Here is a 57,676-nt window from a genome sequence, read left to right on the forward strand (position 1 = left end):
AGAGAGAGAGGAGGAGGGAGAGAGAGAGAGAGAGAGAGAAGGAGGGGAGATGAGAGAGGGAGAGAGAGAGAGAGAGGAGAGAGAGGAGAGAAGAGAGAGGAGAGAGGAGAGAGAGAGAGAGGAGAGGAGAGGTAGCACGCGGAAACATAATGCGGCGATAGCAACTCAGCAAGGTTACATCATAGATTACCTGGTACTCCTCACTAGCTAATCCATTTCCAGATAATCCAAGGCTATATAAACCGGTGATAGGAATTTATGGCGGAAATAAAGACCGCATTGATGTCGCGTCCAGATCGCGTCTATCTAGAGCGATAAGATGTTTGCTCTGGGGCAGAATGGCATAGCACTCCCAGCTTTCAATACTGGCTGTTGAGGCCTTACAGGTTTACACCCAGCACGGATGGCCCTATTGAGAGAAAGATCTGCTGCCTTGACAACGATGCATGAATGACTGCAACCTACTCATATTTGACGATGACATTGTCGTAAACAGTAAACGACATGGCGACCGGCGCACCTCTATGCATGGCACACAATAAGAGGTTTACAGCCGGCAAGCCAGCTCATATAATTTGCGACACTGTAGATAACTGCAGATCGATATCACTACTAATGAAGCAAAAACCGTGTGACATGTATATCATGCGATTATCCGAAACATCCAACAACGACAGTTATCATCCGACCCATCTATACAGAAAGGCATTAATTAAGCCTGCGTTCATGACAGCATGCAAGGCATGCACCCAACACCGCGTATCTGACAGGAAAGAGTTAAATGCAACAAAGGAGCACATCGGCGGATTGATAATTCAATCTCTGGAAAATGTTTAAATTGCAGTGGAGGAGAAGAGAGAAAAGCGAAGGAATAAATGGTGCATGTGAAGGACAAATTGCGGCGTAGAGTCTATTTCTGTACTGACCTTTCCTTAAGGTTCTCCCTGGACAACTGGCATGGGGACACTTCCTCTAAACCGCGATCAAGCATCTGCTCTAACGACCCTTTGCTCGTCATATTCACTGACTGACTCTGACTCGGACACTAACACTTTCAGGCTTCATTCATTCGTTTATTGAACTGTCAATGATATTGTTTTATTCATTCATTCATTCATTCATTCATTCAATCATTCAGCAACACATACATTTTCATTCATACCTTCAATTATTAATCCATTGATTCATTCATGCGTCCCTTCAGTTGGTCATGCGTACCTGTGTCTTTTAATCCATTTTATTCTTGGCTCATTCATTAATTCATTCACACATCCATTCATCCTTTCCTTCGAGCATATCTCCATTCATTCTTTCGGCCGACCATCAATACATCCATCAATCATTCATCCATTGACTTCATTCAGTCTTTCCTTCAACCAAACACCGCGCTAACCACTTATCATTTCACCTGTCCATACATTCATCATGTAGTTATTCATCTAGTGGATGACGATACTTCATTCTTCACCATTCACCCACTGACTCCATTCATTCTTTCGTTCCCCCACACACCACTCTATTGATTCATCATTAAATCCATTCATTCATTCACTGAATCATTCATTGACCGTTTCTAACCTGTTTCTGGTCTGATGTCTCCCTGTGTCAGAGTCGCCGCGTTACCGCCGTTTGCGCCATTGTTGTCTCCAACGTCCGGCACCGGTTTGGTATCCGCTGCACCATTTATGTCTCCGCCAATAGCATTGGCCTTGGATGCGTCTTTGACGGTAGATGTTTCTGAAGCGCCACTTGCGCCTTTATCAACACCAGTGATCTTTGATGGGCCATTGTTGTCGGGAGGGGGGGTCACTTGTACGTCAATCTCGTAAGCAGGAATGATCCTCGGTGCGTCATTTTTGACAGAGCCAGCGAGTACAGCTGCTCCATCGCTGGCTGCCAGACGATCCAACTTCGCTTCTCCGACGTTTGTAGCTTGAGCCGCACCACCAAGGGATCCAACACCACCCCTTACAGCTGATGCTTCCGCACCTCTGCCTTCTGTTTCAGGATTACCAGCCGTAGCTTCGGGTCTACCAGCTGCTGCTTCAGCAACTCCATCCACAGCTTCAACTCTTCCAGCTACGGCAGGAGCAGGAGTGGAGGAGCCTTCACCAGCGGATGCGGAAGCCGTCGTGGTAGCCGCAGTTACTGAAGCTGGAGAAACAGTGGAAGAACCGACTGCTGAAGAAGCGATGGCTGGAGCTCCCTCTGGCGATTGCAGGGTAGCGTGGCGATGTTAGCGAATTGTTACAGAATATGACAACATGTTACGATGTCAGGGTGCTGGGAATGATGCAGCAAATGATATCGTGGTTTCAGGAAGAATGCCAAATATAAAGTAGCTACATAAACTACATAGCTACATAAACACTGAAAAGTGAAAATTCATCAAGGTTTCTAGGAGAAATTGCTATTGATGGTATCCCCTATATTTAGCTACCACAAGTTAATCAAGCTAGCTACATGTATAATTTGCTCGCATACTAGGTGTTTCCATGACAAGTAGAAGCCAATACAACGCTACACTCATGCGGTGAGAACAGGAGATAGACAAAGAAGATATAAATGTATAAGCACGATCTCATATGTGTGTGCTTATTCTCATGCAGTTAGTTGAGAGATACAAATACACAAATAATAGAAGAACTAGCATAGCAATGTACCCGACCATCTTTACATGCAAAGCGCATATGAAATATCATCAATACAGTTAGCCTAATTAATGACCTTTTGAAGACGTAGTGATTCGACTAATTTGACTACTAAGATCCCAGTCATGAGATTAGACTGGGTACTGCCAGGTCGCCTGTGCGCGTTACTGTTTCACAACCCATGTGGTTGGGATGCAAGATTACTCATAAGTAAGATATACCATAATCAGTGTGCCCCTTTACACTTACCTTGATGTGCGGCCCCCGGGGCATGAAGTGAATGTGAGTTGGCATTTCCGACATTACTACCACCTGAAACAAAGCATCAAATACCTCCTCAAACAGTGTCGAGAACATGAGCGCATTCACACAAAATACAGTATATGGTGTACTCTGTGTTTATTGGTTTTCGATATTCTTTGTCGAAATAAACCAGCTTCAAAACTATCGTCTATGTCCCTGACGCTTAGGACGAGTGCATTCGTTTATAATATCGTACGAGTGAATAACCCGAAGAATGCAGATGCATTTAGCATTGAAAGATTGAAAACTGCACACTCCAAAAACACTTCAATTGAAATAGGACACCTTTGGCTTCAGCTTTGACAGGCGAATACCTGTAGGTAGCCAAGCCAGAATTAAGAACCCAAGATTGTGCGAGCGTGCGTATTGGCTCCCGCATGAAACACTAACACCAGCAAAGGGCTTTGAACCCACCTGCACCTGCGTCGTGTTGACTCGCCACGTCCTTCAGCATAGCCACTAATCTTCTTCCTTGGTACAGCCCGTAGCAATCACCATTGGCCAATCCCGATCCAGCCGGATCGGCACAGGTTGTTTCACAATGCTCTCCATATAACCCCCTCGAGTGATCATCAGGAGGGGTAATTTGCGTAACCCACTGAGAAAGTTCACCACAAACCTCCTTTAAAGGAGTCTTCTCTCTGGAGGGGATTCTTGATAAGACGTCAGCTGGATCTGCCGCAGAACCCAGACTGCACGCTTCTTGGAGTGTGTTAAAAGCGAGCACGCAAAGCTCCCCCAAAGGGTCAGGTACTGACGTGTGTTCAGTTTGAGGATACGGCCGGGTGCACGTAGCATTATACTTCATCCCCTTCTCCGTGAGTTTGAACCCAAGAGGGCGGAGAAGGCGATCCAATACAGGATGAGGGAGAATACTAGAACACTTTGAGTGGGGGAGAAAACGTTTGACGTCTTCGGAGATGAGCCGTTGGTCTGGCGGCTGGGGCGTGGTAGGAGGGGGTGCCAGGAGCGGGCTGACTAAGGTAAAAAGGATGGCCGCACACAGCAGATGGCCCTCTGATGTTAGGTGTGACTTCAGCATGGTAATGTGATCAGTATCTGAAAATAAGGACAGTGTGTTAAAATTGGTGCATATCACAATAAGAAAAGTTACAAAGCAGAGTAGTACAATTATTGTACATATCACAATTAGAGCAGCTTCATTATTATGAGGTAGTTGGACGGGCAGGCGACAAAGTTACTTCATACTGAGGTTTGCAAAAACTCATTGTAAACGAGAGGTTTACAAAAAAATCATTGTAAACAAAGTATCATTATGCACAATACAAAAGTATCCTTGCTGGTTTATTGCAACACTACATAGATGAATAGGTAGTAGTTTGAAGTACTGCTGGGAGCTAGCCCTTTTCATAAATTCAGCTCAAATGTTTGCATGAAGGATCCAGAGAACCAGAGCCAAAGTAAGCAGACTAGCTGCACAGGACCCATTGTGCCCCAAATGTCCAATTGGGCAATTGTTCCAATTGTTGACCCTAACTGCCTCCAGCAACTACAAGCCAACAGTCGAGAGCCTCATAAGTACATCAAGCTCTGCAGGCCACCAAAACACGAGATAATTTCCCCTTAACACCAACACCAGGAAGCCAGGTGTCCGAGCTCATCTTTGCCAGGGCGACCCACCAGCCGAGCTCTGCCTGCTGGGCCGAGAGCCAAGGATCACCCCTGAATTACCCACAGAGGTGGCACATGATGGTTGGCACGGTATATGGTGAACTGATGGTTGATGGTTGGCTGTTGGGACAGCCGTGTCAGGGCAGGCCAGCCAATGTCTGGACCTCGAGACTTGCTTGTGCATATTATAACCAGAGGCAGATTGCAGACCTCGCTCTTTTGGAGAGGAACCGACACTGCACAGCTAATCACATCTAGAATTTTTCCTCCTCCAACACCAAGCAGACGCATTATCCCAATCCCCCTGCGGTCCATCTCTCAGCGCCCAGCGTAACCAGGGGAATTGGCGCGTCTTTCCTACACGGTTTCCTGCCTCTCCTCATGCACTGGTGAGTGATTCAAGGAAACCCAACAGGTGAGTTTAACAGGTGAGTTAAACGCACTGTTACGAAACGACCGACTCTCAGCTTGTTTAACTGTGCGCGTGCTTTCATCTTCAACAGAACTTCACCAGCTTCACTGCCACCACACTTGACACACCTTCAAAGTTCCACAGTGTATTGGGTCTAACATCCAATACCTGTCAGGCACGTAGCCAGGATTTTGCTCAGAGAGGCGCCACAGGTCGCGGCCTAGTGTCGTACCCCTCCAAAAAAGGAAAACTCCTTGGATTTGGCCCACCATTTTTGGGGATGTTGTGCAGCGTTTCTATTTATTTTTATCTTTTATTTCATTTTAATTTTATTTTTCATCTTCAGGGGTGGGGCATGGGCCCCGTGTCCCCCCCCCCTTGGCTCCGTCCCTGATACCAACCAACGATAGCTGTGGTATAACTCAGCTCCCCGAGGGACCCGCAGAACGATCCACAGCACCTGTAATCAGCAGCCGCACTGCTCAACGTTTGCGCTAGTCAGGTTCCAACAATGTCCAATAGGATAGAGATAGGAGAGTCAGAGGAGGAATTCAGGAACCCCATACACAACACTCGAACTCGAATGCCCGCGTGGTACAACCCATCGCTGAAGTAATGTGCGATTTCACCAATTTCAGCGGATGGCTTTGAATGGCGACTTTTTCAATGTGGAGTGATCGAAAAGAAGCCATCAATAGATAAAGTTGCAGCAGCAAGGGTGACGACTGACGATTAATCTAAGCTACGTTAAAAGTTTCATTGTAGTCTGGCTAATCGTTCCTAACATTCAGACGCAGAACATGACTGAGACCGCACATTATTTCTGCTGTGGACTGTACGTAAACAAATCGACGTCACCGTCGTTCCAACCAGACTGGAAAAAAATACACGTTATGCCGAATATGTCCAGTGTAGTGGCGGGATTGCGCCGAGAATTTCAGCGCACGTCCGGCGTAACTTCGCATGCGCCGAATTCGGCGCAAAGTGGCCGCTGAATTTTATTTTCGGCGCACGGCTGTCGCAAAATTTTTCGACGAATGACGGTCACTCCATTTTTCGACACGCTGGCCAGTCTAGCAGCAGATTCGTCCTGCGGGCGGCTCTGGAGAGGGTTCGGGACAAAACATCCCCCGCTCCGGTCGTCGCGTGCTCACTCACGAGACGCCTTTAGTCTACTGAGCGGAGGGGAGGCCGCCCACGTGAGGCCTTCACCCTCGGCGCGGAGATAGGTATGAGAGGCCTTGTTGGACATCATGAAGCGTTGCAAAGTAAATCTGTAGTGGGTTCCTACTTCCTGCCCACTGCGGGATCGAGGGGAATGAGAGAGCGGACGACCTGGCGAAATGAGCGGCCGCCTTGCCCTCAAATGCCCACTCGCTGACCCGGGCGGTTCATTATATTGCAACCTTACCTTACCTTTCGGTAATGGGATTTTTTTTTTAGGCTGTAAGGCCTGTGAGACCCGATCTTGGCGAGCTCCTGGTGTCAAGCATAGCTCAGTCTGTGTCGTGTATGGTAAACGTGATTGACAACCAGTGCGCAGTGTGACGATGAAATAAAATAACCTCGCGGTAATAGCGCGACAATGGTCCCAGTCACTAATCAACAGGGCTGCGGAGTCGATGGATTTACGGCGACTCCGACTCCGACTTTCAAAAACCAACTCCGACTCCGAGCAGAAATGTCGACTCCGATCGACTCCAACTCCCGACTCCGCACACCTAGCAGGGCTGCAGAGTCGACAGATTTTCGGTGACTCCGACTCCGACTGGGGTTTCCAATATCGACTCCGACTCCGACTCCGGTCACAACTGTCGACTCCGACCGACTCCGACTCCGCAGCCCTACTAATCAAGCCACTCTTAGGGAGCGCGCTGCCGCTTCCTATCCCCAGAGAGGTCTGGGCCGAGAGGGCGCCCGGTTTCGGTGCACCAGATGAGGGCGGGCCGCTGGGGCCGCTCGGTCCAGTACGTGCAACGAATCGGCTGTCTCCACTCCATGGCGTACCAGCAGTGCCCAGACAAGCGGTGCCCCGCGGCGCGTGTGCCGAGAAGAGGCTGATCTGCTCCAGCATGTGCTGCTCCGCTGCCTGGCCCTCGGCCAGCCTCTAATACACTGCTCGGCACTCCGTCCATTTTGTGGCCCCAGAACTTCCCGTAGGTTTGAAGGTTTTAGGTGTGTTTACACCACCGAAGCTATCGGTGACGCCTGCGCTACCGTTACCGAAATCTTCTCAGGACTTTATCTTGACATTTATGATTTACCGGTACATGAAGCTAAATTAGAAGGGCTAATCGGTAAAAGTATACATTAAGTCCGAGTGACTGTTAAAAGATAAAGTTTTCATATTCTTACATTATTTGACATCCTGAATCCAAAAATGATACTTATATGTCCTGGAAATAAAAGAAAAACATAATCAAACCTGACCTAACCTTACCTATTTACCTACAACCTACCAACCTACAACCTACAAACCTACAACCTAACCTAACCTACAAACCTACAACCTAAAACCTACAAACCTACAACCTAACCTAACCTAAAACCTAAATTTTTTGCTGTTACATATTTGTATCAACAGCGTCACAATTGTCCACTCGGACCTAATATATACTAATACCGGCTAATCTTTAGGACAAAGGCACACTTAAACGTGAATTTAAACTAGATGCCGGCAGCGCTCTTGCGTTGCCTTGGGCCAGAATTGGAGGTACGGTACTGAAGGCACACACCGGGCCAAACCACCGAAACCCAGACTGAGCTTGGACTGAACCTGAAACCAACCAAAACATCCCAAAAATGCTTGGAAGCACGTGAGATTGGTGTGGATATCTACCTACAGTAAGATATGCACGTGCATAGTTCATGTCCCAGGCACCCCAGTGCAGTCATTTTCATAGCATCCTGTAGCATGTGTCTAGTTCTATCAGTGTACCGACTTTTGTGTCGCTATCTCGACGTTTCCCGTGATCAGAGGATCCATCGTCAAAACCGTTAACCGCCCCCCGCACGCGCAGCTTGCACCCCTCGGATATTATCTCGCCGCAATGTCAAGATTCAATGCATTTTTTCTTATGACCTGCAAGTTTTGAACCAGTTAGAGCCGCCGTTTACCCTGCAGGCGTGGCAACGTACGAAGGGGTGCAATCGGCTTGCACGTGCATAGCTCATGCACCACAGAGTTTAGCTCAACCAAATGTGCACTATTTTGGAGGCCTTGCCTGGGACTACAATTGAACCGATTTTGAAGTTGATAGCTCAAAATTTCTTGGAGCCAGAGGACCTCACGTCAAAACGGCTTTCCGCCACCAGCACGTGCAGCCTGCACCCCTCGCAGACGGTGACCCCCCTGGAAACTGGTTCAAGGTGTTACCGATGTGTCCCGCCAGTGTGGCTTTGTCCGTGACCTCGGGTTGACCTGTAGCCTTGACAAAAAATTTCGTGTCACCGAAACTTTGAAGTGGAATAGCATGTGCCACGAAGCACTGAGCGAACCGAGGCCAGCATCAAAAGTTTACCTCGCCGGTGACGAGTCGAACGGTACCACGTTGGTCCCGATCGGTCCACACATTTTGACTCCAGGTCCAAAAAAGCTTGGACAAACTCACATACATACATACTGACAAACAGGCTCAGCCGAACTTTTTTTCAGCGACCCACCAATGGGAATTTCCGGATGCAAAAGCATGCTATCGCATGCTTTTGATCCTCCAATTCTGGACAATTTACCTCATGCAAAACATCTAAATCTTTTTATGTGCTTATCAGTCAGATATTACGAAGTAAGAAGTAAGAAGACCAGAATTATTGCACGACCAAGGATTGATTCCAGGACAAATCTTCGTATGGCATTTCTTCGTCGCGCAATTCTTCGTCCGCATTTCTTCGTCCGCAAATCTTCGTCGGCGCATTTATTCGTGTCGCATTATTTCGTCTCGCATTTCTTCGTAAGCGCAAATATTCGTAGCGCATTTCTTCGTTTCCGCATTTCTTCGTCGGCGCATTTCTTCGTCAAGCATTTTTTCGTCCACGCATTTCTTCGTCTACGCAAATCTTCGTCCGCATTTCTTCGTCCACGCAAATCTTCGTCTGCGCATATCTTCGTCCGCAAATCTTCGTCCCCGCAAATCTTCGTCCGCAAATCTTCGTCCGCATCTTTTCGTCCACGCATTTCTTCGTCTACGCAAATCTTCGTCCGCATTTCTTCGTCCACGCAAATCTTCGTCCCGGCAAATCTTCGTCCGCAAATCTTCGTCCGCAAATCTTCGTCCGCAAATCTTCGTCCGCAAATCTTCGTCTGCAAATCTTCGTCCGCAAATCTTCGTCCGCATTTTTCGTCCACGCAAATCTTCGTCCGCAAATCTTTGTCTGCGCATATTTTCGTCCGCAAACCTTTGTCTGCGCTATCTTCGTCTCCGCAAACATTCGTCCACAAATGTGGTTCAATAAAACCATGAAGAAATATCAGACCATCAAGTGATTGACGAATTTAATGCATGGAATGGATGATCGAAACTTTTGAAGTCAGGTAGATGAGGTCTGTCAGGTGAAGCTATTGTATTTGGGAGCCGACAATTGTAACATTCCATATCATTTGTGTCCCGGACATTCTTTTTTTTTCGCGGTCGATGAATGACAATATAATCTCTTGTACCCTCGCCGGCATAGGCGGCGGAACGGGGAGGGCACTGGGGCACCGTTCCCCTCTTTAATTTTGGCCTTTTAACAGACGTAGCCCTATGGGCGTTGCATGGCAAGAATGGGACTAAAAGTCGGCAGTGCCGTGCCCCCCCCCCCCTAATTGAAGGTGTTCCGCCGCTACTGCTCGCTGGACCTATTTGTTTTCTACATACACGCCGGCCGAGGGGGGGGGGGCGGGTGTACGACACACCCCCCCCCCCCATCGCCGTTTCGCCACTGGTGGAGCTAGCGCGTCGCGAAAAAAAACGAGCGTGTGCGCCGTTACGAGACGCAGAGATTAATACCCGATTTTAAGGCCTTCTAGGTCAGGGGTCGGCTTACGGCCCGCGGGCCAGATCCGGCCAGGAGGGTGACGGTTGGATCCGTTCCGCGACCATCTGACGTCCGGCCCGCGGCTGGTATCAGCGACTTACATCGTGTTCCGGCCCGTGGTTCCTTCAGAAATCGACTCCGATATAAAAGTGACTTAAATGTGCTTTGGCACAATAGTTCTTCCTTCGCACACTTCATGAGTTTATAAACACCACTTGCGGGTGTTTTTGTCTAATTCTACTTCTAGACAAAACTTGCGCGGGCCGGACGTCAGATGGTCGCGGGCCGGATCCAACCGTCACCATCCCGGCCGGATCCGGCCCGCGGGCTGTAAGCCGACCCCTGACCTAGAAGGCCTTAAAATCGGGTATTAATCTCTGCGTCTCGTAACGGCGCACACGCTCGTTTTTTCCGCGACGCGCTAGCTCCACCAGTGGCGAAACGGCGATGGGGGGGGGGGGTCGTACCCCCCCCCCTCGGCCGGCGTGTATGTAGAAAACAAATAGGTCCGGCGAGCAGTAGCGGCGGAACACCTTCAATTACACTGAAAGAAAAGTACACCTTGGTGGTATTTTTGGGTGATATTTGTAACCACTTAACACCACTTTCCAGACTATTTGTACCACCCTTAGCCGAAAATTCAGAGTTAAAAGATGACTAGGTGCATTTTTTACTCAACTTAGGTGTAATCCATCCAGTACTTTAGGGTTTTCTTGCAACTATGGTGTAATTTCAAGTTCTTATGTTTTTTACACCTCAGCTTATTGGTAGTAAAATTATTACCCAAGTGCATTTTTAATCCCATGCGGATAATAAATGGCTAGTTGGTAGCATAAATTTACACTTGCGTGGTTCAGCTGATTATCGCAAAACCTAAATGGAGTAAATTTACACTGTGGACTTGATAAGCGAGGGATTTTTAGGTGTGGTTTTATGCTACATGGTTATTTCAGTCTTCAGTGTTGTATTTTTACAGCTCGGGGCGTTATTTTACTATGGTGTTCCACGTGGCCAATTTATACCGCCATTTTGTACCGCCATTTTACCGTTTGTGTCGAAACTTTGAACTGGATGGATACATGGTGAAGCGTGGGGTGGCGTGCAGGTGAAGCGTGCAGTGTCTACTGGACGACCAAGACCGCGGCAAGCAGTGAACAACAAAGGTAAGACTTAAAATGTATCTTTTGGCCAGGATATTGCCTTATATTAAAGGGACTATTCCACCTTTAACATGGGGTTTGAGTTGAGATAGCCAAGTTTGCGGCGAGGTTCAGAAACCACTATCTAGGTATCTAAGGTTGCAACCCCCGCGGCCTCTTGGTGTTGAAGAAATTCGTTCCCTTCATTTGAAAATGGGCTTGTACAAGGCCCTATCTTCAACATAGAGCGACCGTTAGTGTGACGTCACCTCGTTTAGTCATTCTGATTTAAATGGGTTTGTTCGTTGAAAAATCGCTTAAAACTTGGTCTGAACTTTGTTGTGGTGCCTACAGAGTAAAAAGAATCAGATTTATGACAGTAATGTGGCCTGGGGAAGGAGGTAATTTTGGGCTGTGACGTCACATATTTGAAAGTTTGTGTTTGGAATATGGGAAGCCTAAGATGTTTAATGAAAAATAAATGCCAGAACCGTGTTCCTGGTCATCCAATCTATAAAGTCGGGCACAATTTAACTGGTTTTAACAACATTTTAGAAGGTGGGATAGTCCCTTTAACCCATTTTTGGTCACAGTGAAAGTGACTTGCTGGTCAGACTGACCATTATCAATTTACAGCCAAAAAAATGTGATATAAATAGTTTTCCTTCTATTTTTCGCTGACAGCTGGGGTCTTTCTTACCACCTGGGGCCTCCTGTGAATAGCCGATGGTATCTGTGTCTGACCAGTGACCACTAGGGCCCCTCGGCCCTCTGACTCCTCAAAAGAGATGATGCCCTCTAGATCGGAGGCCTTTTGTAGGTAGGAGCCAGCCACACAGGAATTAAGTTAAAATCATGCTCAGCAGGTGGTCACCTGAGCTCGTTCGATGCGACACCAGAGTTTCCCGGCTCCTATAAGATCCCATTTTAGCGACGCTACTGGTGATTGCACGCTCTATATTTGCCTAATATTTGTTTTCCTTCCATTTCAGTTGTGGCACGATCTGACCCTGATTATGGGGACTCGTGAGGAGCCAGAAGAGCTAAAGGAAAAAGTTACGAACATCCAGCAAGTGTGTGAGCAGTATGCGGCCAACGTCCTCCCTGATACGCCAATCACCGACGGTGAGTTTCGATCACTTATCACGCGCACCGACGGGGGGCGGATTCTGCCCCCCCCCCCTGAGGTTTTTCGCAAATAGCGGGAACGCGAAATTTGGTACGACTATTCTCTCATCAATTTTACACATGGTGTGCAAGTTTGAACCTCCTAACTTTTTTTAAGGTCAGGTCACCAGGTCACTTTGAATGACCCAGCCTCAAGTCACTTTTTTTGCAATTTTGTCACCGTGCCAGAGCTACAGTAGATGTCGGAGGCCTTTGAAAGTCGCAGGATATTATAAGGTCATTAGTAGCTACAATTTTTTTATCTCATAATTTTGATATCGATGACCTAAGGTCAGGTCAATTTCTCGACCTCCCCATTATTAGTCAATGGGGGAAAAATCAACTCCCTGTTTTTACCACTAAAACGGGTCGGAATGGCCCCATAAACCATACATGACCTCATATACGATCAACCTTCACTACCTTGAGGTCTGTTTTGCAGTTGGGCAGCTGTAAGGTCATGTGACGTCATCAAAGGTCACCAGCGGTTTTTTGACAATAACTCCGTACAGGAACAAGATACAGCCGCGCGGATGGTCTCATTGTGCTCAGCTCGTCAAGGCGCATCGAATGATATGCATGATGACCTCGAGATCACGTGACCTGAGGTCAACCTTTGACCTTGACCTTTTGAGGTCAACATATATATCATTCGATGTGGATTGACGAGAGGATCACGATGCTGCCCTTAGTTTGTTCCTATATTGACTAGTTCGAAAGTTATTCGAGAAAACTCTCTCTATACCTAGCGCCGCTATTTTGACTTTTTTGACCCCTGTGACGTCATCTTTGACCTGACCTGAAAATGACCTTAGTAAAAATTGTAGACCTTGTCCGTGCGTATCCCTTGCCGCTTACCTCTTGTCGCTATCTTGCTTCGTTCTCGAGATCTCAGGGGGGGGGGCAGTCATCCGCCCCCCCCCCCCCCGTCGGTACGAAGTTGGCGCAGACCCCCGTCGGTGCGCGGGTTATGGTATTGTGATCGTGAGAGGGCGCTATTTTTTTTTACATTTTCAGATGTAGCAGGCCAATCTACGCGCCCCCCCCCCCCGTCCAATTTGTAATCTGTGCTGATAGCTCCTCGGACCGCAAAGCATGCGCCAATCTGATCGATGATTTTTCTCAGAATGTCCGAGGACCGACGAATATCTGTTGACTGTTTATACAACTGTGGGCTTTGATTTCTGGTAGCCACAGCTATAAGGTCTATTGTAAATAATCATTGAGTTTTATTCACGATCGATGGCAACACAAGTCAAATTCCTAAAACCAGACGTTTCGGCCACAGGGTGCCTTCGTCAGTGGATACTAGTGATTAATTAACCCTCGCCCGCACATGGGGGGGGGGGGGGTGGTTGCCACCCCCCCCCCAGGTAGTCTTTCTGCTCTGCACTTAACATTTTTAGAGGTAGAGGGCTGATTTTTCGTATGGCTGCTCCTCTATCCTTTCTTGATGTCCACTGAAAATTTGAAGTTTCTGTGACTTTTGGTTTCGGAGATATGACCTTGTTTTTCAGGTCATGTCATGACCCAAATGGCTAATTCTCAACATCTTGCGTTTGCCATGGGCCTTGTGAGCTTTTGACACCCTGATTTCGGCCTTTTTTGCCAGTATTACCTCCCACCTATCATGGAACATGTTGTTCGACGATGTACAGGGGTCAAGGTCAGGGTCAAGGTCAACCTAGGTCATCTAAGATAATTGCGTTTTAGGCAAGCGGAATTTACTTTTTGTGAATTTTTTTGACTGCATTTTTGGTAAAAGCTTCTCAGATCATGATTTCATGTAATATGGACCCAAAAACAATCGGTGCACACATCAGTATACACACAGACACACACAGACATACAAACACATATAATTGACCTTGACCTAACTTGACCTGAAATGACCTCAGCAGCAAAATTCTGGTCGGGTAGTGTGACAAAGAGGTTTTAGCTGGCTTGGCACCAGAAAACACCATCGTCATCGGCATTTGATAAGCAGCGCACTTGATATCCAACGGTGACCCAAAACAGCAACATTTTTTAGTTTGACCTGACCTGGAAGGTCAATGACTGACCTGAGAAGGTAAAACTGGGTATCGTTGGATTCGTCTCTTCCCAAAGAATCTTTTTGGTCGTTACCGCTAAGCTCTATCTCCAACAGGAACGAAATGGCGCGGGGGGGGGGGGGGTGGCAACCAACCCCCATGTGCGTTCTAGGATGGGAAAATGGCATGTGCGGGCGAGGGTTAAATTAAAAACACAGTATCAAAAACAATCGGTATAAATCGTTTGAAGTCGACACATCGGGCACAGGTTTCGAAATGCATTCTTTGATTCAACCGAGAACGGCATTCATCACGCTATTGTTCTTGTCGCGTTCTTTTGATATGCTGAAAATTAAATTATATAATGAATGTACCTACAGGTCACAATGTCAATGTCGGAACGTTTAATTCGCTCGCCTTTTCTCAGAGTCTTTCAAAGTTCGCCAATCACCTTTCGTTTAGAAATCGTTTAAGATTTTTTTCCTAGTGCCAACATTGCAGCCGCTTTTGCCCAAGGTGAAGAATCCAGGTTTTTCGTTCACTGTATCTTGGAAACAGATGTGAGCTGCTTCCAGAGCTTTTCTCACCGATTTTGACATGCCTTTTTCAATGACATGAGCACTATTCCAGTTTGGTAAATTTTGACATTTTTCGATATGAAGGACGAGTGCGTTCGATCTATTGTGGTTCCGAACATCGCGTTTGTGACTCGACACACGACTGAAGGAACACAAACGCGATGTCCGGAACCACAATAGATCGAACGCACTCGTCCTTCATATCGAAAAATGTGACTCGACACACGACTGAAGGAACACAAACGCGATGTCCGGAACCACAATAGATCGAACGCACTCGTCCTTCATATCGAAAAATGTGACTCGACACACGATTGAAGGAACACAAACGCGATGTCCGGAACCACAATAGATCGAACGCACTCGTCCTTCATATCGAAAAATGTCAAAATTTACCAAACTGGAACTGGAAAATTTGTAATGTTCGTGAGCTTTCCAAACTTTTCTCATATCATCCATTTTCGTGATCCAGACTCGGAAATGGGTTCAGCTTTTCAAAATTGGGGGCGAAGAAGCTCACTCTATTCACGGAACTGCTGCAAACTTGTTTGTTGAAAAAGTGTCATTTTTTCAACAAGAAGTTTTGAAATATATTACAAATAACGTTGTGGGGCAGGTTAGTGTACGCACTGCCTGGGGGCACATTCGTGCATATTTTTTTAGTTTTTGCGATTTATGACTTTATCTGTAATAGGTTTCACTATAATGACGCTCGCCTGACTCAGTCTCGGCTGCTTGCGACGTCGTGACGAGTAGTTCACGCGAACTTGGCGAGGTCACGGAGGCCGGCACATTCTTGTTGGCCACCCCATTCTGTCTACATATGTTGTGCAATGCATTCTTGTCGAAAGGAATCAAGTGAAATGACCCCCTGCCAATTTCCTTTCGTAAATTTCTGGTAATGCCCGGTAATTTCTCGAACTTTGCACTTGCAGGATGCACGGAAGTGCCCCATCCCTTGCACGAATGTGCCCCATAGGTGGGGCAGTTTCGTGCAAACGTTCAGCTAAAAGTCATTTTTTTCTAATAGAAGCAATAATTTTAGAGGATAACTTTTAAAGAGGAAAAATATCATGCAATAGTTCCTTTCCATACTATAATCAACAATTTTGCCATTGCACTAACCAAAGAAAAGATATATGGATTTATCTATTTTTTGCACGAATGTGCCCCACTCTCCCCTACTTTCTCATCCTACCTACGTATAACGCACATGGGGGAACGGTCAACGGTGGTTGCGGAATGCGGGGTCATTGGTTACTTTATGTCCCTCTTTACAGACAAGTTACCAGCGTTGGCATTGTGGCCTTTCTCTGGTCCCGGCGAAATTAGTACACTATGTTCATTCATGACTTGAAGATGCGTAATTATAATTAAAACTTTATGTGATTTATCATTTTGATTCTATCCGTATACAAATATCTGAGATGTATCTTTACTCAATAGTAAAAGTAATGTTACGTATTGCATCCTGAACCGGTGAATACATGCAGACAATTTATATCTCACTCAGTTGCACCACGGAAGGGCAGCGAGCCGCGCTCCTGACGGGTCCCGAAGGGCTGAGGCTTCAACGGGAGTAACCATACAATAATGTTTATTCTCCTGGCTCCGCTGTGTCGGGAAATCATTGTTAATTTATTTTCCTCTTCACAGGTGACGAACTGGTGGCGCTACCCGCCTACGGGCGCGGGGCGACGCTGGACGATCTGAAGAACGAGCAGAGCTCCGTGAGTGTTCAGTCGTCCCGCCTCAACGTTCAGAGAGCGAGTTCGAGCTGCCACAGTCGAAGGTCGGTGAAGTTGCCACAATCCTTGCAACTCATGCCGTGTTTTATCTTCCGTTCTGTTGACCATGCAAGTGCCTCTTGGAGGTGCTCTACAAGAAGGCCCTAAACATCTATTTCACTAAGTAAAGCATCGTAGAAGATAGTGTGCTCCCTGGCTGAGTAGAGTGCAAGATGCGCGTGCGAGAGTACTGGCAATTGCGGTACGCCACTCTTGTCATGTCGGCAGCTCAGATCTAGCACAGACCCACAGACGAAGAGTGTATACTGTATACTGCGTGGTCTGCGTGCGTTTCATGTTTCAAAGTTTTTCATGTTTAAGCGCCAAGAGTACAAAGTACAGGGTGGCGCACGGAAAACCCCCGAATTGAAACTTTAATACCTTCCATGATTATTAACCAAATTTGATGATATTTTCACACAATGTACATACGTAGATACACGTTTGGGATGATATTCATCCAAGTTTTAGACAAATGCATTCACGCTCAGCTGAGTTGTGCACCTTAACGTGACCACTATCGTTTTTCAGTACTTTCTCGAGGCGCTCGCGGTACGCCAGCGCTGCTTTCTAGCGCATCTCGACGGTGATCTCTGCGAAGGCGGCTCTGAGCCGACCGTGTAACTCCGGAATGTTCGCTGTCTGCGTCAAGTATGCCTACGACTTCACAAACCCCCACATGAAAAAATCACACGCGGGGTGAGGTCGGGCTAGCGCAGTGGCCAGGGCAAATTGGGCGAGTGCGGTGGCCAGGGCAGTTTGGGCGAAGCCCAACCTCACCCCGCGCGTGAATTTTTTCATGTGGGGGTCTGTGAAGTCGTATGCATACTTGACGCAGACGGCGAACATTCCGAAGTTACACGGTCGGCTCAGAGCCGCCTTCGCAGAGATCACCGTCGAGATGCGCTAGAAAGCAGCGCTGGCGTACCGCGAGCGCCTCGAGAAAGTACTGAAAAACGATAGGAGTCACGTCGAGGTGCACAGCACAACTGAGCTGAACGTGAATGGATTTATCTAAAACTTGGAAGAATGTCTTCCCAAACGTGTATCACATTGTATGAAAATATTCAATTTGGCTAACTATGCTGGAAGCTAACTGGGCTAACTATCCCTTAGCCAATTCAAGTTTCAAATCGGGTATTTTACGTGCGCACTGCGCAACCCCATGTACATATAGAACAAAGTGATTGGGTGGTTTGTTTGTGATCAAAGTGTCTGTGATATAACGTAATCAAACTCATCGAGATCGAAGCCAGTGATTGTACTGTGATTGAACTATGATCAATACATGATATGTGTTAAACATGATATTTCTTAATTACTATTTGCATTATTAGCAGTCACGTTTTATTGCACCGACTGGCAGACATCACTGTTTTATTTATTGTACATAATTTCGGATCCCTCGTACCGCGCGTTCACAATGCGTATCCTGCCCATAGCGTATCTGACATCTCATGGTTACACGATACTATCCGAAATGGTCATCGCATGCCATCCGTTTGACTTCATCATGAATTTTGGTTCAAAGTATGTATAAGCAGACGATATACCATTACATTGCAGCCTAGACATAGAAATACACCAGAGGGTAAACTGAAACAGTAGCGTATATTTAACTCGGGGTAATTTTACTCCAAGCCTTTTCAGTCATAGAATTATCTTTTTGAGTTTTTGTTTCAACGAGAATTATAATGTGATTTATTTTTACTCCTTCAACTTTTTTTACTCTGGTGTATTTATGCTATTTACTTTTTTTACACTCAGAAGCAGGGGGTGAAATCCGATTTGATATTATTACACTGGGAGTGCAATATTACTCTCGTAAATCGCATGCTTTATTCGCCTTTACTCCCCTACACCGGGGGTGTAAAATAATTCCTTAGGGTTGGACTTTTAGGCACCGTACTTTTACTCCAGAGTGGGTGTATTTTTAAGCTCATGGGAGTTATTTGACAACACCCGGTGGTAAAAATAGTCGCTAATCGCCCATGTTAAAGCAGTTTACACGGGGGAGTAGAATGATCACTTAGGGTTGGAGATTTAGGCACCGTAAAATTATTCCAATTTTGGGTGTACTTTTCTTTCAGTGTAGGGGGGGGGGGGGGCACGGCACTGCCGACTTTTAGTCCCATTCCTTCCATGCAACGCCCATAGGGCTACTGTTAACCCGCGCCCCGCTGGGCTATTCAGCCATACGCGCCCTGCTGGGGGGGGGGGGGCAGATTCTGCCCCCCCCCTGTCTAACTTCCGAACCGATGGTCGTAGAAAGACGGGGAAAACGGCAATCGAAAGCTCTCAACAAGGCGGATCTTCAGAGCCCAAATTTTTTTTGCTTAACCCGCGCCCCGCTGGGCTTTTCAGCCATACGCGCCCTGCTGGGGGGGGGGGGCAGATTCTGCCCCCCCCTGTCTAACTTCTGAACCGATGGTCGTAGAAAGACGGGGAAAACGGCAATCGAAAGCTCTCAACGAGGCGAATCTTAAGAGCCCAATTTTTTTTTGCTTAAGTAGGTCAGTGGTCAGGTCAAGGTCAGGTCAAGGGTATAAAATGCAAGTTTCTACAGTATCGGCCTTGCACCGTACCTAGTTGCCGAAGAATGGACTGATACTGATTGCCCAAAACGTGTTCTTAGACTACCAAGACAATATTCGTTGCCTACAATGTCATTCAAAGGTCAAGGTCAAGGTCAGGTCAGGTCAGGTCAGGTCACCAAAAACAAAATATAGAAAAGGGCATGTGCGACACATGTTTTATGGGTCATTTTACTCATAGAATTCAATAGGCACACTCAATAAGTGATATGGACCACCTCTGGATGAATTTCAGGTCGAGGTCAGGTCAAGGTCAGGTCAAGTGAGGTCAAATTTTGAAGTTGGTTGTTAAGGCCTAAATGGTGTCTTTCTGATGCAGTTTTTCACGGCGAATCGAATGGTGCTATTTTAGTTTCCGTACGAGGTCTCGAACTTCTAAAAGTCATTTTTCAAAATTTTTGTGTGTCGTGACGTCATACAATTTTGAATAACTCCCACATTTTTGAACCGATTCTTCTAAAAATTGGTATGTAGGTGCACATAGACCACTTCTCTGACATATAATCCGGTTTTTTCGATACACTCAAAATTTTGGATTTTATAATTATTTTCCCAAAAAAGTCAGTTTTTTGAAGAAAAAAAATTGGGCCAAAATCAAACATTTTCAAAAAACCGAGATAGCCATTTGATAGGCAAAGTAAAATCACGTATAACTTTTTTTTACGTCTTGATTCCTTTAAAAATGAAGATGTTAGCGGCGTTTGAAAATTTGCCGTTTTTGAGGCGAAAATTGCGAACATGACGTCACTAAAACGTCAATTTCTCAAACATTTTCCGACGGATTTCGCTCAATTTTTTTTCAGGGAACGTGTCAAATTGATGTATGATAAGGTACTGAAAGTTTGACGTCGCTGGCGTAACGCGTTTAGAAGTTATTGGCGAAAAACGGGAGGGGGGCAGATTCTGCCCCCCCCCCCAGGCGGGGCGCGGGTTAAAGGAAATAATTCACTTTTAACATGGGATTTTGACCTGGAATAGCAGTTTCGTAGCTTGAGCTGAGACTAGCACAAATCAGGAGCTTTTACGGCTCAACGATTACCCTAGACGAAGATATTCCATTTCTCGTTCCGAAAAGAGTGCCTTGCAGAGGAATGCGTGCCTTGCACAGGAATGCAGCCACGTCATCGTCAGCCAATCAGCATGCTGCTTACAGCCAATGCAGTATGCGTAGGTTTGAACTACGCAATATGATTGGTCAACGCGTAATAAGCTTCCGCACCAAACATTGTTTTACATAGAATATAGTTGATCCTATATTAAAATATAGAAAATAATTGTTTTTACAAAAAGGTTTTATTTTATTTCATGATCATTTTGAGCATAAAAAATCATAAATCAATAGCAAAATACTAATTTCAGGAAAGTGAACTGTTTCCTTTAACCCTAGAACGCCTAGGGGGGGGGGGTTGTATCAACCCCCCCCCCTGAGGTTTTTTCGAAGTGCACGCTAAACGGCTTGTCGTAGCGGGCTGAAATTTTCAATGCCCTCTGGGGCAACCTTTGCGCATCTTTTGCCGAAAAAAATTGATCGGGTCATGTCAGGTCACGGAGTTATGACGTCATAAGAGGTACAGCCTCCGGCCGGATTTTCACAAACTGAGTGCCAACGCCCGAGGTTTCCTGCCGGTGGTACGGACATCGGTTGATGGATCGTGATGAAACTTCCCATGCATGTTGGGGCAAGTATTGGCTATCATATGGTATAAGAAATTTGACCGGGTCAGGTCAGGTCACGGAGCTATGACGTCACAAGAGGAACAGCGTCCGGTACTATTTTTGAAAAGCGCCCGAACCACTATTTTGCTAATTCTTGTCACCTCAATGGGAATATGCAGCAATATTAGCTTCTATAGGGAGGAAATGGACCTCCCAAATCCAAAAATACAATCAGATTTCAAAAATTTAAATTTTGATTTTTCGAATTTCTGCCGCCGACTGTGACCTTACCGACTTCCGGCGGTCCCAACGCGCCATTTTTAGAGCTAGGGAAACGAAATACATACCAAACGATAGAGAATTGATCAAGGAACACGATAGTGAAGGTTTCAAGTCGATATCTCCCACCGTTTTGCCGCAATCGCCGCCGAAAGTTGAAAAAAGTCTATTTTTCCGAAAATTTGACCTTTGACCGGTCAAAAGTAGGTCAAATGTTGACCTAGGACCAAAAATATACCACCAATCGCGAGATCTCGTTGAGAGCAATCCGTTGGTTTTTTCCGCTAAGCTCTACGACCTTCCGTTTCGAAACGCCAGGGGGGGGTCGTAACAACCCCCCCCCTGGTCGTTCGTGTTATGAGAAATGGCCTGGTCGTGCGAGGGTTAAAAGGCCAAAATTAAAGAGGGGAACGGTGCCCCGGTGCCCCCCCCCCGTTCCGCCGCCTATGCCGGCGAGGGTACAAGAGATTATATTGTCATTCATCGACCGCGAAAAAAAAGAATGTCCGGGACACAAATGATATGGAATGTTACAATTCTCGGCTCCCAAATACAATAGCTTCACCTGACAGACCTCATCTACCTGACTTCAAAAGTTTCGATCATCCATTCCATGCATTGAATTCGTCAATCACTTGATGGTCTGATATTTCTTCATGGTTTTATTGAACCACATTTGTGGACGAATGTTTGCGGAGACGAAGATAGCGCAGACAAAGGTTTGCGGACGAAAATATGCGCAGACAAAGATTTGCGGACGAAGATTTACGTGGACGAAGAAATACGTGGACGAAAAATGCGGACGAAGATTTGCGGACGAAGATTTGCGGACGAAGATTTGCGGACGAAGATTTGCGGACGAAGATTTGTGGACGAAGATTTGCGGACGAAGATTTGCCGGGACGAAGATTTGCGTGGACGAAGAAATGCGGACGAAGATTTGCGTAGACGAAGAAATGCGTGGACGAAAAAATGCGGACGAAGATTTGCGGACGAAGATTTGCGGGGACGAAGATTTGCGGACGAAGATATGCGCAGACGAAAATTTGCGTGGACGAAGAAATGCGGACGAAGATTTGCGTAGACGAAGAAATGCGTGGACGAAAAAATGCTTGACGAAGAAATGCGCGTACGAAGAAATGCGGATACGAAAAAATGCGCTACGAATATTTGCGCTTACGAAGAAATGCGAGACGAAGTTATGCGACACGAATAAATGCGCCGACGAAGATTTGCGGACGAAGAAATGCGGACGAGGAATTGCGCGACGAAGAATTGCCATACGAAAATTTGTCCGGTTACGCAAGGATTGTTTGTGTTACTGATCCTAGTTTTCTTCTTGCCGCATCCAGCTTGGATTTTGTCTCCGTTTAATATTTGCTAATTTTGAAGTAAATTGAAATAAAATAACTGTCAAAACAGTACCTAAACACATAAAAAACATCACACGCTCACACTCGGCGAGACGACACGACACAACTTGCGCCGAATGAATTCTTCGCCAAGGTTGTCGATTACGCGGGCCACGCAAAGAAGGTAAGGATGCAGCAAAATTTGGCAACAGATACATTGTGCAATATTTTTCCTTACTGTTTCAAATTTGTTGCATGATATGCGCAATGCGTTTGAATTTATCTAAAAATGCTCAAAATGAAATACAATGAATTTGTTTTATTCATTGGCTTTATCAAGATTATACCTACTTTACGCAAGGGCCAAATCACCGACATTTTTAACCTACCGATGGCCGATGGGTTTTCCAAAAAGATGCTTTTTGAATCGTATTCCAAATGTTTTTTTTGTTGGACTTCGAGACATTTATTGAACGGATGAATAACACTTTTTATGCACTGGTATTTTCATTTAGAAATTTGTCGAAACGTTATCAAAGGCTATGATTTAATGCTGCAGTGATTTATACAGCCCCAAGACGCTCGTAAACATTGCTAGCGAACAGACTCTGATCATGATGCGCATTGCGCAGTCATTGGGCCTGTTCCAGCGCCTACAGAAACCTCCAGAAACCTCCAGAAAGCTCAAGAATCCTCCAGAGAACGTTCCAGCGCCTCCAGAAAACTCCAGAAAGCTCTGGCAAAAGCTCCAGAAACCTCCAGTAGCCTCCAGAGAGTTGGGAGGCTCAAATTTCTCTGGAGGCTCTAGTCTACAATTATGGCGCACAAGTGACAATCACGAATGTAAACAAAGGACTTTTGACTGATTATTTTACAACTTGAATGTAAAGAAAATTACATTGCTATAATTTTGTTTATCAATTGAAAACAAATTTTGCGTTTCGGAGGGGAGATTCGGAGGGAGATTCGGTGTCGGGATTCCGTCGGGATCGGACGTGCCCATCGAGCTCCTCCTTACTGCCTGGCTAGTCAGCTGATTGGTGCCGGGCCATAACTCGATTGGTCGACGCCAAGCAGTTTCTCACTTTTCCTGGTTTTCTTTCCTGGTCTTTGCTATTTCCTAATCCACGGATCACATCTTCGTAAACAAAAACAACAAGAGTAAAGAAAATCAAGAAATGCCGTTAGAACGATCGCCGGTACTTTCCCGCCGAAACCAAGGAGGGACGCCAGCTGACCGCAATCAGCCTCAAGACGCTAGCGTCGGGAACGGTTTCAAAAATGCGACCGGAGTCTCCGAGAAAAGCAAGGAAAAAAGTCGCGACGGGGAAAGCGGTGGAACCAGGGCTTTAGCTATCGGTGGCTGTGGTGATGGTGGCGGTAGCGAAGGAGGGAGCGACGAGCACCATAAACAGGGAAGCGTGGCGGCGGTCGGCGAGAAAGACATCGATTCAGGTATGGAACAAACCTCGACGAAGCAAACCAAGGTGGGTAAACTCAATCAAAGCGTCTACAAAGCTTTTGAGCAGGAATCTGGCGGTACCCTATCACGCTCCTCAAGCGACACGAGCAGCACAGAGGCAATCTGTACTGGTGGCCCTGACAAGGTATGTGGAAACCCTGTGAAAAATGGCGAACCTGGGGTCTGCTGTGATAGGTGTCACGAATGGTTTCATCCCAGCTGCCAAGGGATTCCAAAAGCTGCTTCTAGAGCTCTTGAGAGATTTCAGGCCCTCGCTTGGCTTTGCATGACATGCAAGACAGATTTAAAGGGTGGAAAGGAAAAATCTCTCCTTTTGCAACTGCGGTCCACTGAGAACAGGCTGCGGCAGCTCGAAGATGCAGCTAAGAGAAACTCGGAGCTTTTCCTGACCTCAGTCAAGTCTCACGAGAAATCGATTAAGGACCATGCATCCCTGCTTGAAAAATCACTCAAATCCATTGAGTCGCAGACAGTCAAGCAGTCTCAGTTGCTTGAACTTACAACCCAGCAACACAAGGTCTCTTATGCTGAAGCAGTAAAAAGTACTTGCTCTGAGGTGGCTCAGGTGGTGAAAACTCAATTTGCCCAGCTTCCAAAATCCGGCCAACACGAAGAGCGCAAGGCTACAATGGATCTTTCCAAGGTCCTTGACAACCATCTCGACAAAGAGAGAAGGAAAGCGAACCTTGTTGTTCACAACCTTCCCGAGCAGGTAGAAGGCACCTTCTACGAGAGGTCTGTAAAAGACCTGTCCCTGTTCACTGAGATAGTCAAGAATGAGATGAAGATAAACGTAAGGGCATCAAAGTCGTTCAGAGTTGGTAAGGCAGTGCCCGGGAAACCACGACTACTGATAGTAACTCTGGATAACCCAGCTTGTAGACATGATGTACTTAGGTGTGCTCCGCAGCTGCGCCACTCTGTGCAGTACCCCAACATCTACATCACGCCTGATCTGACTCAGCAGGAGAGAGAGGTGAACAGGAAGCTCAGAGATGAGCTCACATCAAGACGTAGAGCAGGTTAAACAAACCTGAAGATCAAGGGAGGCAAAATCATCTGCCTAACCCAGCCACCAAATGAAAACAGCAAAGCACCAGGCAAGAGCAGTGTGTCTGGTGGCACCTCAGTGTCCTCTCAGTCCAGGGAGTCAGAGTCTAGAAGCATGTCCCCGACAGTGTCCCTGCTCAGCCAGCCCCTGCCGCTCCTCAAATTATTGGGGCTACACCCGCAGCCCTTGATAACAACGAGGGTCAGGGTCGCGCAGGTCTGCCTGGTGCAGTACGGGAATCTGGTGGCACCTCTGGCACTGAAGGCCACTCAGCCCAACCAGAAAATGCTGCCCCTGGCTTTTGACTAAGTCACCCAAGGCAGCGCATCAAGGGTCTGACAGTTCTGTATACAAATGCCGACCAGTTCACCACCAAACGGGACGACCTCTGCATGCTAATCTGCAATGATGAACCAGACATTATTCTCATCTCTGAAGTGATTCCCAAGGCCCAAAAAAATCCAATAGCCCCTGCACTGCTCCACCTCCCTGGATATACTATGCACCCTAGCTTTGCACCATCTACACCCAACTTGGGTACTAGCGGCATGAGAGGTGTATGCATTTTCACATCTGAAAAACTAAGTGTGTCTGAAGTCTTTCTAGAACACTCATCAGTGGAGCACGCCTGGGTGAGTTTATCACTCACTGGAAGCGATCGCCTTCTGTTGGGATGCATCTATAGAAGTCCTTCTGGTTCTCCAGAAGAAAGTATGCAGCACCTTGAGGGTCTGTTTCGGCAGGCATGCCTGTTGCCATTCTCCCACCTCCTCATCGTCGGCGACTTTAACTTCCCTTACATTGACTGGGAATCAGAAACCGCACCAGCTCAGCACATCTCACACTCCTTCCTGGACCTGATCCATGACTGCCTCCTCTTTCAGCATATAAAGCACCCAACTCGATATCGATTGGGAGAGACCCCATCTGTCCTTGACCTAGTCTTTACCAATGAGGAGGGTATGGTCACTAGCCTCCAGTACCAGCCTGCGTTAGGAAATAGCGACCACCTGGTCATCCGGTTCACCCTCTCTTGTTACACAGATACCGCTACTTCACTCCCTCAGTGTCGCACGATCACTGACTTTGCGCAACTATCCGCTGAGCTGGGTGCCCGAGACTGGTCAGAGCTTGATAACATGAATTTGGATGATGCATACGCAACATTCAAGGCACGGCTATCCGAGGCTGTGTCACAAGCCTCCACAAGAAGAAAGATCCGCCCCAAGAAAAACATCTACATGGACAGAAAAGCAATGCAGCTGCGAAAGAAAAAGAAGTTACTCTGGGGTGAATATCGACGAACGCTAGACCCAATTGACCACGCCAGGTTCGTACGCTGTAGGAATGAGCTAAGGAAACTCACAAGAAATTTGCGAAAGCAATACGAATCCAGCCTGGCGGGTAAACTAAAGGAAAATCCCAAAGCCTTCTGGAGATACGCTAGCACAAGACTCCGTACCAAGAGCAGAGTTGAAGACCTAGTCAACGAACATGGAGCGCTAGCATCCTGCAACCAAGAAAAGGCTAACATCTTGGGAAGGTACTTCAGTGGCATTTTCACCCACGAAGCCAACGAACCAGAGCCAGAACTTAACGTGCGGTGGGATGGACCTGTCCTCGAAGACATCGACGTTTCTGCGCAAAAAGTGGAGGCAAAACTGACTTCCCTCAGACCAAACAGCTCTCCAGGACCCGACTCCATACAGCCTCGAGTCCTCCGCGAATCTGCAAGGACCCTCGCGATGCCCCTGAGCACACTATTCAGGAAGTCACTGGATGCTGGAGCCCTCCCCCCAGAATGGAAGACCGGAGAGATCACCCCTATCTTCAAGAAAGGAGACCGTCAGAACCCCTCGAGTTACAGACCTATAACACTAACGGCCATCCCCGTCAAAGTCCTGGAGTCAATCGTCCGAGACGCCCTCCTCCAGCATATGTGCACAAATGATCTGCTTGACAGCGCCCAGCACGGGTTCCTCCCAAAGAGGTCCTGCACTACCCAGCTGATGGAAGCGATGGAAGATTGGAGCTGTGCTCTCGAAAATGGCGAGGCCATTGACATCATCTACTTGGACTTTGCTAAGGCCTTCGATTCCGTGCCGCACAAACGATTGATACACAAGCTGTACGCCTATGGTGTCAGAGGAGCCCTTCTCAATTGGATTGCGGCCTTTCTGGTCGGTCGTCGACAGAGGGTCGTGGTCCAGGGAAGTAAGTCCCCTTGGGCACCGGTGACGAGCGGAATTCCCCAGGGATCGGTCCTCGGACCTGTGCTGTTCACTATCTTCGTCAACGACCTGCCCTTGGAAGTGTCTGGCTCAGTCAAGCTTTTCGCAGATGACACTAAGCTTTATCGACAAGTGCCCGGTACCGGCACAAGCCTCCAAAGCGACATCGACGCACTCGTCCGATGGTCCGAAAAATGGCTTCTTCCATTCAATGCCCAGAAATGTAAGGCAATGCATCTCGGCCTGCGAAACCCGGCCCTGACGTACACCCTGAGTGGCATTCCGATACAAGAGACAGAGGAGGAGAAAGACCTTGGCATCTTCATAGACTGCCAGCTCAACTTCCACAAGCAGACTGCCGCAGCCATCGCGAAGGCTTCCCAGATACTGGCCGTTGTGAGGCGCTCATTCGCTAACATCGATGAGTTCACACTGCCACTGTTATATAAGACGATGGTTCGCCCCCTCCTGGAATACGGAAACACCATCTGGGGTCCCTTCGGAAAGGTCGACCAGAAGAAGCTGGAACGCGTGCAACGGCGTGCCACAAAGATGGTCACCGCGATCAGGCACCTCCCGTACACTGAACGGCTCCGTCGGTTGGGATTGCCATCCCTACACTACCGGAGACGTAGAGGCGACATGGTGACGGTGTACCAGCTGTTCCACGGCGGTTTGGCAATTCCACCTGAAGTCTTCCTGACGCGGAGTGACTCTGGTCGTACCAGGGGCCACGACTGGAAACTTAAGAAGCCCAGGGCCTCGAAACTGGTGCGCAGAAACTCATTCAGCATTAGAGTCATCAACGACTGGAACTCATTGCCGAACGCAGTGGTGGCGGCCCAGTCCGTGAACCAGTTCAAGGCTCTCCTGGATAAACACTGGGGCGACTCGATGTTCGACATCCCAACCCCCTAAGAGCCCAGCCTGTATCCTGTCACGAGCTCGATGTGAGCGGGATCCCCAGGCCAAGTGGCCTTTTAAATCCCGATTACCGCAAAGGAAGGAAGGATGTTTCAAGAGAGAACAATCGTCATTCTTTTGGTATCTGTGATGCCAATCTCCAGAAATCTCCAGATTGCGTTCCAACGCCTCCAGTGAAACCTCTGGTAGAGCCTCCAGTCAAGAATTTCTACTGGAGGCGGTGGAATAGGCCCATTACCTTTTGCCACTGAACTCCCAAGGCTCTATTTTTGCACACGGCAACCCAAGGCTGTATAAACCCGGCAACCCAACGGCAACAGTGCTTGTTTATTATTGCCTGCTGTCAGCTGTGGGCGTTGGCCTGTTGCTGAGGGCGTTGTGGGCGTTGTTCTATCTATCGGTAAGAATCTTGGTTCTATCAATAATAGGTATCAAACCAGACATTGACATGGGATTGGTCGAATCAAATTATCAAAACCAAGCTTACCTAATCTATAACATTTCGCTCAAGTGCCGGAGCGGTGCGTTTTGTGTTGTAACAGTGCAAAGATAAAGGTGCAAATTTGCGGGCTACCCACGTGATTGATGGGACCACGAGCACTGGCAGTCCATCCTGACCATCGCACACTCATTTAGACCAGAGAGCACACTGAACTACTTAACTGATGTGAAACTTTGAAGCTCCAACAGTTTTTTTCGATGTTCTTCATCTATCTTGTTTGGTCTGTTATGTTCGTCAATAAGCCAATTCCGGACCGCACTTCATTAAATTCGCACCATACCAGGCCAAATCCGCACCGCACCACACCAAATCCGCACCAGCTGAACAAGCCCGCACTGACAAGATCTCGTCGAAATTGCCATACTTTGCAGACCGCAGACTCTACTTACTTTAGAGGCTGTGAAAATGCAAAAAGGACAGTTAAAACATGGCTGTTGATTTTCTCCATGACTGTATGGAACGATGAGCAGCTACTTGAAAATTGGCATTCGCCAGCTAACCTGTGCCGTCAAGGGCGCCATTAATTCTAAAAAGATGAGGCTTTCTCAGAGGCTCTTATTACCCCTCTCCAAAGGGCACCATTACCCCTAACGGGGTCATGCCTCACCATTTGCGGACCCCTGTTATAGGTACCCAACAGTGAAAGACATTCCCAGGATCCGGTGTCTCCTGGACGACCCTCGCCTGTCAGTAGCGGTGGAACGCCTTCAGTTAAGGGGGGGGGGGGGGGGGTACTGCCGACCTTTGGTCCCATTCTTTCCGTGCAACGCCCATAGGGCTAATGTTAAAATGTCAAAATCAAAGGGGGGCACGGTGCCCCGGTGCCCTCCCCGTTCCGCCGCCTATATCGTCTGGCCAATGCCATTCGAGATGGGCTGGGTCGCGGCTATCGATACAGAATCGGCCGGACGACATAGAATCTCTGTCGTCCCGGAGACACTAAATCTGGCTATCATCATCACGTGCAAGTGGCTATTCATCTTAAATGACTGTCAAGTGCATAGGCGGTGGAACGGGGAGGGCACCGGGGCACCGTGCCCCCGCTTTGTTTTAGGCATTTTAACATTAGCCCTATGGGCATTGCATGGAAAGAATGGGACCAAAAGTCGGCAGTGCCCCTCCCCCCGCCCCCTTAATTGAAGGTGTTCCGCCGCTACTGGTCAAGTGAATATTGATGTGTGGTTGTGAGGATACATACCCTGCATAGCTGAAAAGTGTAACAGATCAGGGCTTCACTTCATTCATATCTATAACTTACTTCAAATTGCTGGCAAGTGGCAGCTTTAGAAATGTGATGCTGGATGCTTCAGGGGGTGTACTTCAAAGAAGTTTCGCCCAACACCTAACACTTAAAGGAAAAGGGCCACCTTTAACATGGGGATTGAAACTGAGATAGCCATCTTGTATCCCGTGTCCGAAAACCTATTTGTCTACCTCCTTACGACCGATTTCGGCCTCCATTCGTAGTTATCGGCAATTTTAAAAGAAAATACGCCAGGAATGCGTCCTTATCCCAGGAATGCGTTCTTATCCGACAATACAGCCACCCGCGGCGAGGCTTTGGTTTTTTACCAATCAGCTCCAACCAGCTCAGCTTTAACCAATCAGCTTATCTGACACAATCCGACGAGTCTGTCTTCTGAACGCTGATTGGCTTGAGTGTGACGTCATCGCTATGCCATCATACAGTAGGTGCCGTAGAGAGTATCAACATAGTACCAATATGTTAAATAGTTTTAAATACTTTTTCGCGAATTGTGCACTTCTGGCACCAGTTTTAAAAAGAAAATGAAAAATAATAATGTCAAAATGAATAACAACGATATCTTCATATTTCACGAAGGTGGCCCTTTTCCTTTAAATTTTTATTCCTTTTGCATAGCTGTGCATTTTAAAAGGAACTGTCTAAATAAAAGTTATTTAGTTTTTGTTATTCTTCAAAAGCTATGCTGTTTATCATCAATTTTGGACACCTTGGCTAAATAGTTGAATACTCCTCCTAGCTAGATCTGCTAACGCCTCAAACTCTTAAAACGATGGTATATGAAACACTACCTTCCTAGCATTTTTTATCTCATACAACTGCAAATTTGGTGCTGAATATGTTTTTATGTTTTCAGATAGCTCGTGAACTGCCAGAAGCACCTTCAAGATTCATCACTCTTCAATCTAGTCTAAACACTCATCAGTCTCTTCATTCTCATCCATCTATCAGTTCATCCCACATCAGCTCTCACATCATTCCTCATTAGATCAGTCTGCCTGTGACGTCACGTCATGTCTCCACCACTCTCCAGCCTGTCGTCATTATGTTCCCGCTGCTTCCGGACCCAAAACCACCTGGTTCGTACTGCTCGCGCACTAGCCAAGGGACATCCTCCTTTTCCGGCACGGCTAGTTCACCGCGCCGCCGCCAGAGGCGCCACCGGCGGCAGCTCGGCGGAGTTTGATAGTTTCGGAGCGTGGGATTCGAGAATGGAGCTGGAACTTTCGTCCAGCATTAAACACGGCAAGCCGATACCCAGGGTAGATGCGGCGAGCGTCGGAATTTCGAGCCTGCAGGTGAGCACTGCGAGTGAGTTTTAGTGTGATTTTTTTTTTGTCATTCTACATTCTGCTCATTCATTCTACTCAAGACATGACCCCACTCCACTCTATTACCGTTCTGTCCCGTACGGGACAAGACGATTCCATTGATGATTTTGTATTGCCCCGGTAACGCATTTCATCTCGCTCCATTTCTCTAACTCATTCCCGTTGAAGCGTGTCGTTCTCATTCCCCCTTTCACCATCCCATTCCCGCTCCATCTCATTAAAGCGTGTCGCTGTCGTTCTCAGTTCCACTAACCTTCACTTCTCGCTCCATTCCATTAACGCTTACCGTACTCGATCACTCATTCCACGAACCCCGCTCCATACCATTAACACGTGCCGTTCTCGTTCCCCATTCCATTAACCCGTCTGTCCGTTTCCAGGGCCGGCGCCGGTACCAGGAGGACCGCTGCGTCGTGGCGGACGTCTCGCCTGATGTACTGTTGGCCGCCATCATGGATGGACATGGAGGGGACGGCTGTAGCCAGTTCTGCAGCAAGTTATTGGCGTCAGTTGTAGCGGTAAGTGGGGGTAAGGCGGGAGGAGATTTGTGGTCAGATTTCTGGGTGAAGTTGAGGTTTAGACTTTAATTTGAGGTCAGAGTGAGGTTAGAGTGACTTTAAGTTTAGAGCATGCTTAGACTGAATACTGAGTTGTGGCTTGTGGCCTGTGAGGTCAATGTCTTTTAGTGCTCTGTGTTATCTCTGTCTATATCTCTCTCTCCCTCCTGTCATTCTCTCCCTCCCCCCTCTCTCTCTCCCTCTCCCTCTCCCTCTCCCTCTCCCTCCCTCCCTCCCTCTCTCCCTCCCTCCCTCTCTTTCTCTCTCACTCTCTCACACTTTTGCACTCTCCACAGGCTCAGCTATCAGCAGGAGAGAGGGACCTGATGGCAGTACTGCAGGAGACTTTCCAGACCCTCAACAGGCAGTTTGCAGAGGAGTGGGAGAGGCAGAGTGGCGCAGCAGGTGAGAGGGGAGAGAGGGAGGGAAGGAGGGAGAAGGAGGGAGGAGAAAGAATGATAGAAAGATAGAGTGAGCAGCGGAGGCAAACGAAAGAAGGAAGAAATGAGATATAAAGAAATCGGTAGGCTGAAGGAATGGAGGCAGAGTTATAGGAAATGGGGCAAAGGGAGGGAAAGGTAGAGGCCAAAAGGGAAGAGAGGAAAGAAATGAGAGCTGGAGGACGGGGGGGGGGAAGGAAGGCAGAGCGAGAGAGGGAGGAAGCTGAGTTGGTCAGGCAGAGATGCTGTGATATATGCTGGATGTGGGGCGGTGGTCGCTTCTGGATGTGGGAGGGGAGAGCTTCTGCCAGGGCTGCGGAGTCGATAGATTTTCGGTGACTTCGACTCCGACTCCGGATTCCAAAATCGACTCCGACTCCGACTCCGGCATCCAAAAACCAACTCTGTCGCCGACTTCGGATAGAATTGTCGACTACGATAATAACCAGGTCTGCGGAGTGGATGGATTTTCGGTGACTCCGACTCCGACTCCGGATTCCAAAATCGACTCCGACTCCGACTCCGATTAGAACTGACTCCGCAGCACTGGCTACTACATACTGGGGCTCTTTTCTGGGCGGGTTTGACTATAATTCTGGATAGAGAAGTGTTATCAAGGATAAGAAGGACTCTTGGTCCTGTGTCACATCCCACCAGTGATGCTGGTATGCAATGACGGTCGTCGTGTCAATATCTGTTGGGATGGGCTGCTGTGCTGGGCTGCCATACGCTGGGTTGGCTTTGGACTGTGTCATTGGCACTGCTGTACCGCGAGTGCAACAGTTTGCTTGCAGTAACTTAGTAAGCTGAATACGTCCCTTGAATACGCTCCTCGACTTTTCGGCCGCCCTCGATTCGGTGCTTGTTTTTTTTTTTTTTGTTGTTGTTGGGAATTAGGCCCTTTCGGTTTGACGACCATTTCAGAGCCGGGATAATGATAGGATATAGGTGGAGACATTGGTCTGGGCAGGCACCCTAGCGAGTCACCGGGGCTGAGCCCGTCCGAATGGACAGGCCGACCAGCCCCCAAAATACTCACTGCACCCGGCTACGGGGTGCGCTCCCTCGGGAGCAGCGGTGCCGCACCAAGGGAGCAGCCCGCATGAGATAAAGGTGTCTGTCCAGCCCGGAGGGGATTGCGGCGTGGAGGAGAAGGATTTCAGTATCCTGAGAATAGAAGCACGGAACGTTCGACGACGACGGAACGGAAATTCATATGTTTGGTTGGCTCTGGGATGGCTCTGAGGACAGCATCCCATGAGCCCAGCTCCCTTGCCTCTTATCCTACATTCTAGGTAAGAACATTTACCTCTAGGTAAGAAGGATACTGGTAGGACCCATGCTCATCACACCACCCTATCTTACCATGTAATGCGTCTTCGTTATTGTGACATATTCCACCACTGCATTGTTTTATGACATCTCGTTCCCTCTTCACAGACAGTCCCGGTACGACGGTCACAGTCTGCCTGCTCCGATTGGGAGCCGAACTGGTTATAGGCCATGTGGGCGACAGCAGAGCCATCTTGTGTCGAGACGGAGAAGCTCGGAAACTGACCACCGACCACTCGGCGGCGCTGCTATCGGAAAAGGTGAGAGAAGCGAGAGGGAGAGAGAAGGGAGAAGAAAAAGGGAGGGAGAGATGATAGAGAAGGGTAGGAGGCTAAAGGATATGTAAGGGGGAAGGCAGGATGATGGAGGGTTAGAAAAGGGTGTGAGAGGGGAGGAGGGAGATAGGGTTAAAGGAAGAGCACAGAGAAGAGAAAGAGGGAAGGAGAAGGTTGGAGGAATAAGGGCAGAAGCCAAGGGAAGAGAGAAGGCTAGCCGGGAGGGAGGGATAGGATCGAGGGTTAGGGGAGAGGGGTGGAGGGGGAGAGAGGCTGTTATCACTATTGGGTCAGCATTGTTCAGCCTATTGGTTTAATTTCGATCTAAAGGAGTGATGTCTTAGGAAATTTTATTTAAGGTTATTCCATAGGCCTAACATTGGCCTCGCTAGACTACTAGACGCTGGCCGGGCGCTTCAGTCAGCTGTTTCCGTGGTGTAGTGGTTATCACATCCGCCTAACACGCGGAAGGTCCCCGGTTCGATCCCGGGCGGAAACAGTCCTTTTTGCCCCCTCCCCCTCCGTTGTCCCACTCGTGCCATGCAGTAAGCTGTTGATCAGCTTTTCGCTCTTTCCTTGCTGTCTTTAAAAACGTATCCTTCATGAACAACATTCTCTACAATTGTCATGTCGAGCCAATGTCGCAGATCACATTTATCATATTGCACTCAGACTTTTCGAGCTCTGTACATTTCAACCCCTATCTATTGTGTTGTGAATCCTTTTCACTTACGATACCTATTACGATCCCCATTACCACGTGACCGTTTCTCACAGCGCCGGGTGGAGGCGTCGGGTGGTCACGTGACTGTTGATGAAGTTGGTCGTCACATGGTGAACGGTAGACTGGCGATGACCAGAAGTATCGGCGATCTTCATCTGAAACGGTCCGGGGTGACCGCTTTCCCCGATACCAGGTCACTGGAGGTCAGTAGAAAAGGTCACTGGAGGTCAGTAGAGCTAGGTGTATCTAGAGATCAGGTTGCAAGGTCACCTGAGACTATTGAGTTCAGCATAGTAGGTCACTTGAGATAAGTAGATGAAATACATTTGTATTGGGTTTCTAGGTCAATATACATACAACATCACCCTAGGTCAGTATACAAATACCTTGCCTGGCCCTGGCTTTGCCACTATGCTATCTACTTGACCTTATGACCCAGTTCTATGTATATGTCTTCATGATCCTGAGCTGACTTTGTTTTTACTGATTTTGTTGCCACATTTTGCGTTATTGTGTTCCTTTCCGCCTTTCTCTTGCGTTATGTTTCGTTGTTTGTAGTTCCTTTTTATCACGCTTTCCCCTGTTCTATATCCTCAGATAAAGCACGGCCGTGACGCCTTTTTTCTGTCGTGGAACTTATACTTTACTTTTATATGACCTTATCATCTGAACCTAACCCAATGATCCTCATGTGTCTTGTGACCATAACAAAATATGGCTCTCTGATTCTAATCCATTTCCCCTGCTTCAATTCCCACCATCATATGCTTTCTGCTTTTCTTCTTACTATATCACCTTCCCTTATTTCTCTCATGTTTTGATCTTTTGTGATGACTCGTGTGCACGTTCATTTCTTCATTATGACGTTTTCCCTGTTCATATCCTTAGGTAAAGCACGGCAGGGATGCCTTTCTGGTGCTCACCTCGGACGGTATAAATCACGTGATGAGTGACCAGGAGATATGTGACGTCATTAGGGGCAGCCGCAGCCCGCCAGAGGGAGCCGCACAGCTTACCGATCAGGTGGGAAGTGACGTCATTTTGACGTCATTAGGGGCAGCCGCAGCCCGCCAGAGGGAGCCGCACAGCTTACCGATCAGGTGGGAAGTGACGTCATTTTGACGTCATCAGGGGCAGCCGCAGCCCGCCAGAGGGAGCCGCACAGCTTACTGACCAGGTGGGAAGTGACGTCAAATTGACGTCATCAGGGGCAGCCGCAGCCCGCCGTAGGGCGTTGCACAGCTTACCGATCGGGTGGGGAGTACATAATGTGACGTCATATTGACGCCACTAGGGTGGGATTCTACCTGGATGAGATTAGGTCCAGTTTATTTAAGTGATTTACTTTTTCATTTACGGCACTGTAACAATCTTTTTTATGTGTTAACTTTATAGGATGGCATATTTAATTTCCAGTCCCAAATTTGGAATGGGTTTTCATTGGGTCTTTACCTGGCCTGCCCTGGCCCTCCTGTGAAAGAAGCCCTTCTCATGACTCTCTCTCTCTCTCTCTCTCTCTCTCTCTCCCTCTCTCTCTCTCTCTCTCTCTCTCTCTCTCTTTCCCTCTCCCTCTCCCTCTCCCTCTCTCCCCTCCCCCCTCTCCCTCTCTTTCTCTCTCTCTCTCTCTCTCTCTCTCTCTCTCTCTCTCTCTCTCTCCCTCTCCCTCCCTCCCTCCCTCCCTCCCTCCCTCCCTCCCTCCCTTCCTCCCTTCCTCCCCGGGCTCCCTCTCTAACTCTCCCTCTCTCCCCCACAGGCTCTCTCGTACTCTGCTGACGACAACATCTCCTGCGTGGTGGTACCGTTCGGTTCCTGGGGGAAATTCACCGACGATGCCAGCATCTTCATCAACTTTGGCAAGACCATGTCGACCAGCAGCCGATTCAGCTGAGAGAGCTGGCTGGGAGTCTGTGGAGTTTGTCACTTGGAGGATTCCCTGTCGTCGTCACTGCGTTTGGAGCGTGGCGTCGACTTTTGGATATACAGGTAGAGAAGTACGTAAACATTTTCATCTACAGAGGCCTGTTTCACTAAAAACTTGCAATTACAAGTGCTTAGTTGTAGTTTACAATTCATAAGTATTTTTACCAACTACGTAAAAACCGATTTCACTAAGCTTCATCGCCAGTGGCAACTCCGATAGGAAAATGTTTGCAAATAAACTTGTAAACAGTAAAATTGTTTTTAATCAAGAACTATCGCATGTTAAAGATATTGCTTCTTTTTATCAAATTTTGTCTAGTATTCATGCCAAAAGCTGCCTAATTAAATTACAAATAATGATGCTGTTGGAAAAAGATGCAAATGATAGTTCACATTATCCTATTATTGAAAGAAAATAACACGCAAAGCATTTGACAGCAGAAGACTGTTGAATGCAATTATGGCGCGCGAATGACAAAACATGACGATATTTTAATACCGATTATTTTGCTTCTTAGGGTGTGTACTAAGCGAAAAAGGAGCATGAAACGACTCAACAAAGCATAGTTGTTCTAAATATATGACTGTTTTGCATTATTGCACAAAAAGTATCAATATTCCGAACGTCAGGACCACTGGAATTTCAGGTTTGTAATTACGATGTTTTCTTTCAAGTTTCTGGTCTTCGTGAAACAGAAAGTTTGCGATTCCCATGTTTTCTAACAAACTTTTTCTTGTAAAAAAGTTTGCAAATTTTAAACTCAAAATTCATGTTCAAAGGTTTCGTGAAATCCAAATCTCAAATGTTGGTAATTATTTCTTGCAAACTCAAGCTTTTTTTGTAATTACAAGTTTTATTTGTTAGTGAAACAGGTCTCTTATTTAACGTAAACATGGGTATTTAGTAGACAGTGGGTTACCCTAGACTAGCTCCATACGTATATGAAAGTTTTGTCTAAAATCGATTTATTTTGGCAGTCTGTCTCTTGTGTCGGAGCCTTCGACAATTCCTCAGCCTCTGTTAGTGTGATGTGTCCCCATGTGAAATTCCCTAGATGGCCTCATATGTTAATATAGCATACTGGCGGCCGAGTTGCCTTCTTTTTGGTCATAATTCTTCTTTGTGATGTAATGATCGTTAAATGCTACGCAATGACCCAAATTTGTCGTAGTCGATATCTTAATGCTGTATCTTCTTGTGAATTTACTCCCGAATACGCTGTATTTTCAGATATGACGGCAAACTTCGCACCACTTTGGACTCCGCAGAAATAGCCTCTACCGTGAGTGTCAAACCGCATCTATAGCCTCTACGCAGCCTTCGATATTAGCCTTACTACCAGTGACTCTCTCCATAGCCTCTACGCAGTCTCAGCCGCCAGCATTTCTCCATAGCCTCTACGCAGTCTCAACCGCCAGCATTTCTTCGTAGCCTCTACGCAGTCTCAACCGCCAGCATTTATCCATAGCCTCTACGCAGTCTCAACCGCCCGCACTTCTTGTAGCCTCTGCGCAGTCTTCGACGGTAGTGAACTGCCTGATTCTTTCGTCGAAGCCTCTGCTTGGGGTGTTGTTATGTCTCACGATGGAGCAACGGTCTTAGTGTTTGTTTTGTGATATAACTATGTAAGGTCTGTAAGTGTATATGTAAGAAGAAGGGAAAGGGGCGAGTGGTTGAACTGTCGTCAAAACCTGCTCCTGACACAGTGGAGTATGCAGCTGGACGTCTTTTGGTCTAAGTTGGTATACACTTTATTATTTCTGTATTGATTCAGCCTATATTAATTAAGAACGGATTTTTTTTTGTCATCTACATGGAAGGATTTTGTTATTTACGATTTACATGTATATTCCCTTAAGAGCTCATTGAAAGCTTAAATTTGTACAACATGCTCCCAACGCATTCACAACTGAAGCCAATCAGTCTAATACGGACAATTTTATCGGGGAAAAATAATATCAACAAAAAGCGCATGCTGCTTTCACATATAACTATTTTGTTGGATATATTAGAACCACAACTGCACGCATTTTAAAGAAAATATCTGCCATTATGCTAATTTGTTGATAGAAAAACAGGACATGAGTTCGTGGCTTCCAGCAAACTTGCGAGCAAGAGTTTTGTCAGAGCCATTCATAAACAGATGTTTTGTGGCGTCGGCGAGTGCAATTACCTACTGAGAAAGCGAACACGGAACGCAAGCTGTATAGCTAGTCTAAGTTTATGTTAATGTCATGTCTTTCTTTATACATATGTCATTATTATTTCACCTTTGACCGTTTGTGAACCCGTGTTGCTTTTTGGGCCGGATGATATTGCTCTATGTGAACGCAGATGATAATGTAGATCAATAGGACGCATTAATGCCTGTAATATTTGCAGGCTACGTAGTTCGTACTATAGCACATGTCTTTGTGATATCAGATATGCTAGAATACCAGTGCATTGTTTTGTAGGGTTAAATCAAGTCATGGCCATATGTAGAATCAGGGCAAGGAATGGTATGGCGAGAAAAAGTCAGAATTCAGGAAAATTCAGGATTAAGGAGAGGTAATCAAGAGTCAAGGCTCAGGAGGGGTTTGAGGATTTATAAAGCCCCAAGGAACAAGAGGGGTTTGGAATCATAAATCAAAACATGAGCATTCGTACCATATATGTGGTAACTACAACCGTTTATGAAGTGTTTGGTAACGTAAAACGGCTGGATTGAATGACATTATGTCACACGCTGAACGTCTTATTGCCTTATGCAGGTGGCAGTGTTTTGCTATGAGAGTTCGTGACGTCATATGTCTGACGTCACACATAAGCGTAAGCGAAACGCCATGGTAATGCTCAGCTATCGGTGGCTTCACTGTATTGATGTGCCCTTGACGGTGACGCTCGAGTTATAGATACAGCGCCCCTATAGTGATATAAGTCCGATCTGCTGCTATAGTTGACGGGTGAATGTTGCTGCTGTTTTTCCGAGCAGGGTCATATGCGCTGTGTATACGATTACGGGATGTGTACCTATGGTTTTATTTTGTATATGATCCGAACGCTTTATGTGAATATACGCACAGCTCGCCCTTGGTTATTTTCAGGAAAAAAAAAATATCTATGCATATCTGCCGTTATTGATGAAGTCTTGAGTTGACGTCAAGTGCCGCTGAACATTTTGCTACGAATATTAGCATTACGGTGAATTCACCCTTTTATGCAATCGTAGGCGTAGACTTTCTGTTTGGTACAGTACAGATTACGGCAAACCCTCGGTCGTGCAACCATTATATCGACACCTTTTTTTAAACCCCACATTTGTCCTCCCGTGAAGTTCAGACAAGTTGTTTAGAAACCTTCAAAAAAGGTACAGTCACTCGATTTTTCTCAAGTTTGTCTGTCTTGGCAGATCAAGCAATGCCAGAGCAAGCTTACGAACACACAAATTTGATCAGGATCGGACGATTGGACACTCCTAAAAAGAGATATTTCGTGCTTCCCGGAAATTCACAGGAGAACAGATGTGGGGTTTAAAAAAAAGGTGTCGATATGCTCTGATACGATAGCAAGAGCGTTGCCCGTGGAGTTGATTGTCCGCCGGCACAGTCTACATTCAGGCGCTTACTAGTAATGCCATCTGTGGACGGGAGTGAGAACTAAAACGCCGCGCCGTGCGGTACAGGCTACGTTCAGGCGCGTACTGGTGCTGCTGTCTATCGGCCGCGGTTGGAACTAGAAAGTGCGGTGCAGTGTGAGTTCGGGCGATAGATGGTGCTGCCATCTGTGAACGGGAAGAATAACTGCAATGCCTTGCGGTGCAGTTTCACTACAGGCGCTGATGGTCCTGCCATCTATGGACGGTGAATAGAACTTTCTGGTCATGCGGCATATACACTAGAGATGCCACAAATTTGCAATTTCATTACCCGCCCCGCCCCGCAGCTACCTCTTGCCCAACCACAACTACCCGCAAGCTGATTTTGGCTGAGCCGAACCCGCAAAAAACCCGCAATTTTAAAAACCTGCTTTTGCAAGAAAAAAATGCAGCTGGGTCAATGCTAGAGCTATATAAACCTTACTTGCTTCATTGCAGCAGAAAAGAGCCAAACAAATAGTAAGGACTTGAAATTGCTGTTTTGCATAAAAAAATAAAAAAATGAAATTTATAGGTTATAAAGTCTGACCGCCAAATACCCGCCACACGACAAGTTTTGCTTCTCGAACCCGCCAAAAACCCTGCGGGTTTTGAAAACCCGCAGAAAGCGGGTTCGCGGGTCCAAAAGTGGCATCTCTAATATACACTTATGGCTTATGGGTTACGGACAAAAGTACGTGTACTTTAGCGATACGTACTTTAGTCCTAAAATCTACACTTATACAGCTGCTTCATTAGATGCGCTTGACTGTGGTGACATCTACGGACGAAATATTGGAGCCGCATAGGATTGCGGTGCAGTATCTTTTCAGGCGTTTGCGAATAAAGAAAGTTTTGAGTTGAAGTACGAATGAAATAAAATGCGCTCTGACCCTGTGAACTAGAATACCTATTGCCTACAGGTATAGGCTGGTGAGCCAATACTCTGCATTCACGAACTATGCAATATTTCACATTGAGCTATAATAATTGAAATTATGCTACACGTTATAATAGTAAATAGTAATGCCGCGGCCTCAAGACTCAAGAGCTCTATGAGCGTGCAGAACTAAATTAGTTGTCTTTCTGACAGCCCGTTTTATATCAATCATCAATATCATACTTACATCTTCTAGCATAGCCTCTACCTGGGGCAAATCAATTACCCAACTCTGGTCCACATTCACCCATATAATGAACGCTAGCTCGCTATTATACTTCCCGAGTATGGTGCTGTATCTCCTCCTCCTTCATGCGTCGCGCAGACCGCGCGGCGGCCGGTATCGTCTGACCCCTTGACCTTTCAAGGTCACGCCTGGCCGGCGGGCTCAGCTGAGCGGCCGGCCGCAACAGCTGAGTGACTTGGCGACAGCAGAGCACTGCGGCTGAAGTCGTGACGGTGAAAACAGGGCGCCTGGGGCGATTTGATCAAGGCTCTTGGAATTCACTCGCACAAACCACGTGACAACCACCGTGTAGAAGGCGTTGAGAGGGGGAGAATTTCTTAATAGTCACGTGACCAAATATGCCCTTCGGCGCCCTGTTTTCATCGGCGTCCGGCTGGAGTCGCGACTAGGCAGGCGAACAGACCGTATTATTTATCACTTGACTTCTCCTTGATCTTGGTTTATTTTTGAGTTATTTTGGTGTGTTGATTTGTATGAGCTAACATACAACATCGGGGCACCTCACATAGAGTTACGTTAGTTCACGTCACGTAGACTCTAACCGGAGCACGTTAAACATTCTGACCTCTATAATTCTCTATGTAGCTTCTGCGTGGGCGTGCGTAGCTTCTACCTCAAACATCCAGACCTCCAGGTATCTACAAGTAGCTTCTACGTGGGATACCTCCGAAACTCAAACATCTAGAATTTCACTCGCATGGTCTCAACCCGAGAATCTAAAGCACCCACACCGTCAGCTTTACACATAGCCTTTACGCGGGTCACGTCAAACGCCCGGACCTCCAGGGAGCAGTTTATTGAAGCATTACTCTCACTATTTCGGGCAACAGAAGCAGCTTCAGTTACCGAGCGCTCGGCCTGCCACCTAGCGGCGCGATCGACGCGACATCTACAGCCAAAACTCTGAAACTGCTCGGTCAACGAACGCTGGCAGAGATGGACGAAAACAAAACAACGCGTAACGGACTTGAGTCTAGAAGTAAGCGGTTTTAGGACACAAAACAGCCATGTTTGGATACAGATAATGCTAGCGGCATTCAAAATTCCCTATTCTTGCGTCAGTTACGCGTTATTTTGTAATCGTCTTACAAAAATGAGACAATACGGACGGTTCGGTAAACCGGCGCAACACTCCGCTATGGGTCACAGGTGACCTTGACCCAGGCCAGGTCAAGGTCGTTGAAGTCCAGGTGTGTGGTTGTATCTGTTCGAACATGGCGCGACGTTTCTAGTCACAGTCACTCGAACATCACTGTTGTGTTAATCGCTATGGCTTAAACTAGGGGGATCGGCGGTCGGCGGCGCCACTCGTGCCACCTATCGGCGTCTGAGTGAACTACGAGTACCGCCCGCCGCCGCTGGGTCTGGTAGGCTAAGGGGAATCAGTCTGTTTCCGTCCATCCAAGGTCAACACTGCTGCTATGTTACGACTCCAATTCCTACCTGACATCCAAACATAACAAACCCTATCCGCTCGGCGAGATATCTGCCGGCCAGTCAGACAACTACAAGTCCCGCCGCCGGCCGCAGGGCGGCAGCACCGTCGCACAGTACGGTAAATATCACAGACTTTCCAACGTCGGCGCGCGCGAGTGTTTGAACGGGGCACTTCTCGCTTGCTCTAAACACGACCAGCTGTTTGCCAAGATGGCCGCCTTCTTCCCAATCCTATCACATTTCTTCCCTGAATTGGCAGGCTGCCAACATCACACAGTGCTACCAAAGGGGGGCCGAGAGGGAATGAAGATAAACATGGTGGCTTTAAGATAAAATGAATCAATTATGTTCGTGGGTAGAATCAATTGTGTTTACAAAATAAGAAAATAAAAGGGGCACAATACCATGAACTTCACTGATACGAAGAAAGATGAAATCAAAGAAAGATGAAATGCTAAAACGACAGGAGCCTACCAACTATCGAAGCATTGCCAAGCTGTTTCGTATTTTTAAGCCTCAATTATTGATTTGGTCGGATTTTTCCCGACAAATGAAATGAATTAACTATTCATCTGATGCCATATCAAACTTATTCAGTCCCATTCAGCATCGCAAGCAACTAACAGAACTTTCATCAGCTTGATGGAACTCTTCCCGTCCTTGTAGTCAAGGCGTGTATTTTTTTCTGAAACGTGAACTAATGCTCACCACTGAAGCAAGTTGAAATTGTTCTGGAGTTTCATAAGAGTAGTTTCTGGCGTTCAAACTGTGGTTCCGGGTCTCAAAGTCTGGTTTTATACAGCGCCGAGACACAAATTAGAGTAGCAATGACATAAATGTCGCACGGTGTTGCTTTAAAACTATTTGAAGCTAATCTTGGCAATGTCATTCGTTGATTTTGCGGTCGCTGTTCAATTTTTTTTCTGTTTTACCTACCGCATCAAACTTTGTAAAAAATAACTGCAAAAGTGCATTTTCTAGGAAATGTCCAAATTGAAGGTGAAACTCAAGTTGCGCTACTGCAAATTTTCTACATTTTGTCATGTTTCGCAACTATTTTGCCTTTTGAGGAAGACTTAAACGTTCCACCTAATACGAGATTCTATACATTTGTTTTTAATCGTACACATAATTTCCAATACTCAGAAGTTTGAGCTAATATGCTTATCAATAAACGCCAAGAAATTGCAGTGCTGTTGTTTTCCTATTAGAATGATAATCCTTCTGCCTTTTTAAACCAAGCTTCTGCGGCGTTGAGACTTGCTTGTTCTTTGGGCGGGGGGAGGGGGAGATTTTTCTTTATGGCAATCCTCAAGTTTTATTGGTTTTATTTTGAATCATCTTAGCCACTTCAGTCTTCAATAATTAACACAAAGCTCTCTCCCGTTGGCAAACATCCCAAATCAAACATTTCACTCCGATCTATTTAAATGTTAAATCCCATCATTTAAATGTATTTAAAATCTATACCAAAGCAGCAATAAAATCCAACTGTGAAGATCACAGCGTATTCAAAAAATTAATATGCTGTTTCAATAATGTTAATTTATCTTATAAGGATTTTAGAACCATCTAGAAAAGAATGAAAATTGATTACAACCAGACTGATATGCCCCGTTTTCTGGTTAGTGTTTAGTGCATTTGATGGCTAATAACCAGAAAAGAAATCAAGTTTGTCTGTAAATTCAGGTTGTTCTAATTAAGAGGTTTTAACAAGCAATCACACTTTTACTTGAATCACAAAAAAAAATGTTGTTAAGGGGTATTTCCTGCAGTTTCTCACGTATTCATGAATGCTAAATATTACTCTGTCTTCAACGTTGGAAAAGAAATAGGTGTTATTACTGCTATTGTATGAAAGTCTCACGACTTGCTTTTTTAATAGTTATTTTATTATTATGGAGTCTTCCATATTTTCATCGATCCACCCAGAATCAATTTATCGTTTTTCTATAGAAAACAAGCAGAAATTTCACGACGCACTATCCGTTTGTGACATTTTATGGTCATTTATAATGGTTTGGATGATTATTAAATTGAATAGCTTTGATGAAGATGTAGGTACCACTTTTTGTATCCATCGCTACCATTTTTTTTTTCTTCAAATGAATGATTGTGTTGACACAGAACCTGCACTCACTTCTCATATGCATGTCGCAACCCGTCTGTGAGAGCAATGAATTCAGCAGAGTTACATGCCTTTAGAGAATTTCGGTTTAGCAGCTACCCGCAAGATAATTTTGCTGTGACAAAATACTTTAAAATTTCGTAACAGAACATCCCTTTCCACGCAAGCTTCTGCCATCCTTTGCATTTTCTCCTTGAGTTAGGCTAAAATTTGTGAAATAAATTAGCAATGTTATCGTTACATTGTTATCTCGCTATTAACTAAAAAAAAGTTCAAATGCGTCAGATACAAATAGAAAGACCCGCTCTCTGACCGCACCGATTGCAGTGCCACCTATCGTCAACCCCGTCAACTATCAACAGCCTTCCGTCGCCATACCCTGATCCTCTCCAATACCCTTCCCGTAAGCATCACTTCGCTACCAAAACAAAAACAGAAAGACTGGAGGTCTAATCAACCTCCTGGAAGCAGCGCCCGACCCGACATCTAGCGGCCCTCTCCGAAGCTTCAGTTCAGTACCGGTGCGATAGAGGGCAGCACGGTCGGCTTGCGTATCACATTCGTTGCCTTCGGCGGCGCGTGTTTCTATTGTGCTGTGTTGGAATCTTCTGTATCGGAGCGGCCCAGCTCAGTTGGTTCGATTTTGATAGCGAGAGGATCCTGATCAAGTGATCCTCCTGGTGGAGAAAGAGGTGGGGGCGAACTAGCCACCCCCACCGCTGCCGCTGTGTCGCTTCGCTCCCCTCCTGGCGGTCTGTCAGCCGGACCTGGTGGTGCTTCCGTCAGGCTCGCAGAACTCAAACCGGACACACCACCTCCCAAATATGGAGCGGCCAGTTCGAATCGTCTCTCTTCTTGTCTGTGGATCTTAGTGTGCGTCTTCAAGATGGATGATCTCGCGAAACTCTTTCCACATATTTTGCAGTCAAATGGTCGTTCGCCGGTGTGGATTCGACAGTGATCTTTGAGATGGTGCCGGAATTTGAACGCTTTCCCGCAGTACTCACATTTGAACGGTCGCTCGCCTTGGTGGACAGTGGCATGTTCTTTCAGCGCCGCAGGCGTTTCAAATACCCTCGTACACACCTTGCAAGTAACGGGACCTCCCTCCTCCACCGGTGTTGGTGTAGATGGTTCAGACCGCTCCTCGGTGGCTCCTGGCGAGGCCTCCCCACCTGTCCCTTCCCCAGCGGAAAGGTTCAGCGGTCCCCGTCCGTCCCCTTCGCCACTAGAACCCAGACCATGTCTGCCGCGGAGTAGCGGCATCATCCCGAGCAGCCCGCCTCCGAGACCTGTCCCAACTAGAGACGGCAGATACATATCAGGTGATCGCAGATACGTCTGTAGTCTCGCGGGACGCTCTTTCTCATTCCAAGCTCCCCCAGATCGTTCCCTTCCATCGTGAGGCGGCCAGCTGTGCGAAGCTACCGCCATGGGCGCCGACGAAGCGTCTTCGGCCCTTCCTCTTGGTGCCGTGACCCGGATCACTCCCGACTCCCCCGCGGCGGCGGCGGCGGCGGATGCTCTGGTGGCTCCGTGGGCAGAGGCGTGATGTTCTTGGAGTTGGGCTGGAGACGGGAAGCTGCAGCCACAGTCCCGGCAGAGATAGACAGTGCCGCTGGCTGCTCCCTGTGAACACACAGACGGGAGAGATGGGGTTAGAAAGCGAGTTTCTCGAGTTGAAGTGTTAGAACTGGAAGATAACTGGCGACAGAAGTAGAGATACTTGTGTGCAAAGCGGAATATAACTGGTGCAAAACAGCAAATAAGTGGTGTCAAATGTAGAGCTAACTAGTGTTAAAATCCGGTCAAACAATTGGGATAAATACTCTCAGAAGTGTGAGTCAGCTAGTGTCAGAGAGAAGAGTATCTGCTGACTGCTGTTTCGAGAAACGGTCTTGTCGTTAAGTGTGGGCTGGTGGACGACCTGACGCACGGGGATATCCGTCTGTCCTCAAGAAGAGATGTGAGGACATAATGACGCTGTATCAGAAGAAGGAGATTAGTTGTGTCCTAAGTGAGAGAAGACTGGTGGCAAAATAGGTGTGTCAGGTGTTGAGAACTGTTAAACATGAAACAGTCTAGTTTTAGAAATGGAACGCCTGGTGTGAATGTGAACGTTTGTGAGATTCGAGACAGAACTGGCTTCACATTCGGTACATAAATGGTGTTTAAGTCGCCACGGCTTGTGACTTATGTCAGGCGGGGCAAGTATTAAATATGAAATAAATATGGAACGGCCATGGCATCCGACAGCTTTTCATTAGGGTGGTCGCCAGCGCGGGGGTCCAATGGAACCCCAAAAATTTCGCTTCCGTAATGCAGCCTGATGTATATAAGGGTGCGCACTGTGCGTTTTTCGGTCAGACCACCCAATCCGGAAATCGTGATAGAGCCCCAACTGTTGATGACAGAAATCCTGAACATACATATGTACCTACAAAATGCAACATGTTAAATGTTGGTCGCAGCAACCGCGTCAGTTTCTCAAGTTTCTCATGTTTGTAGAAAAGTGGTTTGTTTTTATTTGTTTGTGTGTTGGATGAGTGTGAGGAATCGAAGGTTAGTGAAGACAAATGTTCGTACTTCGTTGCCGATAAGTTTAAATACATAAAGGGATTGTCCTCACGTTCAATGAAACAAATCGCCAACAAATTCCGCAAATAAATCGCTGTTAACTTACTCAACATTTTTTTCCCGGTCGCATATTTATTTTCACCTAGAACTTTATGTTTGCTATTTAACAATTTAGATAGATTTCCATGTTTTGCATGGGCTTAATTAGTACGAAATGGAAATAAATCCCACACTAGTCACTACATTGTCAATATCAATGTCATGTAGTCTGGCAGCTCTAATCGCAGGTCGAGCCTCAAATCCAGGCGCTCTATTCTGTCTGGCAGACTCTATCCTGAGAGCCACAGCAAACATGCCTTATCAAACTACCATGCCGCACCGCCGGGGGGGGGGGGGGGTCATCCCACGCCGGCCGGGGATTCCCCTCGGTATCATCTCCTTTGCATCCGTTGTGTAAACAATGACTGGAGTGTGTATGTGTGTATGTTTGCCCGGGCTCGGGAAGGAGTGAAAGTCTGAAGAGTAAATGGTTGATATTTCAATGTGTTCCCGCGAATGCTGCTTAGCATTTTGCATTTATTCGTAATTCAAGTTCTTCTTATTTTGGCCCAGAAGTGTCTAGATGTAATGAGAAAAATCATTCTCATTTGATCGACCACTTACGAGCTCTTGCTAATGCTCAAATACATATGCTCATTCCCGTGCATTGAAATTAACTCTATACACATCCAGTTATCTTCCTCCATTTATTCCCAATCTCATCCATTCGCAAACCAGCACCGTCCCCCTCCCCACCCCGCCCCGCCCCGCCCTCCGGCGTCTGTGACCTTTTGACCTCAGCCGCGGCGCGTGCGATCCCCATGACCTTGCTCGCCAGGCGCCAGCTGACTCGGCGTGGTGTGCCGAGAGGCCACTAGGGTCCAGTGCTATAAATACCGTATCATGGATTCAGCAGCACTGGCAAACGTTTAGCTGCAGAAAACAACTATGTAGGTAATTCAAATGTTTTAAGTATTTCACTCCATCGTCTATTGCCTGTCCTAGGAATCCTGTTGTTTGCTCGGGTGCGCGATAGGTGATACGGCGTGTTTTAAAGGTACGTCGCTTTATTATATTTGGCCCAGCATTGGGAGTGAACTCCTCAATACTCAGCTGAACGAAATCAGCTAAGCAGTCGGTCGGACGGCTTTTAATGGGTCAACGCATGTTTTATTTATTTATTTTCCTGGACGGTTTTAACTGTTGTAAAATGGTTCCGCTCAATATCACATTCATTCCGACTAGGACATTCGATTCGAACCTGATTGGTTTATGGGTGCCAATTCCATAAACGAAATATCGTACGTGATTTACTTAAGCGTGTCACTTATTGCACATAGTAAGAGTGGCTGTTTTTGCATAGAAAAGGCCAACGTTTTGGCAAGAACACATCTCAGTCTCAAACTGCTAAATAATTCAAGTGGTCTGTTTCAATCTGAATGTATTCAGCTTTTCCGTTGCGATCTTAAACACTTCTTTTGGCCTCGATCTGAATATAACAACTGTTTCGTATACATATATGCTCTTGCAGTCAGCTGTTTCGTCCATTTACAATAAGCTGTTTCGTCTATCTACAGTCAGCTGTTTCGTCCAGCTACATCAGCAGTTTCTTCTATCTACAGTCAGCTGTTTCGTCCATGAACAGTCAGCTGTTTCGTCTATCTGCGGCCAACCGTTTCGCCTTTTTCTAGTCAGCTGTTTCGGAGAAAATCACTGAACAACCACAAGAGCAGCAAAACACATCGGAGTAAAACACCACCGCGAGCAAAAACCACAAACACAGTCGCTCTAGCAAAAACCAGCGTAAAAAGCTGCCGCTGATACCAGTAGCAAAAAGCGGGGGCGGGGCGGCCGACAGGTCAAAGCTAAGGCCGAAATCGAGAGATGACTGATACTAGAGGAAAAGTATGATCTATACTTCCGTAAAACGTTGAGGTTAGTGGGTAGGTAATTCGTGTTTTTAGAGCCGACGGGGATCTTTATAACACATCTTGGGCGATCTTCCTCACAGACTTTTCTAATTGGTCTCTGTCATAAAGCATCTCTCCTCTGAAAAATCTGCAGTTTGCACTTGGTAACAGCTAACCTAGAATCTGACGGTCTAGTGCGGTGTTATCAGATGGTCCAGGTCCATTTAGTTGGTCCTAGGTTATTGCTGGAATACCTGATCAGCGATGGGGTCCATTAATTTGTCATGTGCCTGCCCGGCTGCTCCAACCCTATCAGCTACCTGGGATGCATGATCAAGTAAATGTATTTCTCGAGCTGATTTTCCAATTCGCTCTCAGAATTGTGATCATGAACAAGTCGTATCATGATTTTCCTATTCGCTCAGCATTGTGATCCGTTTGTAATATACATTACCTCTGTTTCTGCACCCCTGACACTGTTCCTACCCTTTCAGACAGTCCTAACCCTAGCGCGCAGGCCGGTTGCGTCAGGCTCCTCCACTGCAGACATTGATTGCCCAGGCACGCATGACTCCAGCCGAATGACCTTGGACGGCCGGCCGGCCGCCACCCGCTACCCCCCCCCCCCCCCCCGACCGACCGGCCGCCACCCCCCCCTCCCGCCCGCGGGCCGCGCAGTGCGCCTGCGTGCTGCTATGCGCTGTCATGAGCCCCCCTCCCTCTCCCCCTTCCCACTGCATGGGAGTGCCCCCACTGCACCGCGCAGGTCCGCCCGCTAGTAACTGGATGTCTTGACGTCTTGTATTGGGCCTGTCTGCCTTGCGCCTTGTACTGGTTTTGTCGCCTATCCCAACCCTTCCCCGGTACTGCTTGGGCTATAGCTATACTGTAACAGACACATTATATGTGGAGAGCTATGCCAATGTATAGGTATACATACCTAGGTCATTAAATAGCAATAATTACCTTTTCTGCAAACCAATGCAAAACAATAAAGAGATACTTGATGTTTACATCAATGCAAAACAAAGTAAATACGCTGAAAAACTGCTGAATAATGATGATGGAATTTATGGAACAAAAAGCTAAAATGACAGCGATAGGATGAAAGGTTGGGAGCAGCATGGACCCGGAAAGACAAGGATAACCACGAACTTCGTGATGAAGCCCATTATTGAATGGATTAGGGAAAAACAATAACTTTAGTAATTAATTCCGCAGATGGCGTGCTGTTTAAACCCCAACAGTCAATAACAAAGAAGCAACATTATCTCCTGCAATTATATGGCAACAAAAAAAGACAAAAAGATACAATAATAAAAACACGCAGAACAAGTAGCAAGCTCAACGTGGTAAGATATTACTAATGTTCCTCGCAAGCCTGTTGAATTCCTGCAAGCCTGCAACTTCTGTTGAATCCGGTTAATACCAGCTGAATCACGTTGCGTATTGGAACGCTTCCTGTCTCTATCTTCTGTCCAGAGCGCGGGATTTGGTGAGGGCTATCTCGAGAACGGATGGTTCAAGTGAGGACACGAGTTGACAACGAGGGCGAATACTCGAGAATATTGATGATACTCGAGAGGGCGAGTGGGAAATGAGGAATTCGAGCATTCTGATGAGGACAAAAGCGGAACACTAGTCAACACTAGTTAAGAACATGACTGCGGAGTCAGTCGGAGTCGATTTTGGAAGCCAGAGTCGGAGTCGGAGTCACCGAAAATCTATCGACTCCGCAGTGTTGGTTTTAGAGGACTTGTGGTTTCCGAATAATTTCCCTACAAGGAAGTTGGGAACCGTTTTTTAAGCCTAGTAATGACCTAGAATGATTGCTCGACAAATGCTTGTTTTGTACCAATTACATACATACCAATTTTGAGATAAAATGAGAAAGAGGCTGAGCTGTAATCATATGATAACTTAGTTCTGTTGCGTCATGTATCATTGCTGTATCTCGGTAAGGTTATACTATATTTGCTTGGCCATTGTATATGAAGCATCATGAAGTCACCCTTAACCCGCGCCCCACTGGGGTCTGCGTATAACACGCCCTACTGGGGGGGGGGGGGGGCTATTCATAGCCCCCCCTCCTAACTCCGAAACTACTGGGCCGATCGTCAAAATTCAAACGGCGTCTGATAGCCCCGGAAAAACTGTCGAGCAAAACCTAATTTCATTGACCTCGAGGTCACCGATGACGTCACAGGTCAGGTCAAAGTAAAAATTATTAGCATTTTGGCTTGATCACGTTTTGGGCTCTGGCCACCGTCTTACAAGTCAGATCAGGCTCATTTTTGGATCACACACTCGGGATTAGATGCTCTAGTTACTCTGAGGGTACCAAACTTGTACTTTGATTTTCAGGTCAAGGTCAGGTCATCACAGGTCACGAAAATATTATATCATGCGTCGGTCACGTGACACATGTTTTATGGTCCATTTAGATCAGAGATTTCGAATTTGATGTCGTCTGTGTTATTCGAGGTCATTTTGAGTCGAATTTAGCTTATGTTGGTCACTTTCAGGTCAAAAAGGTCAAATTTTGAAGTTAAAATTTTTCAACAAAAAAGGTGTCTATTGGATGCAGTTTGAGCTCAGGAACACGATGGTGCTATTTATATTGGCGTACGATGTCAAATACGTACTGAAAAATTGATTTGAAAAATTAATAATTGTGAATTTTTTGCAATAATGCGTAAAACTTGGCCATTTTTGAAGATATTTAGCTAAAACTTGCTAGAGTTAGTCATAATAATGCGTTCTATCACATATATTTCGGTTTTTTCGAAAAGTTAAAAAAACTTTTTGAAAAAAATGTAAAAATATAAATTTTGGATATTATTATATAAAATTTTCAAAATTTTCAAAATTTCGAAAATCCGAGATAGCAGTTTGATAGCGCCGTCTATTCTGAGTCCTCTCATGCAAAAAAATTGGATCTAGCTTAAAAACTGAGCTCTTGGGAGCGATTGCCGTGGTTCAATGTTTTGCGTCGAAATCGGCCGAACATGACGTCACTCTGACGTCATTTCCGGCCGATCTATAGTAGGTACGAAGTTCAAATTTTGACACAAGGTGTCAAATTGATGCAGCCTAGGGTACTGAAAGTTTGGCGTCGATACGTCAAGCGGTTTGGAAGTTATTGCAGAAAAACGGGAGGGGGGGCTATAAATAGCCCCCCCCCCAGTGGGGCGCGGGTTAACGATCACGCTGGAACATAACCACCTGAAGTACCAAGCGTCCGAACTTGAACTGACTTCCGGTGGCCGCTTCCGGTCAAATAATACCGTGGGAACAATCGATGGAGCGTGGGAACGCGGGACTTCCGACAAAAAAAAAGACGGTGGTAGTCCATTTCCGTACTGCTCTGTAAATATCCAACTGCTTTTTTATACCGTGTAGGTACAACAATCAACAACCCAGCTGCATAAATATTGTGTGACGAGTAGTGAATATCCGCTAGTCCCTGCCCAGTTAGCATATATTGCAAGTATATATTTTAAAGTGCTATCCAGCTCAAATGTCCGCACATTGAGCAGGTCAATACAAGGGAGCGGATAACTATGGGTTAACAGTGCTCCAATACCTCACTTTCAATAGCACTCCTTCCCATTCTTTTTTCCTAAAATCGTCGTCCCTATTCTGGTGTTGGTGTGTGCCTACTTTTCGAAGTACAGTCTTGTGTACAGGGAAATTGCTGGGGATCCCCAATGCACATTGCACAGACCTATTCCTAGCAACTCAAGATTCTCTCGATGCTAGCTCAGTTAGTTTGAGCTTGCCGTTTGGGCAGCTATGAGATCAAATGCTGTAATTAGGCCAAGCTGAACCGAACCGGACTGAACCGAACTGAACCACTGAACCGTTATCCCAGCCACAGCCCAATTAGGGGCGTTACCTTCACTAGCGAGGACCTCCTGTAGCTTCAACACGTGCAATATTGCAACTCACCACCTCCTACTGTTCATGGCACGCAGCGGCGTCTCACTGGCTTTCACTGCAAGACTCGCAGCGTGATATGAGGCGTGCTCGTGGGTCGTGACCCAAGACCGTGACCCGTGACCCGAGACCGTGACCCGTGACCCGAGACCGTGACCCGTGCGTCCGGGTTGGTATTCGGGTCATGTTGAGGTCAAGTGACAAGTAGGGCCCGGGTCAGAGTTTGGGTCGGGTTAGTTTTGAGTCGGTTATGCACACCAGGTCAGAGGTAGGTCTAGGCTAGGCCCAGACGAGGTGCGGGCTAGGTGCGAGCCCAGGTCAAATTGTGGTAAAGTTTAGGTCAAGTTCGGCTATGTCTGGATCAGATTCAGGTCAGTTTTACTTGATGTTATTGTTATGGTCAGGTTCGGGTCAAGTCTGGTTTATGTTCAGCGTCCAGTTCTTGTCCGTCTTTTTCTCAGTCGTGTCCTCCGGTCAGGATAGTAGGATTCAGGATCCTATGGTCAGAATCCCAAAGTCAGGGTCTAAAAGTCCAATATTAATACATCTACCCAAACTCCCAAGTGCCTTTCATTTTTCTCCACCCCACCCTCACCCGTACCAACAAGAACAATGTTTTCTATGCCCATCACTACAACCACATTCTATAAAAATTTCTACACTGTATACCAGCTTCTTTCTCCAATATCGGCATTTACGGCGCCGCGCCGTCGTGCCCGCGCGCGTGGCCGTAAGGCGCGTAAAAAGGGCGCGCGGGGGCGGCACCCGCTGGCAGCTGCCATCTGCCGGCAGGAGGCGCCGTTGAACAGGCAGCGCGTGCGCTGCCGCCTCATGGCTCAAGGCCGACCAGCTGCCTGGTGGAGAGTCAGAGGTTCTCAAACCTGTCAGGACACGGAACTGGCGCACGCGACGTGCGTGTTTTGTGGCGTGCGAGGGCACGGGTGGGCCCAGAAACACTGGCATCGGACGCAGCGCATCCGGGAAGGGGATGCATGTTCCCTAAAACGGTGCTCCCATTTTGGCAATTACTTTGTGAATAAGAAGAATGTCCGCAGCTCCGAAAGTCAAAAAGTTTCCCAAGTTAGTTGCTCTTTTTTGCTCGAAACATTCAATGCGTATTTATAGCTCAATGTTTGGCTCCAAGAAATTGAAAGCATAAAATATCAATGGGAAATATAAGTAGAGCTGTGGACATAAGCAGTTCATTTTTTTTCAGTGACGGGACCGTTTGTCTCCTCCCTGGTTCTTAGCCCTGAACAAAGGTCCACACGGCACTTACGAGTATTATACGAGTAGGTACCTAAGTCGGTATGTGGACATTTAGCAGTTCATTTTTCCAGTGACAGGATGTCTGTCCCCATCCTTGTTCTTGACCCTGAACAAAGATCCACACGGCACTTAATTCCAGATAATTTGTATACACTTCGCCGTGAACACAAACTGCGGATCCCCTCCAGCGGGATCCCCCCCCCCCCCCCCACCTTGGCGCATGAGTGTGAGGACCTCAGCCTTGCCGTCTGCTATATTAGTTACCCCGTCTGTCCGTGCGGCGGCAGCACCGTCGCCCGCCAGCCCAGCAGACGGAAGAGTGCGGCTCACACAGCTAGCGGTGCTGCGGTACAGTCTAACAACCCAGGCGGATGCGTCGCTCGTTCGCGGTTCTTTACGCGTCAATGTCTTTGGCACGTGCGGGGCCGAATTATCCGGGTCAATGAGCTATGGCTGCATTTATGGCCTCAACTCGACGGTTGTAGATGACAACGCAGTTTGTTTCAAGAGACAGTCATTCTGAATACTAATAGGTATTCCCATGGTCTCAGCAGACTGAAAGAGCCTAGCCCTACAAAAAGCCAGATGCTCGCCAAGCAAGTTCCGAAACGAGTCTATGACACGGATGCTGCTAATAATTTTGTCTTTAGCCGCTTGGAGGACAAATGATTCGTCAGAGGTCGTTGATGCAGTACACCACGATATCGTTTGACCCTCGTGTCGTGTCAATGACAGGAACCAGTCCGGTAGTAAACTCGATTGATGTTCCTCCCCTACCCCTCAGATCGATATCATGACAGAAAGACTGTCTTTTCCGAAACAAAAATCGTGGCTAGGAGGTACAGCAAATGAGCACACTGCACAACCTATTTGAAATTGTGTAAATCAGATCTTCACAGAGTTCGGAAAGCAGTTTCGCCCATGAAATAACGGCAAAGCTAACGCAAGGAACAGAGTCTCCCCATATACGCATTAGATCTAGCCTCGTAAAACCAGTAAACACATAGCTGTAGCTCCGCGTCAGCCGTACGTGCTTTATATAACACATCCAACCTTTCCAAGAGCCTTTAGCACTGAGCTCTCACAGCCTTCCTCTATCGATTCTCCCCACTCTCTCTGGTAACTCCCCTACTCTCTCTTCACATCCCCGGCGCACGCATAGCAACAGCCGTCCGTCTTCCCCATGACCCCTCCCCGCCCCCTCCCCCCAGTGACCTCGAACACATCCGGGCCCACGCAGCGAACACGCCACCCCCCCCCCTCCACCCCCCTAACGCACACTGCGCCGACGCGGCTCCGTTCAAGGTCACGTCTGGCGGTCATGGGCTGGCTCTGCCGGCGGCGGTGGACAAAAAATACCACTATGCGCGCTGGTGGAGGAGGAGGCTGGCTATGCGGGGGGAGGGGGGGGGGGGGCGGGGTCAGTGGCCTGATCTTGGCGATCGGCCAGGCGCGATAGTGGTGGGATTTGTGTGAGGAGGTGTGGAGGAGAATATATAGAAAGATATATACGCAATGTGTTTCATCTTGTTTATTGTTTAACGTTATAAAATGCGTCACTCACTTAGAAGTCTATGATTTGCTGAATTTATAAGTAGTATTTTTTCAAAATGACATAAATTTTAATTGTTCCATGTTGTATATATTACATTCAACAACTGAAGCCGAAGCATATGCATTTGTTTATCTAAGACATAAAAATTCAATACTTAGTGATTTGAGATACAAATGCGGACATCCAACTACGCCCCAAAGCATTTGCACTCCACCCGGCCTCAGCAATTCGAGGCTGGATGGAGGAAATGATTCATTTTGGGAAGTCATTTGCGCCGATTTTCCGTTGAGGCAGGTACGGAACAGGAAGCAGACTGCAGAACGAGGCTAAGCGGCGCTCTTACGTTTAGCGGGTCTTTCTAGCCATGGGTCATTAATTTCGTCATTTTCCCGCCCCTCCTCTAAACGATTAAAGAAGGCAATTTATGCAGAATGGTACCTCATTTATTGCCATTGCTTGCAGCGGTTATTTTATTATCATCAGCATAATTAATATCATATTCTCATTCCCGGTTGACCTTTAGCAGACAAGGAAGCATAGTATGAAAACCGATGGAGGCGTCCGACTGATAGGAAAATAAGGAAATACTTTTAACCGCTTATACATTAAACTGCCTTAAAAACCTACCAACCTACATTAGTGTATCAAGTGTGGTGTGAAATTGCCTATATTATACAAAAATCCATCCAGATCACACCCAGCCTTAGTCATAAAGCTACATCATCCCATGCGCGCATAATAACTGCGGTAAAACTCCTAGCCATGAGTTGGCAATAAGCCAAATGCGCCAGCGCTGTCGACTACCACAGCCCATAGGTCAGTGACCTTGGCTGGCCGTGCGTGTGTTCTGTGTAGGAAGCGTCGGCTGAGTGGGGGGAGGGGGGGGGGGTGAGGAGGGGGGGGCTGTGCCAGCCAGTGACAGCACAGCTCTATGGCTCTGGCTGGCTGAGCTCTGTGAGAGGTGAACATTATCAGAGATGTCGCTTTTGTGGTTTAGTTTTTAATCTTTTCTCTATCCTGACCGCGCAACCAGCCTTCCGTCTGTCCCTCCTCTCTCTCTCTCTCTCTCTCTCTCTCTCTCTCTCTCTCTCTCTCTCTCTCTCTCTCTCTCTCTCTCTCTCTCTCTCTATCTCCAACGTCTCCGTGGACTGTCGATAGCTCTGCCTCCTGATGTCCCGTGACCGTCATCCCTCCCCTTCCTTCATGATTCATATTTCCATCAACCCCTCTCTTCCTCCTCTCTTCACTCCGAGGCTTCTTTCTCTTTCTTTTGACCTCCACTCCTCCCTTCCACTTCCATGTATCACCTCCCTTATCTCTCTCCCTCCTCTTAACCTCCCTCCCTCCCTCAGTTCTCTCACTTCTGTCTCTCTCGTACTCCCTCC

The 57,676-nt window shown here is 47.0% G+C and overlaps 2 protein-coding genes, 1 long non-coding RNA gene and 1 other non-coding gene across 9 annotated transcripts; 3 read left to right on the top strand and 1 right to left on the bottom strand.

Annotated features, from left to right (window-relative positions):
- Positions 1-1,474: 1,474 nt before the first annotated feature.
- On the bottom strand, positions 1,475-22,723 carry LOC122376438. Its single transcript, XM_043356306.1, has 4 exons — positions 22,703-22,723; positions 3,369-4,013; positions 2,901-2,963; positions 1,475-2,208 (listed from the first exon to the last, which is right to left on the bottom strand). The coding sequence occupies exons 2-4, from the start codon at positions 3,994-3,996 to the stop codon at positions 1,574-1,576; spliced, it is 1,326 nt and encodes a 441-aa protein (XP_043212241.1). The 5' UTR covers positions 3,997-4,013; positions 22,703-22,723; the 3' UTR covers positions 1,475-1,573.
- On the top strand, positions 10,587-17,242 carry LOC122376439. The gene is made up of 3 exons (XR_006255637.1): positions 10,587-11,177; positions 12,146-12,278; positions 16,588-17,242. It is a non-coding gene; the product is annotated as an uncharacterized LOC122376439 (long non-coding RNA).
- A 1,143-nt stretch (positions 22,724-23,866) lies between the features above and the next one.
- On the top strand, positions 23,867-39,646 carry LOC122376440 (protein phosphatase 1K, mitochondrial-like). Of its 6 annotated transcripts, none has more exons than XM_043356311.1 (9): positions 23,867-24,054; positions 30,911-31,352; positions 31,766-31,903; positions 32,239-32,347; positions 33,823-33,974; positions 34,767-34,916; positions 35,602-35,736; positions 36,467-36,704; positions 37,865-39,646. In XM_043356311.1, exons 2-8 carry the CDS (start codon positions 31,068-31,070, stop codon positions 36,599-36,601), a joined length of 1,104 nt encoding a protein of 367 aa, XP_043212246.1. In that variant the 5' UTR covers positions 23,867-24,054; positions 30,911-31,067; the 3' UTR covers positions 36,602-36,704; positions 37,865-39,646. The 6 variants fall into 6 exon arrangements, with proteins under 6 accessions (XP_043212246.1, XP_043212247.1, XP_043212248.1 ...); XM_043356312.1 differs by having other exon boundaries at positions 36,467-36,696; XM_043356313.1 differs by having other exon boundaries at positions 23,870-24,054; positions 35,602-35,890.
- Positions 34,416-34,488, top strand: Trnav-aac. Its single transcript has one exon. It is a non-coding gene; the product is annotated as a tRNA-Val (tRNA).
- Positions 39,647-57,676: the final 18,030 nt, after the last annotated feature.

This window comes from Amphibalanus amphitrite, unplaced genomic scaffold, assembly GCF_019059575.1.
Source record: "Amphibalanus amphitrite isolate SeventyFive unplaced genomic scaffold, NRLGWU_Aamphi_draft 002139F_arrow, whole genome shotgun sequence".
NCBI classification, from domain to species: Eukaryota; Metazoa; Arthropoda; class Thecostraca; order Balanomorpha; family Balanidae; genus Amphibalanus; species Amphibalanus amphitrite.

What these genes read in the sequence shown, in the direction of transcription:
- LOC122376438 (XM_043356306.1), bottom strand. Translation starts at nt 3,996, where the DNA reads ATGCTGAAGTCACACCTAACATCAGAGGGCCATCTGCTGTGTGCGGCC. An exon ending in TCAACACGACGCAGGTGCAG is followed by an intron (nt 2,964 to 3,368) that starts GTGGGTTCAAAG and finishes GCTTTGTTTCAG; the next exon opens with GTGGTAGTAATGTCGGAAAT. An exon ending in CCCGGGGGCCGCACATCAAG is followed by an intron (nt 2,209 to 2,900) that starts GTAAGTGTAAAG and finishes TGCAATCGCCAG; the next exon opens with AGGGAGCTCCAGCCATCGCT.
- LOC122376440 (XM_043356307.1), top strand. Translation starts at nt 31,068, where the DNA reads ATGTCTCCACCACTCTCCAGCCTGTCGTCATTATGTTCCCGCTGCTTC. An exon ending in CCGATACCAGGTCACTGGAG is followed by an intron (nt 34,917 to 35,601) that starts GTCAGTAGAAAA and finishes TCATATCCTTAG; the next exon opens with GTAAAGCACGGCAGGGATGC. An exon ending in CCGCACAGCTTACCGATCAG is followed by an intron (nt 35,814 to 36,466) that starts GTGGGAAGTGAC and finishes TCTCCCCCACAG; the next exon opens with GCTCTCTCGTACTCTGCTGA.